Consider the following 65,455-nt stretch of genomic DNA (forward strand, 5'->3'; position numbering starts at 1 on the left):
TTCCTTTTGAGATTGATGATTATTTTATTTTTTAAATATTTAAAAGCTTACACATTTTTGTATTTCAAAGGGTAGCTGCTTTGATCATTTTTAGGTTATTTATTTTTAAAGCATTTATTAGTAGAAGTAAGAAATATTAAAAGATCCTAATGATGATTTACAAGTAATATATCATAATAAAGGTTTAAATGATGGGATACCATAATACCACTCAATAAAGTAATGCTACCAAAATTTTAGAGTATAAAACATTTCTTGAATCAAGAAAATAAAACTAATTTTGCATTATGAAAAGTAGATACTATATTAGATGTTTAACTAATAAAACGAGTAAATATATATTTGTGTATATTAAACAAAAAAACATTTAAAAGAAATTCCTTAAAATATTTTTATGCTTAATTTTTTGAAACATAATAATTAAATGATGAGTTTATTTTTGACTTTCTACATCAACTCTTTAAATAATTTGCAAAATATTTCATTAATAATATATCTAAAAAGATATCTATCTGATTATTTTTGTTACATAATTAATTATCTCATTATAATTAATTTCAAATATACTAATATATCCTTTTAATTAATTGCAAATTTACTAATTAATATCTTTGCAGTAGATTGAAATTTATTTATTATAAGTTTTTCCCTTAACTAATTAATATCCATAAAATAGAGTAATAATTTATTATTAAATAATCTTCTATCAAAAATATTTTATAAATAAAGAATTTTTCATTCAAAATAAAATGACACACACCTCAATTTACTGAAGCTATAAAATAAATTAAAACACTCTAAATACTAAAATAGAATCTCATATTAAAAAGCTGCTAAAGGAAATATAAAATATCTAAAGTCGAATTTATAATTTTGATTTGTATATTATCTATTCCATGAATCAATTTTTTTCCAAATTGTTCAAAAGTAAAAGTCTTTTATTTTTTTTTAATTAAATTATGAAAACTCTTTCACTATTAAACTATTAAGAATAATAAAAGTATTTTATTTTCCTTTCAAGTAAAGTAAAAATTATGAATAAAAAAACTATTTTTTGTATTATTTAAAATATTTGTAGATTAAAATGAGGTTCTTCGTGCATCCTTCCCATATTTTTTAAGTATAAATAATATAGAAAAACATATATTAAAAGATTGAATTCATTTTTTAATTGATTGTTAATTGTATTATCAAATGATAAGGACCAAATTCAGTCTTTTTAGAAAAACGATAGCCTCTACAGGGGATAAGATAGATCAATGGCTTTGAGAGAAGTAGAAGCTATGGTGAAGTTAGAGTATTTTTCGTTAAAGTTGAGAAGAACCTGATTGAAACTATAAAGTTTCTTGTTTGAAATTATGGTTAAAGTTGTTATAATTTCTGCAGTGGGTCAAGACCAAATTGTTAGTAATGAAGGAAGTAACATGAATTGAGAGAGGGTAAGATTATAAATTTTAGTGATTTATTTACCTTTTTTGTTGAAAATTTTGGATTGATCAAATATTTTCATTAATAATATTTTTTTGAGATATTTTTATTTATTTATTTATTTATATATTTTTAAAAAATAGTAAAAAGACTTCATAGGAATTTTATTAATATATTATCCAGGTAAAAAAAATTTGTATGTTTATGATTTAATAATATAAAACCTTTCTTGAGTTAGCATTAATTAAAAATATTAAAGCGCATTTATAGGCTGTTCCAAAGCTTATTTTGGTATCTAAATTTTTTAATTTCATTTTTATATTTATTTTGTTTGGTAAAAAAGAAAGAAAGACAATAGAGTTTTTAAAAATGATTAATTAATTAATTATAAAAAACATATTTTAACTTTTTAAATTTTTTTTCAATAAACAAATTAAAAAAACAAGTAAGCAATAAATAATAATTAATAAATTCTTTGTTTTTTGATAACATAAAATAATAAAAATATACTCTTTTTGTTTTTAATACATTCACTTTTCATTCATCTTCTACATCCATATAATCGTTAGCGTCATCATAATTATAATATTCCTCATTAATTTCATATTCATTATATCCATTATATTCATTTATGGGTACTTTTGCTAATTATTTGAAGTCAATTTTTAGCTTTTGGCTGTCTTGTAATATGGATTGTTTTTTAATTAAGGTTTTGAATCCTTCAGGATCTTCTTTATATAGGGTTTTTGCATAGTGATTATAAACATCATCTAAATTCTTTTCATAAAGTAAACTGACTATACTTACAAGTACTTTTTAAATGGTAAGCACTGTACTCCATTTATCTTAGAGAATATTTAGACATATTTCTCCTGATTCACTGATGTTTGGATGCAGAATTTACTAGTTGAAAGTAACTTTGGGAGGCTCAGTAGGGTAATCTTCAGGTATAACAATAGTAACAGTGTAGGGTATTCCTTCGTAAGGAGTGTCTTTTGGACCTATGATCAAGCCTTCAAGCTAATTTAAATTATCTGACTAAGTGTAGTAAGCGAAACAGTGATCACTACAATTTAAATAATTAAATTCAAATTGATCATTTAAACACTCAAACAATTCATACAAATCTCCTCTAAGTCTTAAATTTTTGATTAGAGGGAATACCTTTATTTATCCTTTTGTTTACAAACCTATTTTGTTCAAGATCTTTTATTAATTCTCAAATTTGTTAGAAATAAAAACCTCCAGAGGTATCTCATTAGAATTAAATTCTTAATACTTTTATTCATAATTCTCATAGTAAATTTTGGGATTAATAACTAAAAGTATAGTGAATCCTTTTGAGTCATAATATAATTCCGCTATATCATTTCTTTTAGCTACACACTTTTATAGTATTTCAGGTTAACAGAAAATGTAAAAGAGGATAGCTTATGATCCATCAGGTTTGAAATGAAAGGAAATATCTGGTAATGATAAATCAGAGGTTGGGTATTAAGTCACAAAATTTTCCATAAAATCACGATTGACTTTGTTTTATCGTTGAACAGCTTTTAAATTAGAAAATTGACCTATACAATCTTGAATCATTTATGAATCGCTTTCTAAATAATGATTCGCTTCATCTTTGAATGGCTAGCCATGTTAGGGACTATTTAGCTTATTTTCTTCATCTTATTGGTCATTTTAATCATTTTAATTTTGTTCAATTTCATCATCTTATTGGTTATTTAAATTAATTTAATTTTGTTCAATTTCATCATCTTATTGGTCATTTTAATCATTTTAATTTTGTTCAATTTCATCATCTTATTGGTTATTTAAATTAATTTAATTTTGTTCAATTTCATCATCTTATTGGTCATTTAAATCATTTTAATTTTGTTCAATTTCATCATCCCATTGGTCATCTAAATAAATTTAATTTTGTTCAATTTCATCATCTTATTGGTCATTTTAATCATTTTAATTTTGTTCGATTTCATCATCTTATCGGTCATTTTAATCATTTTAATTTTATTCAATTTCATCATCTTATTGGTCATTTAAATCATTATAACTTTGTTCATTTTCATCTTATATGTAATTAAATTTTAAATCTTCATATTATTAGTCATTTTAGTAAGATGAATCAGATTAATTTTCTTTGCATTCCTCTATTTCATCTCCATTTTTTTCTCCCTCCATTTCACTAAATTTATTGCAAAATGAGCAATTACATTTTCCTTTGTATTATTATTATTATTAACTCATTTTTTTATGATTTCCTTTTTTTTTTATTAAATTACTATTTTATTAAAAATTATAAATTATAAATTTGTTTTGTTGGCACTTAAAGCTTTTGAAAGTATCAAATAAAATTTTTTAGCTGATAATTTTATAAAAGTTTCCTATTATATCTTCTTTAAATTTGTAATAAAATAAATACATTACTTTTATCTCAAAAATTAAATTCACATAAAATTCATAGTCCTGTTTTCTCTCTATGCAGAAAAACTAACTAATACTCCAAGTTAAATCTTTTTTATTTTGTAAGATAGCTGATTATTTTACTATCAAAAATATTGAAAAGCTCAAATTTTTCTATTTCAAGGGGTTGCTGCTTTGATTTGTAACATATTCATTTTTGAAACATTTGTTAGTAGAAATAAGAACTATTTCAAGAACTAAATAATAATTTACTACTAATATATCATAATAAAGGTTTTATTGATTAAATATCATACATAATACGACCCAAAAAAGTAATGTTAACAAAGTTTTTGTGTTTAAATATTTCTTAAAGCAAGAGAATAAATCTAATTTTACATTATGGATAATAAAAACTATATTAGCCATGAAATAATAAAATGTGTAAATAGTTGTGTAAATTTAGCAACAAAATATTTAAAATAAAATAATTAAAATGTTTTTATGCATAATTTTTGAAATATATTTATTAAATGATAGATTTATTTTTGGCTTTCTATATTAACTCTTTAAAGAATTTGCAAAACATTTATTTAAGATAAGATCTCTATCTTACTATTCTTTATATCGCTCGTCTTTAATTAATATCAAATATACTGACTAATAAATATCTCAAAAGTAGATTGAATTTTTAATTTATGATCTTTTTTTCCGTAATTAATATCCATTACATAAAGTAATAATTAATTAATAATTAAATTGTGTAAACTATTTCATCATTAAGAAAAATAAAAGTATTTTTTTAATTCAAATGAAATAATAATCAGAATTTAACACTTTTTTTCCTATTATTTAAAATACTGATAGATTAAAGTAAGACTTTAAGTGCTTCCTTCACATATTTCTGATGTTTAAATAATGATAAAAGATATAAATTAAAAAGAAAGAATAAATTTTTAGAATTACTTTTTAATTCTTTTATGTAATATTAATTTTTTGAATACGAATAGAGTTCAATTAAAATAAGGCAGATGATAAAAATATGAAATATTATTTGCTTTGAATTTGAGTAGAGCTTGATTAAAATAAAGACTATGATAACAATATTATTTGCAATATTATGATACTCAAAATAAAGATAAGACAACACATTAAGTAAATAAAAAATAAATACACCATAAATATTTTAATTGATTATTTTCAAAATATAATTAAGAAAAAAAAATATTTTCACCGAATTTTTGAAAGGTATCTTACTATACCTAAACAAATTTAAAAAATAAAAAAAACACTAAGGTTTGCATAGTTTATTATTTAAATAAACTTTAATAAAGTAAGACAACATAGTTATAAAAAATAATTAATTAATAAAAAACATATTTTAACTTTTAAGTTTTACTACTTTATAAATTAAAAAAAACAAGTAATTAATAATTAATAAGCTACTTATTTTTTGATAACATAAAATAATAAAAACAAATATACACTCTTTATTTTTAATACATTCACTTTTCATTCATCTTCTATATCCATATATTAGTAATCATCATCATCATATCCTTCATAAGTATTATAGCCATCGTTATTTTCATATTCATCATATCCATTTTATTCATTTATGGGTACTTTTGCCAATTATTTGAAGTCAATTTTTAGCTTTTGGCTATCTTGCAATATGGATTATTTTTTAATTAAAGTTTTGTATTCTTCAGGATCTTCTTGATATAGGGTTTTTGCATAGTGATTATAAACATCATCTAAATTCTTTTCATAAAGTAAACTGACTATACTTACAAGCACTTTTTAAATGGTAAGCACTGTACTCCATTTATCTTAGAGAATATTTAGACATATTTCTCCTTATTCACTGATGTTTGGATGCAGAATTTACTAGTTGAAAGTAACTTTGGGAGGCTCAATAGGGTATTAATCAGGTATTTAAATAGTAACAGTGTAGGGTATTCCTTCGTAAGGAGTGTCTTGTGGACCTATGATCAAGCCTTCAAGCTAATTTAAATTATCTGACTAAGTGTAGTAAGCGAAACAGTGATCACTGCAATTAGAATAGTTAAATTCAAATTTATCATCTAAACACTCAAACAATTCATTTAAATCTCTTCTAAGTCTTAAATTTTAGATTTGAGGGAATACCTTTATTTACCTTTTTGCTTACAAGCCTATTTTGTATAAGATCTTTTATTAACTCTCAAACTTGTTAGAAATAAAAACCTCCAGAGGTATCTCATTAGAATTAAATTCTTAATGTTTTTAGTCAAAATTCTTATAGTCAATTTTAGGCTTAATAACTAAAAGTATAGTGAAACCTATTGAGTCATAAAATAATTCCGCTATATCATTTCTTTTAGCTACACACTTTTATAGTATTTCAGGTTAACAGAAAATGCTAAAGAGGATAGCTTATGATCCATCAGGTTTGAAATGAAAGGAAATATCTGGTAATGATAAATCAGAGGTAGGGTATTATGTCACAAAATTTTGCATAAAATCATGACTGGCTTCGTTTTATTGTTGAACATCTTTTAAATTAGAAAATTGACCTATCCAATCTTTAATCATTTATAAATCATTATCTATATTATGATTTACTTCAAATTTAAATGGTTAGTCATATAAGGGATTATTTTGGTTATTTTAATCATTTTAATTTTGTTAGATTTCATATTATTGGTTATTTTAAACATATTAATTTTGGTCATTTTCATCTTGTTATACTTATGAACTTTTTAATTTTTCATATTATTAATAATTTTAGGAATATGAATTAGATTAATTTTCTTTAGATTCCTCTATTTCATCTCTGTTTATTTCTCCCTACATTTTATTAAATCTAGAGCAAAAAGGGCAATTACATTTTCCTTTATATTATTATTATTGACTCATTTTTTTATGATTTCCTTTTTTTTTTATTTAATTATTATTTAATTAAAAAATTATTAATTATCAATTTGTTTTGTTGGCACTTAAAGCTTTTGAAAGTATCAAATAAAATTTGCTTAGCTGATTTTTTTATAAAGGTTTCCTATTATTTCTTCTTTAAATTTGTAATAAAATAAAATACTTTTATCACAAATATTAAATTCACATAAAATTCATAGCCATGATTTCTTTCTCTAATTGTAACAAAACTAATACTCCAAGTTAACTTCTTTTTATTTTATGAGTTTAAAAGCTCAAATTTTTTTATTTCAAGGGGTTGCTGCTTTGATCATTTATAGTATATTCATTTTTAAAGCGTATGTTAGTAGAAATAAGAAGTATTAAAAGGATTAAATGATAATTTAGAACTAATATATCATAATAAAGGTGTTAATGATTAAATATCATAATACGACCCAAAATTTAATTTAAAGTCTAATTGATATGTTTGATCTGTTGTATGCTATCTATTCCAAAGATAATTTTTTTTCCAAACTATTCAAAAATAAAAGTGTTTTATTTTTTACTTTCTTTTAATTAAATTGTGAAAACTATTTCATTATTAAGAAAAATAAAAGTATTTTTTTAAATTCAAATAAAATAATAATCATAATAAAACACTATTTTTTCCTATTATTTAAAATTTAAAGATTAAAGTAAGGATTTAAGTGCTTCCTTCAAATATTTCTGATGTATAAATAATCATAATAAATATAAATTAAGAAGATCGAATACACTTTTAGAGTTACTACTTTTTAATTCTTTTATGTAAAATTAATTTTTTGAATTCGAATATAAATCAAATAAAATAAAGAAGATGATAAAAATATAAAATATTATTTTTTTTGAATTCGAATAGAGTTCAATTAAAATAAATACGATGATAACAGTGTGAAATATTATTTGAAATTTTGTGATATTCAAAATAAAAATAAGATAGACAACACAATAAGTAAATAAAAAATATATCATAATCATTAATTGATTATTTTTAAAATATAATTAGAATTTAGCTAAGAGAAAAAAATATATTTATTTATTTTTTTATTTATTTATATATTTTTAAAAAATAGTAATAAGACTTCATATATGTTTTATAAATATAATGTAGAGATAAAAAAAATTGTATGTTTGATTTAATAATATAAAACCTTTCCTTAATTATCATTTATTCAAAATATTAAATTGCATTTATAGTCTGTTCCAAAGCTTATTTTGGAATCTATAATTTTTTAATTTCATTTTTATATTTATTTTGTTTGATAAAAATAAACAAAGACAATAGAGTTGAAAAAATGATTAATTAATTATAAAAAACATATTTTAACTTTTTAAGTTTTATAAATAAACAAATTAAAAAAACAAGTAAGTAATAAATAATTAATAAATTCTTTGTATTTTGATAACATAAAATAATAAAAACAAATATACACTCTTTGTTTTTAATACATTCACTATTCATTCATCTTCTACATCATCCATATATACGTTATCGTCATCATATCCTTCATAATTATTATAGCCATCATTAGTTTCATATTCATCTTATTAATTTAAGGGTACTTTTGCCAATTATTTGAAGTCAATTAATAGTTTTTGGCTGTTTTGCAATATGGATTGTTTTTTAATTAAGGTTTTGTATTCTTCAGGATCTTCTTGATATAGGGTTTTTGCATAGTGATTATAAACATCATCTAAATTCTTTTCATAAAGTAAACTGACTATACTTACAAGCACTTTTTAAATGGTAAGCACTGTACTCCATTTATCTTAGAGAATATTTAGACATATTTCTCCTTATTCACTGATGTTTGGATGCAGAATTTACTGGTTGAAAGTAACTTTAGGAGGCTAATAGGGTATTAATCAGGTATAACAATAGTAACAGTGTAGGGTATTCCTTCATAAGGAGTGTCTTGTGGACCTATGATTAAGCCTTGGAGCTAATTTAAATTGTTTGACTAAGTGTAGTAAGCGAAACAGTGATCGCTGCAATTTGAATAGTTAAATTCAAATTTATCATCTAAACACTCAAATAATTCATTTAAATCTCTTCTAAGTCTCAAATTTTTGATTAGAGGGAATACCTTGATTTATCGTTTTGTTTACAAACCTATTTTGTTCAAGATCTTTTATTAATTCTCAAACTTGTTAGAAATAAAAACCTCCAGAGGTATCTCATTAGAATTAAATTCTTAATGTTTTTAGTCAAAATTCTAATAGTCAATTTTAGGCTTAATAACTAAAAGTATAGTGAAACCTATTGAGTCATAAAATAATTCCGCTATATCATTTCTTTTAGCTACACACTTTTATAGTATTTCAGGTTTACAGAAAATGCTAAAGAGGATAGCTTATGATCCATCAGGTTTGAAATGAAAGGAAATATCTGGTAATGATAAATCAGAGGTAGGGTATTATGTCACAAAATTTTGCATAAAATCATGATTGACATTGTTTTATCGTTGAACAGCTTTTAAATTAGAAAATTGACCTATCCAATCTTTAATCATTTATAAATCATTATCTATATTATTATATGCTTCAAATTTAACTGGTTAATCATATTAGGGATTATTTTGGTTATTTTAATCATTTTAATTTTGTTAGATTTCTACTTATTGGTTATTTTAAACATTTTAATTTTGGTCATTTTCATCTTGTTATACTTATGAACTTTTTAATTTTTCATTTTATTAATAATTTTAGATATATGAAGGAAATTTATTTTCTTTGGATTCCTCTATTTCATCTCCATCTTTTTTTTCCTACACTGACCTAAATCTTGAGCAATAAGAGCAATTACATTTTCCTTTGTATTATTATTAACTCATTTTTATGATTTCCTTTATTATTTTTATTAATTTACTATTTTATTAAAAATTATAAATTATCAATTATCAATTTGTTTTGGCACTTAAAGCTTTTGAAAGTATTAAATAAAATTTGCTTAGCTGATTTTTTATAAAAGTTTCGGGAGGGTGAAATCCAGAACGAAGCATAAAGGTAGGAGTGGAAATATGGTATTTTATCTATGATATTTAATACCAAATCAATATAATGGCGTTCTGGATTTCACCCTCCCCCTAAAGTTTCCTATTATTTCTACTTTAAATTTGTAATAAAATAAATACATTACTTTTATCTCAAAAATTAAATTCACATAAAATTCAAAGTCCTGATTTCTTTCTCTCTTTGTAGCAAAACTAATACTCTAAGTTAACTTCTTTTTATTTTATGAGATAGTCGATTATTTTACTATCAAAAATATTAAAAGCTCAAATTTTTATATTTAAAGGGGTTGCTACTTTGATCATTTGTAGCAAATTCATTTTTAAAGCGTATGTTAGTAGAAATAAGAAGTATTAAAAGGATTAAATGATAATTTACAACTAATATACCATAATAAAGGTGTTAATGATTAAATATCATAATACTACCCAAAACAAAAGTATTACTAACAAAGTTTTTGTGTTTAAAATATTTCTTGAAGTAAGAAAATACATCTAATTTTGCATTATGAATATTAAATCAATACTTTATTAATCAATAAATAAAAAAATGAGTAAATACTCGTGTAAATTTAACAACAAAATATTTAAAATAAAATCATTAAAATGTCTTTCAGCTTAATTTTTGAAATATAATCATTAAATAATAGATTTATTTTTCGCTTTCTATATTAACTCTTTAAAGAATTAGCAAAACACTTATTTAAGATAAGATATATATCTATCTTTTTGACTATGTTTTATATCACAACTAATTATCGCATTATAATTAATTGCAAATATACTAATATCTCAAAAGTAGATTGAATTATAAATTTATAGTCTCTTTTTTCAGTAATTAACATGCATTACATCAAGTAATAACTAATAATAAATAAGCATATATCAAAAATCATTTTTAAATAAATAAAGAATTATTTATTCAAAAAAATATTTTATCTGCATTTACTTACTTACTGAAACTAAAAAAATTTAAATAAAATCTAATTTCATATTAAAAGACATATATAATAAATTTAATTTAAAGTCTAATTGATATGTTTGATCTGTTATATGCTATCTATTCCAAAGATAATTTTTTTTCCAAACTGTTCAAAAATAAAAGTGTTTTATTTTTTACTTTCTTTTAATTAAATTGTGAAAACTATTTCATTATTAAGAAAAATAAAAGTATTTTTTTAAATTCAAATAAAATAATAATCATAATAAAACACTATTTTTTCCTATTATTTAAAATATTTAAAGATTAAAGTAAGGATTTAAGTGCTTCCTTCAAATATTTCTGATGTATAAATAATGATAAAAAATATAAATTAAGAAGATCGAATACACTTTTAGAGTTACTTTTTAATTCTTTTATGAAAAATTAATTTTTTGAATTCGAATAGAAATCAATTAAAATAAAGAAGATGATAAAAATATGAAATATTATTTGCAATATTATGATATTCAAAATAAAAATAAAACATAAAACACAATAAGTAAATAAAAAATATACCATAAACATTATAATTGATTATTTTTAAAATATAATTAGAATTTATCTAAAGAGAAAAATTGATCTAAAATTTTTTAATTTCATTTTTATATTTATTTTATTTGGTAAAAAATAAAGAAAGACAATAGAGTTTAAAAAATGATTAATTAATTATAAAAAACATATTTTAACTTTTTAAATTTTACAAATAAACAAATTAAAAAAACAAGTAAGCAATAAATAATTAATAAATTCTTTGTATTTTGATAACATAAAATAATAAAAACAAATATACACTCTTTGTTTTTAATACATTCACTTTTCATTCATCTTCTATATCCATATATTAGTTATCATCATCATCATCATATCCTTCATAATTATTATAGTAATCATTAGTTTCATATTCATCATATCCATTTTATTAATTTATGGGTACTTTTGCCAATTATTTGAAGTCAATTAATAGCTTTTGGCTGTCTTGTAATATGGATTGTTTTTTAATTAAGGTTTTGTATTCTTCAGGATCTTCTTGATATAGGGTTTTTGCATAGTGATTATAAACATCATCTAAATTCTTTTCATAAAGTAAACTGACTATACTTACAAGCACTTTTTAAATGGTAAGCACTGTATTCCATTTATCTTAGAGAATATTTAGACATATTTCTCCTTATTCACTGATGTTTGGATGCAGAATTTACTGGTTGAAAGTAACTTTAGGAGGCTCAATAGGGTATTAATCAGGTATAACAATAGTAACAGTGTAGGGTATTCCTTCGTAAGGAGTGTCTTGTGGACCTATGATCAAGCCTTCAAGCTAATTTAAATTATCTGACTAAGTGTAGTAAGCGAAACAGTGATCGCTGCAATTTGAATATTTAAATTCAAATTGATCATCTAAACACTCAAACAATTCATTTAAATCTCTTCTAAGTCTTAAATTTTTGATTAGAGGGAATTACTTTATTTATGCTTTTGCTTACAAACCTTTTTCTTTCAAGATCTTTTATTAATTCTCAAACTTGTTAGAAATAAAAACCTCCAGAGGTATCTCATTAGAATTAAATTCTTAATGTTTTTAGTCAAAATTCTCATAGGCAATTTTGGGATCAATAACTAAAAGTATAGTGAATCCTATTGGGTCATAATATAATTTGGCTATATCATTTCTTTTAGCTACACACTTTTATAGTATTTCAGGTTAACAGAAAATGCTAAAGAGGATAGCTTATGATCCATCAGATTTGAAATGAAAGGAAATATCTGGTAATGATAAATCAGAGGTTGGGTATTATGTCACAAAATTTTTCATAAAATCATGACTGGCTTCGTTTTATTGTTGAACATCTTTTAAATTAGAAAATTGACCTATCCAATCTTTAATCATTTATAAATCATTATCTATATTATGATTTGCTTCAAATTTAAATGGTTAGTCATTTAAGGGATTATTTTGGTTATTTTAATCATTTTAATTTTGTTAGATTTCATCTTATTGGTTATTTTATGAATTTTTTAATTTTTCATATTATTAATAATTTTAGATAAATGAATTAAATTTATTTTCTTTGGATTCCTCTATTTCATCTCCATCTTTTTTTCCCTAAAAAGCCCTAAATCTATTACAAAAAGAGCAATTACATTTTCCTGATTATTATTATTATTAACTCATTTTTTTATGATTTCCTTTTTTTTTTATTAAATTAATATTTTATTAAAAATTATAAATTATGAATTATTAATTTGTTTTGTTGGCACTTAAAGCTTTTGAAAGTATTAGATTAAATTTGATAAGCTGATTTTTTTATAAAAGTTTCCTATTATTTCTTCTTTAAATTTATAATAAAATATGCTTTTATCTCAAAATTAAATTCACATAAAATTCATAATTCTGATTTCTTTCTTTGTAGCAAAACTAATACTCTAAGTTAACTTCTTTTTATTTTATTAGATAGTCGATTATTTTACTATCAAAAATATTTAAAAGCTCAAATTTTTCTATTTCAAGGGGCTGCTTTGATCATTTGTAGTATATTCATTTTTAAAGCATTTGTTAGTAGAAATAAGAACTATTACAACAACTAAATGATAATTTAGAGCTAATATATCATAACAAAGGTGTTAATGGTTAAATATCATAATACGAAGCAAAAAATTAATGAATGTTAAGAAAGTTTTTGTGTTTGAAATATTTCTTGAAGTAAGAAAATAAATCTAATTTTGCATTATGAATAATAAATTAATACTTTATTAATCATTAAATAATAAAATGTGGAAATACTTATGTAAATTTAACAACAAAATATTTAAAATAAAATCATTAAAATGTTTTTCTGCTTAATTTTTGAAATATAATCATTAAATGATAGATTTATTTTTCGCTTTCTATTTTACTCTTTAAAGAATTAGCAAAACACTTATTTAAGATAAGATATCTATCTATCTGACTATGTTTTATATCACTGCTAATTATTGCCTTATAATTAATCGCAAATATACTAATATCTCAAAAATTGATTGAATTTTAAATTTATGATATCTTTTTTCTGTAATTATTATCCATTACATCAAGTAATAATTAATAATAAATAAGCAGATATCAAAACATCATTTATAAATAAATAAATAAAGAATTATTTATTAGAAAAAATATTCGATCTCCATTTACTTACAGCAACTAAAATTTAAATACTAAAATATAATTTCATATTAAAAGACATATAAAATATATAAAGTCTAATTGATGTTTGATCTGTTGTATGCTATATTTTCCATAGATAATTTTTTTCAAAACTGTTTAAAAATAAAAGTGTTTTATTTTTTACTTTTCTTTTAATTAAATTGTGGATACTAATCCATTATTAAGAAAAATAAAAGTATTTTTTTTTACTCAAATAAAATAATAATCAGAATAAAACACTATTTTTTCCTATTATTTAAAATATTTATATAGCTATTCCTGGTTTTAAAATTCCGCTGATTGGATATATTTAATCAGCAGAGTTTGTAAAAATATTAATATCTACATATTTCTATGGATATTTATTTCTATTAAATTTATTTCTTTTCATACCTCCACTGAAAGCTATGATGCATCCTTTATTTGTTGATTTTATATGAAAAATACTTTTTTTTTGGGCAAGATTGAAATCAGAAAATGTTAATTTTTATTTGATTATGTGGAAGAAGAAGTAAATATAAATAAATAATGGTTTTTTACATCAAATGTTTTGTTAATAAGATCAAAAAAGTTTATTAGGTAAAATGAATGAAGTAGCTCTAATAAATAGATGATTTTAAATCAAAAAAAAAAATATCTTTATCAAATATCCAAATAATAAATTAAATATCAGAAAATACTTTTTTCTTTTAGATTAATACAATTGTTTGATTGATATAAATGGATATTTCAACTTTTTCCTAAAACTAAACTTGTGTTAAACATAAAAAAAACCAAATTACTTTTTTAAAGGTTAACGAGACGCTCAATTAAGATAGCTCTAAAATATTTTATTGTAATGAATGCGTCAATTAAGATTTAGAATTTAAAGGAATAAATCATATTTTAATTTCTTAAATCATTGAGGAATCACAAACAAGCATCATACAGAAGTGGCCTCCAATAAATGACTATACTATTTTAGATAAATTAAACAAATAAATATCAAATTATGATTCTTCTCAGTCAATCTTACAGCAAATAAATCATTTTTTTACAGAATTAAAAGATGAAATTATAAGAAGAATAGATTTTTGCTAGAAAAAAGCGATCAACTAAATTCTTGATTTACCCTTTGGCACAGACTAAATTCTCAAGAAATATCAAGAAATTTCATAAATTGAAAAACTAAAAAAACTTATTCAAAGCGACTACACAGATTCAGTTTAAAAATAAGAAATGGAGTGTCGATCATTTATATAATAGGTAGAATCATAAAAATAAACCAACACAGAATAGCTTTAAAATTTACTTGATTAGTGCATTTAAAAGGAATAATTAGCTTGTTTTGATAAATCGAATGCAATCAAACTTTCCATTTATCAACTAATTGATAGTATAAATTTCTTTCCCAATAGTAGCTAGAATTGTACTAATGATAATAATGGAGGTAACTTATCTATGTAAAGATTGACTAATCCTGAAAAATTAATGCAACTAGTATCAAACAAATCTAATTTTTGTACTTAAGAGTTCTTAGAATCATTAAGAAGAAGTCTAGAAAAGATAAATCCATCTTTAGAAACAGTTTGTTTCGATAAAATATTTTAAGAGAATAAGCAACCTATTAAATTTGATGGAATAAATAACTCTAAACTAGAAGAAATAGATGAATATGTTACGCACTTGACATAGCTGCAAAATAAGTAGGGGTATAATTCAGCTATTATTCAGTCAGAAAGAATCAAAAAGATATTGTAAATTTTTGAGAGCAAAACAAATTTTGTAAATGAGAGCATGTAAACTTACATTAAAGAAATTATGATAGAATTTTATCCATTAATGAAAAAGTTAGATACTTTGTCAGTTTTTAGATAACAGGAAGACTTTGATTTACTCAAAGATTTATCTGATGAAGTTCTTTAAGATTTTATTAAAATTTTAAGAAAGAAATAATAATTACAAGTAAACAATAATAATACTGTAAGTGTATCAGATTAGATTAAATTGCTACCCTTTACTTATAATTTTTAATTTTGTAAAACTGATTTAGATAAAATTCTTTCAAATTTACCAGTTTTTGATATTGTAAGCAGAAGCAAAACAACTGATATTTTATAAGAATTTGATATGGAGTCAGCAAATTACAATGATGGGAATTAAAGGATTTAAATTGTCAAAGACAATTAGTTTTATTAAGAAATTTTTGTAGATTAGTAGCAATATACTGGTAGTTTTAAAGATAAAGGAACAAATTGTATTTCAAGAAATGTGCTAGATAAGGAACTTAAATACATTTTTAGAGTATAATTGCTAGTAAGTGATAATAAAAAACATGCTTTTAGTATTGGATTAATACAAAAGTCTAAATTAAATGTTGAAGCTGGTTTTAAATAAAAGCTTTCATGTGATTTTAGGTATGATAATACAAATATTGAACACAAAATTGGAGATGGCATAGACAAGTATATTAAAGGGGATATTATAAATAAATATTACCCTAATTTTACTGTAGAAATTCGTATTCATTTAGCAGGAAAAATTTTATAAGTTCTTGACTATCCCAATTACCAACATTAAATTGAATTAAATGATGAATATAAGGATAAACTTATTTAATTCAATGATCTTTGTTTATACTTTCATTTGGAAGGTGAAAATACGAAATACATATTAAAACAAGTCTAAATAATTGATGAATTTGTAAATTGAATTTTTCAACTCCTTAAAAATAGTAAATAATAAGTACTTGTATAGATACAAATAAAATATTTCATTTAATTTACTTAATAAATTTAAATGTTTTTCAAATAAATAATTAATGCAAATGCAAATGTAAATAGATTCATATTTTATATTATAGTTTTCATTAAAAAATATGCTGAATAAAAAGTTTCAATCCAATAAAGTTTTTTTTTTATTTTATTTTTTGTGTTTGATTTATTTATTTATAAATAGAAATGAAATCATAGTTCTTTTTCAATTATGTATATAGAAATTAAAATATTGTACGATATATTAATTCCATATTTCATAAATTTATTTGGGCAATCCTAAGATATTAAGTTATATAAATTATCATAGCTTTAGCTTTATTGCATGTTGGATAATCATTGCAGCCATATACTTATTTACTTAATTGATAAATTAATTTTGTGTGTGCTTATTTGCTTAGTTAATATTTATCTTAACAATAAAAGGGTTTGAAAGATAATTAGTTAAATTGAATAAATAATTTGTTTATTTGTTTGCTAATTATGAATAATGAATGATTAATAAAATATACAAAATAAATAAATAAAAATAATTTTATATGTTAGACAGTTTTTTAATTTTTATAATAATTAAACTTTGCTATATAAATAAACTAGAAAAGAATATCCTTCTCTATAAGAATTATTATTGAGATTATGTTTTAAGCTAGCAATAGAGGTAATAAATTAAATAAAACAACATTAACTCAGTAAGGAACTGTTCTTTACAATTTTTTTTTTAATTTGAGTAGTTATTTTTTAGTTTTTGGAAAGGATAAAGTCTTAGCTTAAATTTATTATCATTTTAATTTCAGGCTTGTTAGAAAGAAGTTCATTTTCTTCAATAGTGATCATTTTTCAAGGGTTAAGTTGAGCATTTAAAATTTATGTAGCGTATTGATATAGTTTTACTTAATAGAATTATTCAAAAATCAATGTATTAGTTAATTAAATATTTAAATAAGTAAAATAATCAAAAGGGAGGTTCTGGTTTTTAATTGCTGGACATTGATTAATTTGCAGTATTTGAATTGATATTCATCTTCTTTTTTTCTTTTTGGGTTTGCTCAAATACATCAATTTTTTAAATGAGATTGTTAACTAATTCAGAGGATTTAAGTTTATTTTTAGTCTTGCGATAATAAATCGTAAGGACAATGTAAATAGGAATCGAAGCAATTCCAATCCAAAACGAAGCTCCAAAGCTTCCCAGGTTGAAGGACATTTCTGAGTTGGCTATTTAATTGTAAAGCACGACTATAAAATAAAGGGAGAATCCAGATATATAGAATATAATAATTGTAGGATGGAGCCAAAATGCTTTTATACCTGACCTATTGCCATGAGAAGCTCTAAGTTTGATTAATCTGTATAAATCAACACACTGTAAAATAACTCCGATGAATAAAGCTCCAAAGGAAATGTAGCCAATAAGTTGCATTTAAGATATTTTATTTTCACAGAAATCTTATTGATCAGTGAATTTCTTGCAAATAAAAATATCGCTGTCTTTGTATGTTTAAAATGTTAAATAATGCTAACCATCTTAACCCTATTCATCAAATACATAAAGCATGTTTAACCAAACTCTCTGTTAAGTTTTTTATCCTTTTTCTCCATTACTTGAGCTTTCTGTCAACTCCATTTACAAGTTGTACCACATGTAAAAGCTAAAGGAAAAGAGAAAGAGTAGAAAATTTATAATATTCAGAATAATAAGTAGAGTAAAGTTATTTTGAATAATCTTCATTTGTTGTTTGCGCTATAAATCTTAAAGCATTTTTTCTTCATCAGCAGAGCTTGTCGATGAGACTAAACTATCTCTCAACATTTTAAATCTTAAACTTGCTAAATAAATATAGTTTATGTTATTAGATTGATTCCTTGCTTGCTTGCTTAATTGTTTTTATGAGAGAACCTAATTGTCCTAAAATTTGTATGTTCCTTTTTGTTATCTATCAATTTTTGCTGCAATTTAAATAGAAACTATCTCTTTCGTATCTTTTTGAGGATTTTTAATTAAAATTGTGTTCTTCTAATTTTTACCACCTTTTAAAATGAGTAATTATTTGTTTCCTATATCATAAATAATTTGATTTTGTTTACATATTATACAACTTGATTAACTCCAGTAATCAACAGAAATTTTTTTTCTGCAGAAAATTTTACATTTTTATTAATTATCATATTAACCATTCCTCAATTATTTATTTTAATAATTTCTTTTACATTCATATTTTTTTTGTATTATCAATTACTTTTAGTCTATTCATAAACACACTTATTTAAATTTATATTTATCTGTATGTATATATGTATATCAGCAAGGATGATAAGACAATAACTTAAGTAATCAGATTTTGGTCAGCATCAGCAACTAAATTTAAATATTTATTTTAAATAAAGTATCTTAGTATTTTGTTAATTAAGTATCGATAATAATATTATCATCTCCTACTTAGATAATATTATAATAGTAAAAGAATCTACCAAAACTATTTTTAGAAACTGACAGAACAACACAAACCTAAATTAAACTATTAAATTTTCTCTCAAAAATGTGAAAAATTATTCTAAAATTTAAATGATTTTTGTTTTAAAACTCATATAAAATTTTGTAGTTTTAATTTTCTATTTAATTTCTTAAAATTATCAAATCAATAAAAAAATATAATATGTAGATTTTTTTAATATTAAAAGTTTGTTTTTTTTGCATCTTAAAGATTTCTTTTAGAAGATTATCAAAAAAATAAGATAAGTCTTGATATTCATTCTGATCAAAGAAATTTCTTCTAAAAGAATATCTATTTATCAGAAGTATCTAGAGAAAAAAAAAATATTTGACAGGATAGTTGATATTTTGAAACAATCTTTTAAAAAGCAAGAATTATTTTAAATTTTTTTCATTTTTTGTTTAATTTGAGAGAATTTTATGAATTATTTAAAGCATTTTATTCAAAAAGAAATTTAAATCTTTGTTTATAATTTAATTGTTGAAATCTTATTAAATAAATTATTAGATTAAAAGAAAATATTTTTAAAGACAATCTTTTAAAATATAAAAATTAGTCGAAATTTGAATTCAATTTTAAATAAATTTGAGAAAAATTTTTGAGCTAGTTGAAATATTTTTATTTTACCAAAAAAATATTCATCTAAGAAATTGGTTTATTTATCCAAAATTAAATAATTGCTTATAATGTTATAAAAATAATTTGATTTATAATTCACAAGTGTGGGTTTAATCAATTTGTTAAACTAATTTTTCCTTAAAATATCTAAATCAAATTCAGATAAATAATATCATTCAAAAGAATTTTAGAAATATTTTAGAAGAGCTAAAAATGTGATTAAATTTTGAGAAAATGAGCAATAGTAAAATAATTTGAATAAAAAGTAAAAAAGGATTTATAAAAATTCAAGAAGAGTATTTTACAAGTATGTATATAAAGATGTTATTAATTTATTTCACATGTTTTTTATATTAGTAATCATAATAATTATTATTAATTTTGTACGAAAGGTAGTTTTATTTGCATGTTTATTTATTTTTTTTGTTTTTGATGGTTGATTGTTTCACTGATTAGTCATAATTTATGCTTTCATTTAGCTCAGTTTATTAAAATAAAATTGCTTTTCTTTGTTTAGGGTGATGCTTGGTTACTTTTTTACACATTTTCTGGGAGATTTTTGACATGGCAGTGGTGAATTTCGCCATTTTTCAAAATAATTACTAGCTAGTCGTTTGAGATGAACATTTAGGATATTCCCTAATCAAGACTGATATGCTTGATGCTAAATGGTATTGATTTGAGCATTTTGTTGTGCAAATAGCAGATTCCAAGTTGATAATATTTTCTTTCCTGGTTTTGACAATAGTAAGGAATGCAATATTACAAGGAGTTTTCTTAGAAATTAGTACTTTGTAAGAGCTTGTCCCCTATTTGTAGACATACTTTATTGGAGTCAAAATCTAAATCTTAGTACATTTGATAGTAGAATTCGATGAAAATTCTCATGTTTTCAAATGTGGCTCCTCCTTTCAATTCAAACCTCTTAACTTCTTTTTCTGTTTTCCAGTTGTAAATGACGAAGTGGTGAGTTGAGTTTCTTTTGAATGTCTTAAAGCATATAAAAGAATGGCCTTTACCTATCCTGAGTGGCTTTATGTTTTCATTGTTAAATTCTAAATTATTTATTTTTTTTATCATTTTTTTCGTTCTTGTATTATAAAAAGTTAGAGAATCTTGGGAAGAAAACAAAAACATCAATGTGGATTTTTTCTCACAAACGCATATGATCAGAGGACTAATTGTAAAGACTTGTTTAATTTAATTTTTTGTGTAGATTGTTTTTTCTTTAACTAGAATATCTGAATTTGTTTGATATCCTTGGAAGTTTATTTTTTTAAATATTAAATTAGATTTTTCGATTTAAATAACTCTGTTTGGTTGGTTTCTTACTAATAAATTGAAATTAGCTTTTAAATTTAACTCAACGCTGGAATCTAAAGTGTTAAAGAAAATTGGCTAATAGTGGAGACTCAAAGTAGGAGTCAGTTCAATAAAGGGTTCTTAGTAAATATGATCATTTGTATAATCCATTTCATGAATAAATTCATCATGATCGTTTAAATGTTAATTATATTCCTCTTCATAATTAAAGTAATTATTTGAGTTTTAATTTTATTCGTTTTAGGCACTTTATTCCTCCTACTCTTCATCTTCTACAATTAATTCTTCTATTTCTTCCACTTCATCTTCAAATGAATCTTCTTTTATATTAGATAAAGGTTTCTTTTGATTTCTATTAGACAGTTTATCAGATTAATTTTATTTAGTTGTTTTATTAGCTCGTTTATAATTGACTTCTTCATCGCTTTGCACGCTATTTGAGCTTTCTGAATCTGAAATAACTATAACATTTTTATCTTTTATTTTATAACTCTATTAACTATTATTTTGGCTAGATTCTTCGTTGCTTTCGTCTTCTGATTCTTCGATTACAGTTTTTTGTTTCTCTTCAAATTTATTCAGTTTGCTTTCATATTTTTTGCTTATTTTATTAGAATTCCAACCCGAATTGTTTTCTGTTTCTAAATAATTTATTGATTTTGAAATTTATGACGCATTTTTATTATTTTGCTTGAAGAGAGTTTTGTCGTTTTTATTATCTTATTCAAAAGGATTTTTAATTTCTAATGAGTCTCTATGTTTTTATGAAAAAGACTCTTTTAAGCTATCATCCTTATTACAAGTGAACATGTTTTTGAGATTATCTAACTCGCTATCATATTCGTCTTGTTAGCGAGTGTCTTCCTCAATAGGACTAAATACAGCAATATCATCTTAGCTTATTTCGCTGCTTGTTTTTCTAGACACAGAGTTTATTGTTATAACTTCATTGGAAGAATATTCATTTCTCTAATAATGATTATCTATTTCATAGTTGTTAGAATATTAATGTTAAGGTGAAGGAGAATTGTCTTCTTTTTGATTCATTTATTCTTAATTTTAAAATTGATATCTCCCAATTTATATTTCTTCCTCTTCTTCACCATCTGCTGATCTATTAATTCTATCTTGTTAATTTTGTGAATAATTGTTTCTCATTTCATTAGTTTCAGCTAGGGGATAATACTATTATCTCCTTTGGGAATCTTAACTCCTTCTATTTTATCTATGTTATTAACTTTCACTTTAGATTTCTTCTTCTTCACTTTATTGATTAGATAAATTATCATCATCTGATATTTAAATAATGCTTTGTTCAACTGTTTCTGTTTCCTCCATTTATTCTTATATAATAGGCTCGTTAATAAAATTTATTTGCTCAGTATTGTGTTGATGAAAATAATGTTATTATTAAAATTCATCATCTAAAAACTAAAATAATCCAATTTCATAAAAATTTTAAAGACCACTTTAGTTCAAATCGATTCTTTAAGATTTTACTAGTTTGGAGTTAACTAAATCGTACAATCCAATTGTGTTAAGGCTGAAGCCAGTAGAATATATGATTAAGCAGTAATTTTAACTTAGATAAATTATTGGATAAATGTGCGATATTTTTTGATTTGATAGTTTGTCAATAATTCGATGTTCAAAACTTTCAAAAAATTTAATCAGAGACATGAACGGCTATTGCTATTTCTACTTTCTTTTAATTTGGGTGTTGACTTAATTTTAATTGCATTTATCACCTGAATATGAAGATGCAGATGTTTGCAATCCCCTTGAATTTTTTTTGCTTAGAACTTATCTGGATAGAAGAGATCTATTTGATTGTTCATGATGCTACGCACTAGCAGCTTGAGAACTCATCTCATAATTATTATCATTCAATCCACAATTTATTTCATTAATTAAATCATGCTGAGACCAAAATATTTTTGCTTCAGATAAGTTCTTTTTCTAAATAAAGTTTTTGAAGATATTCTAAAAGGTTTAATTAAATTGAATCAATTCGTTGCTTGCTTTTTTGGATTCATATTGGGTTTTATTTAATTTTCTTATTTTGTTGATCAAACTATCAATGTCATTAACTAAGCCCTCCAATATGAATTGTTCAGAAAGTTTTTCTGTTTTTTAAAGTTATTTAACAAGAGAATCGTACAACTCATTCTAATTTGAAGAAGAAGAAGAAAAGGAGGATGTAGTTGCTCTATTGATTAATACATTTTATTCTGATGAAGCATTTGATTCATTGCTTTGATTTAACCTATTACATTTTATAGTTGCTTAGGACCTTTTGAAAGAGTTTAGCAAAGTTATTCTTTCTTAACGACGTTCGTTGATGTACTACAAAAGATCATTTTTAAAATCGTAAATTGATACAAAATGCTCTTCATGATTTTAATGGCTTCTTATCTTGCAAATAGGACACATAAATCTCTCGCTTTCCCTGCATCTTTCATATAAGCAAATCTAATCTACAAATCTTTTATGTGTCATGCAAACTGGCTAAGATTCATTTTTAATTTTCTTGATAGATTCTAAAGTATGCTGCATGTCAGCATTAATTAAATTATCAAATGAAGAGTCTGGCATCATCAGAGGCGTTTCCTCATGCTAAATAATTCTGAACAAATTTCCCATTATCGAAATATAAACAAAAGCAATTTCTTTATTTTTTCTTTTTCCTATTTAAATTTTCTTTTTTGGTCAATCTATAATGTTAGTCTTTTGTTTTTATAAATAGCTTAAATAGCTTGCTTGTTTTTTATTCTATCTAATCTCTTTGATTCAGTCAAAAGAAAATAAAACAAAAAATTAAGAATATTAATTAATTCAAGATAGTATGCAACATTATTTTAAAAATAGTCATTAAAGATTCATTTGATTGCTCATTAAAAGAGTTTTTCAAATCTAAAAGAAAGAAAGAAGAAGTAAAAAAATAGAACTCAAAATTTTATAATCCATGTCGCTCGCTAAATGGATTGAAATTATAAAATTTGAGCAAATTATTTTGTTGAAATCCCTCATTAATCAATTAAATTGAAGAAATAAATCAATAAATAAATAAGTATATATATATAGCTGGATAAGTTGTCAAACAAATAAAATAAAATAAATTTAAATTTTAAGAATAAAAGAAATTAATTTATAAACTAATTTATTTACACACTTTTATTACTCTTTATTTCGCATATTCAATCAATCAATCAATCAATAAATCAATCGCATGTTGAAGTAATGAAAGTATTAATAAATTTTTCCTTTCGTAATTAATTAAAAAAAGATAGATAAATACATAGAGATTAGATTCAAATATCTGATTATTGCAAAATTTAAAGTTATTTTTTTTAGAATATAATCGGTGGGTTTTGTGTTTTTTTTACTTTTTTTTTTGTTTAATTGGGTGTGTGCTTCAGCCTTTAAAAAAAAAAAAATTAATATTTTCCCGTTTATTGAAAGAGAGATTTGAGATTTATTTAAATAATTATTAATTAATTAAATTTGCTGAATTCTTTATTTATTTATTAGAAGAATTCTAATCCCACTTTTAACATACATTGATTGATTCATATATACAAACAAATAAAAAAATTTGTAAACAAATTATTTTAGGTAGATAACGAGCAGCATATTTAAAAAAATGGGCAATTGTTAAAGAAGGTAGATTAGGTAGGTAACAGTTTAGTAGGAGGATGTATAGAAGAAGTTGTGTCAAAAGCACAAAATAGAAGTAACCTTCATTTGCTAAGAACAAACATGCTAGCAGATGGGAGAAGGAATTTGCAGAAAATGTGTGACATAATATCACAAGGATCACAATATTGAAGAAATCTAGTCATTTAACGAAAAAGTGAGTCACAACTGCAATTAATTGAAGGAACTCCAAGGTAGTATCAGATACATCAAAAACTATAGAAACTACTACACTTCCTAGAAGGATTTAATGAGACCTTTTCTTGAAAATATGAATCATATAAATGTCTAAATGCTTAGTTAGCAGAAACCGAAAATAGAAGAATCTCTTAGACTCAAGCTTGAAAAAACAGCACTAAAAATATTTAAAGAGTAGGATAAATAAATAACTAGGAAAGAAGACGACATAATATAGGCAGTAAACAACATGTCAATGATTTAAGTAGATTCTAATTTTTAGTAATAGATAGCTTCTTTCTAGTTTAGTTCTACTTATACAGAAATGATCAACTATCATCTCTATCAAAGTTAAAAGCAAATGAATTAATTGGCACAATAACTCAATCCCTACAAATTTGATTATAGCTCTTTTAAGAATGTTCTTAAAAAACCATTAATTATCTAAAAAGATTTGAAATATATGAAGTTGAAAACTTGTTGCAGAATTGACTCCAGATTTGCAGCTATTCACTTCAGAAATCACCTCAATGAGTCTGATTTTTACATTATAGATTTGATTGATGAGAATGTGATTTACTCATACAAACATTAGCCTTCAATGCAAAATAACTTAGATTATCTTTACAAAATTTCTTACCTTGGAAATTATTACATCTGCTTCAACTTTATTACTTATGTTCTAATTAAAGATTTCAGCACTTTAATTTAAAGTAATCTAGCTAAGAAAAATAATATCAGCAAGGAATACAGTTCATCCAAATTTTGCCTAAACACTCTTTCAGCAAACTCCTCAGAAATGAAAGAAATTGAAAAAAGACTCAAAGTTATCAAAATCATACCAAAAAATTTCGTTTTTAGTGTGGACAAGATCAAGAGTGGTTAGCTCTGCTTGATGGAATAACAATCAGAATTTCTTTTAGAAATCAGAGACTACACAATTTGGAATTTCAGAAAGAAGCAATGTATCAGAACTTTGAACATTACAGGTCATTATGTTTATGACATATTCAGCAACTACATAGTGTTGGAATGCAGCTTTCAAACTTTTACTTTGTTTAATTGGTAGACTAATGAAGTCTACAAAACATACTCAAATCTCTATGAATATCTGAATAAATTCAATGGTAAATCAGAATTAGATCAGTACTATGACATTCAAGCAGTAAAAATATTTGCAATTTAAAAGCTGCTAACAACTAAGGATGACTCCTTCATGAATTCATATCCAAGTTTCGAAGATTGGCTACAATCTCTGCCATTTTAGTATAAACAAATGATCATATTTGAAGATACATGGCTCTTTAAATATGACAGAACTGCTATAATAATGCTCCAAGAGTCGCTCCTGATTTACGACATGAATCTAAACAAGATAGTCTCTCAACTAGAACTAAAAATGCCTTCCGAATAAATTTCCTTCATATGGTAGGCTGGAAATAAGTTAGTTTATATAACTAAAGAGGGACTATTCCTTTTCTACGAGTGACAGAAACAAAAAAAATAGGTCAAAGACCTAAAAATTTATTTAACAACAAACAAAACAAGATATTGCTCAACGAAGAAAATCCACCTTTTCAACCTTAAATAACAAAAAATAAATAAATAAACAAATAAATAAATAAACTAATTAACTCTTTACTTTATTACTCCAATTTTTAAATTTTATTAAATAACATCACTTTATATATAAATATTTATGTTTGTTTGCAATTTGTTAGACAAAATAAATTATCAATTCTAAATTTTAAAAGAAATAAATTTTTTAATTAAATTCTATTTAATAAATAAATAAACCAAATTTTATATTAATTTATAAATAAAAGTAAAGATTTTATTTATCAATAGACTAATTATTAAAGCTCCTTATTGATTTAAAATTTTATTTAATATCTTCTAGTTTTTATTTAGAGTAAAATAAAATATAATTGTATCAAATTTTATTTATATTTGTTGTTTGTAAATTATTTTTTACTCACCTTTACAAAGAAAGCAATATATTTTTTGATTTAAATAAAATAAAGTAAAATAAATTTTTGTTATTTTCTCGAAAGATCTGACATTTGCATTAATAGAAGTTTGTTATTTTATTTAAAACTAAACACACGTGTTTGATTTAATGAAATAAAAACAAAAATCAAGGGCTATATGACACGTTAATAGTTAAAGTTTTAAAAACTTAATATTTAAAATTTATCTAAAAATGATATTTTCTTTATATTTTCAAAATTTATTAGAAAAATATCTTAAAAATATTTTAGTAATAAAATGAATAAACCTAATAACTTTAGTTATTAAATGATAAATGGTTGAATTTCAAAATTAATAATTATACTTTAGTATATATATATATATATTGTTTAAACTTTTTCTTCATTATTTCACTTAGAGTACTACTAAAGATAGAATAAATAGCTCATTTATTTTATGAATTATAAGTTTTAAGTATATTTCATTTTTTTTTTCTGATAGATTTGAATGATAAATCCTTATAAGGAATAATTTTGAATAAATTTATGATATATTTTTTCTATTTAATTTTTAATAGAAAGTGAGTTAGTTACTTGTGTTATATTTTGATTAAATAGTTAATTAATTTATTTATTTATTATTAATTAATATAATAACTAATTTGTAAATATCTTTGGTTTTATAAATGGATTAAAGTTCTAAAAAGAGTTTTTTAGGTAGCATCCATAGCTTGAAAAACATAATTAAGTATATTGATGAGATTTAATCAAATCCTTTAGCTCAATAGAGCAGAAGATTCTTACTTTTCAAATTTATTCCTTAGTTAGTGTTTTTAATCATAGTAGTTGTTTTATATTCGATATTAGAATATCTTGGTCCCATCACTTTAGATTTGCTAACAAAGTAGTATTACAAAGCGCAGACATAGGACTTTACTTAAAATGATAAACTATTACAACTTATTTAGTATTTATTAGTTTAGACTATTGGACCATAAGCGGGAATCGTAAACCTAATAATTGTTTTATCGATTCTACTTGTAGGCGTCAATGTATGTAGAGGTAATATATTGAAATTTAAAAAATTAGATTAAGAACATTAACTTATTATTTTAACAGATTATGTTTATGTTTTCAAAGAAAGAATGGGTAAAAAACTTAGAATCGAAACAAATGTCTTCCTGTAAAATATCATTTACAAAAAATCTATGAAACTCTACACCAATCTCTCAAGTATTTAAAATGTGCCTGAATAAAAAGTGCTTACTTTTCATAATATGCTCCATGTACTCGAAAGAATCGACTGTGCGATAGATGAATTACTTTACATTTTACAAGTCACTGTTGAACTTTTCATCGGCTTTTACTACCTTTATTAGATGGTACTATTTTTTCATGTTTTTAATGATGTTCTTATTGTTATTTATAAATAAAAGGTTTAAGAAGTTGCTATCTACTCTCTATTTTCTGCTGTCTTAGTTAGTCTATTAGCTATTCTATCAGCTGGAGTCATATAAGTTTTTGTCTTCAAACTTAGGGTCTATGAAGATTAGAGACTCAAACTCATCGAAGATATCATTAATGGGTTTAAGCAAATCAAATATTTAGGTTGGGAATCTTTTTTTGAAAAGAAAGTTTAAAACATAAGGAATCTTGAATTCAAACAAGTTTAAGGTATTGAGTATGGAGACACATTCATTAATTTCTTTAGGAGAATAACCTAATCTGTTTTACTCTTTGTTACTTTACAAAATATTAAAAAATTAGGATCAATAAATATTTTCACTGTAAATAAATAAATAAATTATTTTATTTTTTAACTTTTTTTAAGATTTAATTTTTTTAAAAAAGTCCCTTGTTTTGTTCGATAAATTTGTAAGTCCTCTTAATGGACTTCCATGGGCTATTGGCACTTTGTTGGGAAGTATATTTTAATTGAAAAGACTCAAAGACTACATGGATTAGATAGAGATAGAAGAAGAGAGTAAAGTTTATTTAACAATAAAGGAAAATAACTCATAAAATGCTATTGAGTGCAAGATTAATAAAGCATTTTGGCCTTATTAAAACTATTACTTCTCATACAAAGTATTTAAGAATTATTTTAAAATCTCTGAAGACAAACTACCTTTGGCATTAAAAAATGTCGATGTGTCTTTTAAAAAAGGGAGCTTAGTTATGATAATAGGAAAAGTAGGAGCAGGTAAAACTGCATTTTTTGATTTAATCCTTAATGAATTAGCTATTGATAAGGAAGAAGTTTCAGCTAAACAGAATGCAATTAAAATTAATGGATCTATAGCTTATGCATGCTAGAATACATGGCTCCAAAATGAAACCATTAGAGAAAACATCCTTTTTGGAAAAGAATTTAACTAAGAAAATTACGAAAAATGCATGCAATTATCTTAGCTAGAAAAAGACATCAACTAAATACCTGAAAAAGATCTTTACAGTAAAATAATATATATGTTTTCTTAGAAAATATTTAACCAAACAATTTTATTTAAGGAGTTGGATTTAATGGGGGCAAGTTGAGTGGAGGTTAGAAGCAAAGACTGGCTTTATGCAGAGCGCTATACAGCAACAGCGATATTTACTTGTTTGATGATATTTTGTCATCAGTAGATGAAAACGTAGCTTAAAATATTTTTGATAAGGCAATTAGAGCTTACCTTATTGAGGAATAAAAGAAGACAGTGATTATTTCGCTAAATTAATACAGTTACCTACCCTTTGCTGACGAAATTTATGAAATAAGAGACAAAAGTCTTTATAATGTTACTCACAATTACTCAAAAAGTGATGAAGTTAAGCAAAAACAAGACGACAACACATCAAGTTAAGCTGAAGAGTAAAGTTTGCTAGAGTAAGAAGAAAAGGAGAAGGAAAAGAAAAAAAAAGAAAAGGAGCAAATCCAAATCATGAACTCTAAAAATTGGCTATTTTACTTTAAGAAAATGGGTTTCGATGTTCTTTTAATATTTTTAATTTCCACCATATTGCATTAAGGCTGCCAAGGTCTTTTTGAGTACTGGTCCCATACTTTCATCTAATCACTTGTTAATGAAATTTAGAAACCCCTATTCATCATAGGCGATTTTAAGCAGACTCTTGGATTAATTTTTATTGTTTTAAGCGTTTTAAATATCATCAGAAGCTTTATGTATAACTACGCAGAGCTTACATCTTCAAATGCAATCTTTAAAGATTTGCTCAAAAGCACCATGTTTTCCAAAATGAAGTTCTTAGACAGCAAGCAAGGCATTGGGTTTATAGTCGATAGACTCTTTAGAGACGTAGAATTCCTTGATTGTCTACCCGTTAATTATTTCTTTATTGTTTTCTTCAATGCAGCTCAGATCATATTCATACTTCTCTCTGAATTTAAGCTGATGGCATTCAGTAATTAAATTGCTTTAATAATAAATTATATTTTAATTTATAAAAAATAATTTTTTATAAACATAGTCGTTTTCATATCTGTAATTTTGTTGAAGCAAATAATAGATTTTGAATAGAGAAGACAAAAAGAATTCACCAAGATTCTAAAATAGAATATTGCAAAGCCTGTTAATGACAGGACTACATTTATTATAGAAACATTCAAGTAAGTTAAAATGTTTGAAATAAAATTTAATTCTATTTTTTAACAGTGGATTAAAGACAATAAGAGCCTTTGCAAAGCAGGATTTTATAAAGAAAAACTTTTTAGCAATTCAGAAATACAAATATGCGAGAGACAGAACTCTGAATTAAGTAAAATGAATTTATAAGAATAAAAAATAGAATAATTTAATTAAAATAGGCAAATATACTACCATATTATCTTAGTAAGGCTGTAGATTATTTAGGGATATCTATTGTTTGTATTACTGCAATTTACTAAATTACTAATGACATCAAATCATTTGAACCTGCAAGCATATGTATGGCTCTAGCCTACAGTTATAGAATGATGGGATCTGTAAAATAATTATATTTTTTCTTTTATTATTAAAAAAAAACAATTATTTTTAAGATACAAAGTAGTTTAAGAGCAACTCAATAAATAGAAAAAACTGAAAAAGTTATTTAAAGAGTTAGAGAATTTTGTGAAGAGAAAAACGAATGTGACGAAATTAAAGAAGTAAAATAAGAATAATCCGTTTAAAAAGTTAAAGATGAAGGAGAAAACAATGTAATCGAATTTGAAAATGTGTATCTTTCATATCTGGATAACACTCAATATGCACTCAATAATGTTTCATTCAAGATCAAAAAAGGATAAAAAGTAGCCTTTTGTGGAAGGTAAATATTGAATCAATAATGAATATATTTATTTAACAAAACCAAAATTTTATTAATTGACTCATTCCTTTTTATTATCTAATAGAACTGGATCAGGAAAGACTTCAATAATTAACTGCATTGTGCGACTTTATGAAATCACAAAAGGAAATATTTTCCTTAAAAATAAAAATCTAACTGACTTGATGATAAAGGATGCAAGAAAATCATTTGTAAATAAATTATTTTTATATATCATTATTTATAATATCATCTTAAAAATAGAGTATAATACCATAGAACGGATTCTTATTTGAGGGAAAGCTGAGAGAAAATATTGATCCTCTCAGCATCTTCAGTGATGAACAAATTAAAGATTTTATAAATGATCTAAATTTGTCAATAGACAGAATTTAATAAGCCTAAAAAGGAAGCAGCTATCTAGATTTCTAAATAGAAAAGGCAGGAAAAAACCTTTCTAATGGAGAAAAATAAATAGTAAATTTCTTACAATCAATCATTCAACAGAAAGAAATTGTTATTTTAGATGAGGCTACCTCTAACATGGATCCGTAAACTGATAAAAAAATAATTGATCTTTTACTTAATAAAATTGTTAAAGACAAAACCTTAATTCTAATCTCTCATCGTCTTGAAAACCTTAAAGACTTTGATGTAATTTATGTAATGAGCAACGGCTCAATTGTTGAGTCTGGCACCTATCAAGAATTGATCAATAACCCCAACTCTCATTTTTCATCTGTTTTAAAGTCAAATTATTGATTGACACATATTTAATACTAAATAATCAATAAAATATTTTCTTACTTTTTTATTTTAATATTTATTGTTCATTTTTAAAAATTAATTTGTGCAAAATATTCTTCTTATTTAATTTAAATTTAAAATATAAAATTTTAATATTTATTTATAAATAAAGATGGTAAAAAATTAATAATTTAATAATAATTTTTTTACTAAACAAAGAGATAGGTTTAGTTAATAATTCTATTTTAAACTAAATTAGTTAACTTTAATGACATATTTAATTCAAATTAAAATAATAAACATAAAATTCAAAGAAAAGATAAAATTATGTAATAAATTAACTTATTTTAGTTCATAATAATTCATATACAGTTTATTGGTTTAATGTCTTCTTAAATAATAAAATTAATTGAGAATATATATAATATTATCAGAGATTCTAAAATAAATAAAATCTAAGTTAAACAATTTATATGAATTAAAAATGTTTTTCTTTTTATTTCAATTACTAAATCATTAAAGTATCTTTATTTATTTTGATTTAAATGATATTTATTTATTTATACAATAATCTTAAAATCTAAATGTATTTTTCATAAATTAAATCCTACCTTTGTTAATAATATATTTTTTTATATAAGATTATCCTGATTGTTTAAAATTTAAAAATGTAATTAAATCAAATAAACATATTAGTTCATTCACTAAGTTTGTAAAATTTAATTTTAACTTAACCACATTTTGATAGATAGATAGAAATACATTTTATTAAATTACTGTAATTATTCTTTGATAAACCTACCAAAAATGAAGCCCTTTCCTAATAAAACTTCTTATAGATCATTTAAATTTGAAAATTTTCTAATAAAAGAGAGGTCTTAAGTTAGAATATTTATTGTATATGCTTTATTTGATTTATCATTTTGTTTTTTCATTTTAAGAGGTAACGCATAAGTAAATTCCAAATGTCACAAAAGCTATTCCTAATACTGTTTTTATAGTTATGGGTTTCTTTTTTATAATAGATTCTGTTGCAAGTGTTACAACTGAGGAGCAGCTATTAGCTATGGCTTGAGCAGTTGTTAAAGGAGCTTTTCCTAAAAGAATATTAAACAAAACTGAAGCAAGTTAGTTGACTATGAAGGGAAGGAGGAAAGCAATTCTTGTGAAAATAGATAAAAAGAATTTAAGAGATATGTCAAATTATTCTAAATTTTATGTTTTAGATCCCATTTCCATCAAAGGATTTGTAATGCCCCACATAATTCCAACCAGAATGAGACCGCCATAAACGTAATATTCATTGAAAAGCTATTAGAAATCCATTTCTTTAATTTTATATTGTGCAATTCTTATTTAATATTTAGTAAATAAAAGAAGATATAAATAAATATTTCTATCAAAAATGAATATTACTAAATGAGTGATTTATGTAATTTATATTAAGGAAGTAATATTATATTTAAATAAATAAATATAAACAATATTCATCTCAATTTAATAAAATTTTATATTTTTTTTATCTACTTTAAATCATATCAATTTATTTTTCATTATTTGCTACTTTTCACGAATAAATATAAAATACTTTAAATTATTTTAAATCTGATTTATTGTTTTCTTTTTTAAAATTTCTATAAAAATGAATAATAAATCATGTATGATCATCAATAAATAAACCATATATGATTATCAATAAAAAAATTATTTTTGAAATTATAATTTTAAAAAGAAAAATTTATTGAATATCAAATAAATTATCCAAAATATAATGTTTTAAGAATTATTTTATTTAAAAAATTTTCTTCTTTGAATTAAATAAATATCAAAAAACATTAGAAAAATGCATAAATTCTACTTCTTTATTATTTATTGATATGAAATATTAGATAGATTTTAATATCAAATTATTTATTTTAGATTTTAATTCAAATTAAAATAATATTTTAAATAAATATCTTTCTCTATTAATTTAGAAAGTTATCTTAAAACTTTACAAAGAAGCTTTATTTAGCTTTAAAAATGATTCAAAATATCTTTTTATTTTTTTAATTATTTAAAATTATTGTTTTGAATTAGAATTAAAGATAGATAGATATCTTTTGCATCATATATATTGTTATAAAATTAGATTTAATTTGCTTTATGGCTATTAAGAAAATTCTGTGTTAGTGTTAATGTGAGCCTTGCTTTGATTAGTTAATTAATTAATTAATGAATTTAGTAATTTATAATCAAAAGATTAATTAGGTGAAATTAATTATTATTTGTACTTTGTAATTTAGATAAGCAGACGAAATGTTCTCAAAAATCAAATAGTTTATTAAAAATTTTGACGAAAAGATTTTGAAGTCAAATGAATCCGTAGAGCGTACTCATACTTTTAAGGGTGAAAGGTGATGATTTAAATAGGAAATGAAGAGATATTAAAATATATAGGGAGCAAATAATAACTAGATTTTACAATCAATTTGGATTATTAGCTAGTTAGTTAGTTAATTAGTTATATATTATAGCAAAAATGATTGATTTAATATCAAAGCTTGCAATTATCACTCTAACAAATTAGAACTTATTTTTTGTTTATAATATTATAGAGTATAAAAGAGAGTTCATAATAACTTTGGTGGTCCTATCCCAACTAGAGAATAATATTTCTAAGAGTAAGAATTAATTAATTCTATTTTAAGGATAGAAATCAACCAAGATTGATTATTAATTTACTCATCTTATTTTTATAGATTTCGTTTAGATCCTGAATTGAGAATGCAAAGCAGAATTTTGAGATTAAAACATTTTGGCTATTTCTTGGCATATGCAGCATGGTTTGGAGGAGTTGTTATGTTTATTATGTACAGACTTAGAAGTGATGATTTAAGCTCTTTGGAAAAAGAAGCTGAAGAAAGAATTAGAATTCAAAAGGCTGTTAAAGAATTATAAAAGTAAAATAAGGTTGACGAACTCAAAAGTTTAAAAAATCAAAGAAATCAAAGCGATTGAGAAGAAAGTGTAATTAATTTGTAAGATAATATTAAATCAGCTAACCTTCGTTCTTTGGTTTATGTTTATGCTTTTTGTTGAATATTCTTTAATATCATTTCTACTTATTAATAATCAATCAATCAATCACTTTTAATCAAAAACCTTCATCAACTTAAAACTGGACTCAAACAAATAAACTACTTATTAATTTATTAATATTTCATCAAAAATTTTTTGAAATTTATTTAAAAAAGAATCTTTTTTTTATAAATAAGAAATTTCGAAATCATTTCTATTTTATTATTTTTTATATTAGCCAATCCTATCAAATAAATTACTAGATTTTGCTAAATTTTATTACAAGACAGACTCATTAATTTTAATTTTAATCTTAAATAAATAAATAAAATATTTTTAAAACAAAATTTAAATTTAAAACAATTTATAATTAATTTTTAATTCATTAAACCATAAAAAAGTGCTTCATAAAAAATTTTTATTATTTATATTTTGTAAAATATTTATACAAATACTATTCATACCATAAACGTTTTTTATTCATTTATTTAAATTTATATTAAAATTTTCTCAAAAAACTAAATAATCTGGGCAAGAATATCAAAAATTAAAAAGACATTTATTTTACCCTATATGAAATATCACAGAATATATTTTTATTAAATTTAACATTCCATCTTTAGTTGTGCTCAAAAATATAATTATTAGATATCGCACAAGTAAACTGAATTATAGTAATATATTATTTGTTTAATATCCTTCAGTTAAATATTAAAAATTAAGATATTAATTATTAAATTAAAAATCAACAAATTCTTTTAAAAATAACAGCAGAGAAATGGGCATATAGCACTTCCGGTCTTAAGAGATAGCTTAAGATAAACGAAACTGGATAGCATTTTTTATTGGGCTTTAATAAATATCTGAATTTATATCTTTATCAAATGCAGTAATAATGGTTATGTATGAAGGTATAATCTTTCTACCTATAATTATGGTACTATTCATATTCTTAAAGAAGTTTTTAATTTGGGCTTTGTATAGTACTTATAATTTCTTTTCTTAGAGATAAAATATTATTCTAACATTTTTAGGATTTACTCCCCAATCAATAACTTAATATTACTTGCAGCTAAGAATTTAAGAGTTTGTATTTCATCATTATGTTATTTTAACGCAAGTCTATTTTATGGTGATGTATGGAAATGATGGATTGAACTTTATGATAGCTATTATTTTAGGGTTTTTAAGTTATTTTTGTGTTATAAATTACTCCAATCACTTAAAATATAAAAACAATATATCTCTGCTAATATAATCAATAGAAATTTCTATTGGAGGTATTTTAAATGCTTCATTATTATTTCTTTGCCTAAAAAACTCAATCACTGCTTTTTTATTTTTATTAGTAATTATAACTGAAATGATATGGTTATAATTAAAATATGCCTAGGGAAAATCAAATATTTGTGAATCTTAAATTTTTGGATTCAATAGAGTAAAGCTAAGAGATAAGTATAAAAATAAAATTTACAGAGACGATAATATTAGTCATGAAAGAATAAGGTAATTTGCGTTTGTTTGTTAAAACATAATTCTAATTATTATTGATTTCTTGCTAAATGATATCTACTTTTTAAAAAAACTCAGATACTTGATTTATATTTGCTTCATGCTTTACATTCCTTCTAGTGTATATTTAATAAAAAAATGGATTAAATTTCTAAAATATGGTACACATATAAAATAAATAGAGATATAAGAATAAGAAATAAATCGTAATCTATTTGAATTAGATAAGTTTACAAATTTTTAAAAGCATGAAAATAAAATTAATTACATAATATATGAAACATAAACATAATTCGACATATTTAAGTAAATTCTTAATAAAACCATAAAAGACTAAAGAAGATTTTTCTCATATTAAGTATATTAGCAAGGTATTTTAAATTAATTTGATATTAAAATGGTTAGAGAAGATATAAGTTTAGATATTTTTTTTGTTGATCTAAAGTTCTTGGAAATAATATTTAATTCCCTCATTTTCAATGAATTGTATTTTCTTTAGTATTAAATAAATGTACAAAAAACTGGTCCCTCTTTAGGAGAATAGTTTGTTTAGTCTTATTTCAATACATTTTACTAGCTTTCTTTATGCAAAGTGTCCTATAAAGAACAAGATAAATAATTTTCACCCTTTGAAGATAATAAAGTTTATTAATAAATTCTTGTATATATTGTAGCATACAATCAAAATATATCAAATTTATTACTTAATAATCCTAAACATGTGATCCATGATTTATTTGAATTGTATTGAATTTATTTATTTATCTATCTTGAATAAATAGCAAACAAAGTAGAACTTTAAATTAATATAAAAAGTATTGATATTATATCTCAATCAAAAAATATATTTGAATTTTACATTTTAATAAAGAATTTACTTGATATTTTTTATATATTCTGAATTTAATTTCTTTCAATCTTTAAATTTTATTAAGTCGAATAGTAAAGAATATTATCTATTCACTTACTTAATTTTGAAAATGATTTTAGTTAAAATAAATTACATAGAAATAATAAATTAATAAACATTATTAACCAAAAAATAATCATTTAAAATTCTTTTTTTGTTATTTATTTTATTTATGAAAATCACTGGCTAAATAGAAATGAGTTCAAAAGCTAATTTAATTTATTTATATAATTTTAATATCTTTTGAAATAACATCTCACCCACCCACTTTTTTATAAAATATTTATTTATTAAATTTAAGATTGATTTATTATTCTAAAGTAGGGTTAGAAATTTAAAGAATTTAAATTAATTTTAATAAAAAAAAGTATTTATACTATCTATATATAATATTTTACTTCAAACTGGATAAAATAAATGAATATCTAAAAAATGATAAATTTAGCTATAAGCTTTTAAAGAGAAGTTCAAATAAAGATATTAATTTATAATCATAAATATGTAATTAAATCAATTTTAAAATAAAAAATGTTTCAAGTTAGAATGAATAGGCTATTTTAATTATTTTATATTAAAGTATTCTACATTTAAATATATAAGAAATTATTATTTTTTTAATGTTTATTTTGATAATTTGATAATCAAAAGATAAAAAAAATAATTTAATAGAGAACTTAATTTATTTTACTTAATTGTGTTAAAAAGATTTAAATAAATTGTTTAGTTTCAGGAATCTCAAAAACTTTACAATAATAAAAATTCATTGTATGAATTTTTGTTAATTTTACAGAAGCTGAAATAATAGCAAAAACAAAACTTTAAATATTTAATTCTACTTATTTTAAAATTGTGAAATTTGAGTAAATCATTTATATTTAAAATAGTAATTACTCTTTTTAATTTACAAAAGAAATGTTATTAAACTTTGTAATAAGATAAATATAAGTAAATTTGATTTAGAATCAAGTGCTATTATTTACATTAATTTTACAATTTTCATTTTTAAGTTTGAGGTAGAGAAAATAGTAATAAAAGCAAATAGACAATTTAATAATTAATCATTGCAGATTACTAAGTTACTCTATTAAATTAAATTAATTGTATGACTATCCAAAAACAATAATTAGATTACATTGATTTTGATGAAATGTATGGATATATTTTCAAAAAGGGAAAAAAATTATATTGCTTAGAGTAACAAAAATTTCAGAAATTAGCTACGACTAGAAATCAACTGTAAATTTCTATTTATTTGAAAGTAAAATTCTTAATTTAAGTTTAATCCATTAATTTGCAAGTAAGTGCGGATGCTTAACTTTGATCAAATTTCGATTTAGATTCTTTAAATTTTTTTGTTACAAAAAAATTAGCCTGAAAAAAATGTAGAATATTATTTATTCTTTACTATCATAGAGTAGCTAGAAGTAGATATTTTAAAAAAAGTAAGAATATTTTAAATTTTTTCAAGCTGTAAATATCGCCTTTAAAAATAAACAAATAAATAAATAAAGAAAAATGTTTTTAGTGAATGGTTGGTTAAAGATTGGGAGTTAAATTTAAATTGAATTTTAACATTTTATATAAATATAGCAAAAAATAATACAAATATTTAAAATATTTTAACAATATATTTTGGATTGTAATGAAAATATGAGGTTGATTGGTAGGTTGGTTGGTAGGTTGATTAGTGAGTAAAAGAATTTATTTAGAGATTTAAGGAAGGTGAGATAAATAGTTAAGTGATAAATAAAGATAATTGGTAATATTAATTAATATATAAGTTGAAAATTTAATTTAAATAGACTTTTGATTGTTTTTTTTATGCATGAGAATAAATCAATCAATCAATGAATGAATGTTTGATATTTATAATTTGAAATCATTTATTTTGAGTGGCTGATTGATATTTTTTTTGAGAATTTCTTATCAAAAAGATTACTATTGACTTATTATTTGATCGAATAGCTTACAGGCTCAGTTGATTAAACTAATTGTTCTAGCTAATTTTGCAATTATAGTGATTTTGTTGTATTTTTATCCATGATTGTGAATTAATATTTTTTAGACTTTAAAGCGGTGGTTAGTATTTATGAGGGTATTCATTCATGAGTAGTTTTAATAAAAACAACTGTCTATCTTCATGATTTATTTTAGATTAATGAGCAAAAACCTTTGAGAAATTTAGTTTGTATGAGGTTTATATTTTAGGTGAGGAGTGGTTAATAATAAACCAAAATAAATCAATTCCGATCTGTAATTGATTTATTGATTTCTCAAAAATAGTAAACTGAAGAGGGGGGAATGATTAAGTAATAAAAATACATAATTCGTTGATTATCTTCATGAATTAATTAACACTTAATTTAGCCTTAGCGAATAAATAAAATTTTGATCATCCAATCATCATCATCAATTAATTAATTATTTGTATATTTGTGTGTTTCTTTCTTTCTTTGTTTGTTTCTTTGTTTGATTGATTGATTCATTATTTGGTTTGTACAATTTTTTTTTAGTTAATTATTTTGAAATTTGTTTTTTTGCTTTTTGTTTCAAATGTATTTAATCTTACATGTCTTAGAAGTGTTTACTCCATTTTCAAAAGTATATCCATAGAACTTTTCAAGGATAATTTTATTGTTTTCAAAAGATTCGGGATTTATTGGAGTCAAGAATCTCTTAAAAGCTTCATTTTGAGCAGAAGAAAAGGTGCTTTAAGAATTTGCTTGACCTTGGATTTATTGTTATTATTGTTGTTGTTGTTACTGTTGTTGTAATATTTAGTTAGGTTATTAATTTATCATTTATTATTGTAATTAGTTTTGCTATTGTAGGGCCATTTATTATCTGAACATGCTTACTAATGGGTAGAATTACTAATCAGGAATGATATTTAGTGAAATGATGCTCTCGAAGTAGGAGTTGTTTTTATCCATTTTTTCGCCATGGAACTGAATGGAGCAAGTGGTGGGGAGCACAAGGTTGTCGTAAGTTTTTAAATTAATATTTATTATCTTGCGTTCTTGTAAGCATTTTGTCATATGATAACAAATTAGTACAGACGATAAATTTAATAAGGATTCTTCGTCAATAAATTCACGCAGCCCATTCTTCATAAAATCGTAGCAGATTTATTCAGAATCGACTCCCAGAAGCTAAATAAATTTGTTACTGAAACCCATTTTGTAAACTTCGTGCTAGTTAGTTTCTACATTTTAGCGACATCTCAAAGTTACAATATAACCAGGGGTGTTGCTAAGGAGACCTTTAATAGCCTTATCAGTGCGCTTTACAAATTTTTATTAAAAGTCAGCAATGAATTCGTGGAAAACAGATTACTTTTGATATTATTTTTGTGCAGCTAATCTACGAGCTTGACGTTTTGCATGTATTTACTAAAATTTCGAAATAAATATCTGTAAAGCAGGAAATTTAAATTTAGTATTATTTTGGAGAATGCGGATACCTTCATCAAATGAAATACGCTCATTTTCCATATCCTGCAAGGAGAATTCGAACAATTCTCCATCTAGTTTCTTTTCGTACCCAACGACGCGTTTCCATTGTTGGAAGCAGCTGATTCCAAGAGGAATTTCTCCACTTAAAACAGGTATTCTTGTATCTTCTGGCTTCTAAAACATTTTAGCAAGGAATTCAGGGGCATTAACGCTTCCATTTTGAATAGAAGCAGAGAGCTCTTAAAGAAGACAAGTACTGAGGCTGGCAAAGGACTCGCAGCTTCCACCACTGCTTGTTCTACTTGTTGTTCTTGAAACAATTTTGTAATCTACATTTTATGGTTTAGCGTATTCAGAGTATTGAGAATATTGACAATTCATAGGAGAAGCCATTTGGCTGGTGGTATTTTCAATGTCCATGATATATTTAAGGGTGATATTTTAATTGATTGATTGATTGATCTCTTGAGTAGCTTAAATATTATTTTGATTATCTATTTCTTTTTCAATGTATTTATCTTATTTCAATGAAATGGTTAGTTAATTAATTAATTAGTTAGCAAGTTCTAATTTTATAATTTTAACAATTCAAACAATTTAATTAAATTTTGTTTGCTTTCTATTTTTCAGTAGCGTAAATTAATTAATTAATTATTTAGTAGAAAGGATACAATAAGAGAAAATGAATCAGAATTGGTTTTTTATAATTTTAGGAAAAAACTATATTTTCAACAAATCAGATAATATTATTTAATTTTAAGAAACTGTAATCCGAGTGAAGTAAATAGATAGGGTTGAAATTTTTTATATTGATTGTGTTTATGTATGTATGTATTTATTTATCTAGTAAGAGAGCTTTATAAGGAATAGCAAAAGCAGAGCAATCTGGCTGTATTTATAATTTAGAATGTTTGTTAGTTTTTCTTATTTAGTATTTTTGAATTGCTTTTTCAAGCAAGCAAATGAATGAAGGAAGGATAGATATATAGTGAAAAATTAAATAAGGTTGTATTAAAAGATTTTCTTTTTAGTTGTTATCTTTAATTTTGTTCTGTTTTTAATAATTATAAAAATATTTGGTGATTCGATGGATATTTAATCACCACTTAACAAAATTAATTAAGTTAAAAAGCACTCACAATTCAAACTGAGCTTTAATTACAATCAATCTGAGGGGGAGGGTAACTTTTTGTTATTCATTTATTTTACTAATTGATTGATTAATTTGGAATGCTTTTTCTTTCAAATTTTTATTGTTTATTTGTTTGCTTGTTAGTTAGTTAGTTAGTTAATTTCATTCACTTTGGAAATACGTATTAGAATCTGTCTAAGTAAAGATTAGTAACAAATAAATACAGGCCTATAATTTTACATTCAAAGCTATATAATATCTAGGTGAACAAATATAATTTATTTTGTATTTACTTGCCTAGCCTAATTAATTCTTTCTGCTCATTTAAAATAAAATACATGCAACTCAAAAAGAAACTGCACCATTTTCATGGTTTTTTTACAATGTTTCAATTCAAAGTTCTTTTGATCTTTGAAAAATTCTTTTGTTTTGTTAGGAGTATTTAAATAGAATGGATTACTTTTACTTCTATCAAACCTGAAATTCTCCGCATAAATAGAGTAAAATGAAATTTTCAAACAAAAGAAAGCCAATAGAATTTTTTTTTTAAAAACTAATCAAAAATAAATGACGACTCTATAGTTCAAATTAAGGTGTTGAACATAAATGAAGAAGGTAATTAGGGGTCTGGTAAATATTGATAAAATAGAGTAGAGGGCCCTTCTACTTACTTATTTAATGAATACTTAACCAAATAAAGCTTTTTTCATAAATTGAAAACTTACATGAAAACTAATTTGTCAATCAATTGATTTAGTTAAAAACATAATTTATTTACCCATGTAATTTCAATCACATTATCATTCATTCATTGATTGATTGATTCATTCATTTATTCATTCAACCACTAAATAAATATCAATTTGCATAATAAATAGCTTATTAATTGATTCTTACATTTAATTCACTCTTTTTCTCCTCATTAATCTTGCCTGCCTTTTCTGCTTCATTTACCAAAAATAAACTTAACTTCCCATGAAATTTAGCTCAAAAAAAATGGAATCCTATGTTTAAATTAGCTACTAAAACACTTTAGACAAACTATAAATTACGTAACTTTACTTATTGTAAGTAGTTTTAAATTTTGGCTCAGGTTGAATTAATCTTTTTACATATTTCTTTTACAAATTATTACTTGTAAGTTAAGAATCCTAAAAATTTTTCCTTGAAAGCACATTAAATGTGAGTAAATTTTTCATTTAAATTTTGTCAGAGTTGAGGCTGTTAGGATTTATAAAATAAATTTATTCAAAGAAAAATAGCTTTTATAAGAGCTTTTAAAGTTGACATAATGGTTTTTTTTAATTTAGCTTCCTAAATTGCACTGAAAAAGCATGCAACCAATTTAATTATTTTTCTTAATTACCGTGGAAAAAAAAAAAAACTACCCGTTTAGATAAATTTAATTTTAGACTAACAATACATTTGAGAAAATTAATTACAAGAGAATCAATCAGAAATTGTGAAATGTGAAATCTTTTGAGTATGAATTTTAATTTGGATTAATTTTTCCTATTTAAATTACAAATCAATATGTTATAAATTCTGTCTCTCTTCAGCCGAGCCATATTGAAAGCTTATATCATACTTTAAAATAAAATTAACTTTTGGCTTCAAATTTATCTATCTGCATTTCTAGATATTTAATTTACATAAAAGATTTTACTCATTTAACAAAACCTTATGATAAACCTGATGTATTAATTAATTTTAATTAATTTTATGGTATCTTTTGACAATACAAAATTATTTGTTATTCAGAGCGTAAATTCATAATTACATTTAGCCATGTGTTAAAATACAGTTTAATATAAGTAAAATTACTAAAATTTGAAAGATTCACTTTAATTTACCTAATTACATAAACAAAATAATTTATTCTTTAGATTATAGTCAGTTATTGAAAAAAATTTTCATTTCATTAGTTCTTAGTAGTAACCACTGAAGAAATCAATTAAGGTTGTAAAGATATTTAAAAGGTAAAAACCTTATATTATTTTTCTATCAAAATATCTATTCATTCTATCTATGATATCAATTGTAATTCAAAATACAATAAAAGAATAAAATACATAAAAATCCTTGGGTTTTCTTTAGATTTTCCAATATAAAATGAAGATAAGTAAATTTCTTATTTGTAAAAAGAAACAAAAGTAATGCAAAATACATAAACAATTAAACGTTCAAACAAATAGAATTCATAATGAATATTCAATTCATATTTCAATATTACTACATTAAATATATAAATAGAGCTGCTATTCAACATAAAAAATTTATCAAAAAAGACTTTTCAAAAGTCTATTGAAACAAACAAAATAAATATAAATTCAAAATAATTAGAATGATAGATATTATGAGTGTGAATGAGTGAAATAATAAATGAATGTATCTATGAATGAAAGATTGCAACATTAAAACACCTAACGAAAAGATGTAAATGCAGGAATATGATGCTAACTAAATAAGAAAGTGAACTAGGAAAATCAAATGAATTGAATTTAATTTAATCAATATCTTCTATCTTATTACATAATAATATAAAAGAAATTGATAAAACAAGAACTAACAATTAAAAAAGTTATTATTTCAATTAGAATTTAATAGAAGCTTTGCTTAAAATAGAAATGTTCGGAGGTATTAATAAATACAAAGTTGAAAAAAAGGGCGATGATATTTATTTGATCCCTAAAGGATAGCACACCCATACTTTAGTTTGGATGCATGGTTTGGGTGACACAGCCGAGGGATATTTGGACTTTTTTGGTGAAAGCTCATCTCCAACACCTGATAATATGAAAATAGTACTTTTAACTGCTCCTACTCGTAAAGTAACAATCAACATGGGCATGTAAATGCCTTCATGGTTTGACTTCAAGGCTTTCCAAGTCAATGAGTAAAACTTCCATCAAGCAATAGGTGTAGAAGAAGCAAACGAGTCAGCCTAAAGAATCTAATAAGTTCTCAATGAAGAAATCGCTAAGCTTAATGGAGATTCAAAGAAAGTCTTTTTAGGGGGCTTCAGTTAAGGTGGATGCATGACTTTGAGAGCTGGCCTTACATTTGATAAGCCTCTAGGAGGATTGATTGTTTATTCAGGCTTTTTATTCCCCACAATAGTAGATCATGAAAGTAATAAAAACACTGAAATCTTAATCAGTCATGGTGAGTAAGACCCCCTTTTACCATGGGCTCAATCCAAGTAAAGTTACACAAAGTTAAACGAATAAACCCACAAAGTGCGCTGGGAAATCATTAAGAATTTGTAACATACTTTCAACGAGAGAAGTTTGATTGTTTTCTAAGAATTTGTTAAAGCTCACTTGTGAAAAAGTAATGTTACAGCAAAAAAATAAATAAATAAACAAACAAAAGATATTAGTAGCTAGCTAAATAAACAAGTAAACAACACTAAATTAGTTAATAAAAAATATTTACTTGTTTTATTATTTTGTGATTGGTAAAATGTAAATATTCTAATCTAAAACTTGATTTGGATGTTAAGCATATGAATAACAAACAAACAAAAAAGCAAGCAAGCAAGCAAGAATATAAATAAATAAAAAAATAAAAAAACAGAGAAATCAATAACTAAAAAAATAAATAATTATTCATTTAATTAATGTATTTTTTATATCTATTTTAGTTTTTTTTTTAAAAACCCCCAATTATTTTAATAATTATCTATAAACTAAATTCAAAGATACTATTTCCTACCACATAAATTTAAAATTTTTATCGTTTTTACACTCTAAATTACTTTATTTTTTTAATATTTCATCAAAATTATGTAAATAAATATCTAAAAATTGACAGATAGATAGATAGATACTTTTGATTGCATTAGAATTTATTTGATTTACAAACTTGAAATTTTTATATTTAGAAAGCTTGATTTATAAATTAGAGTTTTTTTATATGTTTTAATCATTAATTCTAATTTTATTCTAATTAAGGTTACTTTTAAATCATTTATTTTCTTTTGTAAAGTAAAATCCTGTCTTTTATTGCATTTTTATTATCTCTCTATTGTTTCAAAAGTTGATTATAAAAAAAATCAAATAATTTAAGAATATGAAAGTAGCAAAATCGTATAAACAATAGCTTTGAAATTATATCGTAGTAAACTTAAATTTAAATTGATTTGAATAAATTTTCATATGAATTTCTAAATGTTACTAGCATTCTTTAAATTTTAAAGAAAAAATAAGTTGAAACATTAATTTTCAGACTTAGTTCAATTTATCAGCAAATTAGGTCCCCCCTGACGATTTAAGACGATCAGAAAAAATTGATTGTGTGTAACACATTATAAAATTAGATATTTGTTTACATAATTTTATTTTTTAAAGATATGAATGAGAAGAGTTTTTATTACAATTTTATTATTGGGTGAGGACAACATAGATAGATATTAAGATTGGTTTTTACATTACAAAGCAAATTCATTAAAATAATCTATACAATATACAATACTTTACTTAAATATTTATAATATGTATTGCTTATTTTTTATTTATTTAGGTATTATTAGTTAAATGAATAGTAAAATATAATAAACATATTTCATAAAAGAGCAAAAATTCTAACAAAAAATATCATTTTAAATAAAAAACAATAAATCAACGAAACAAAACTTAAAAGCGTAATTCATAGCTTGTAAGAACCATTTGTAAATAACAATGAACCAAACAAGTATTTTTTTGTACTAAATATTTTCTTTTTGAAAAAAGGATGAGAGTTTGTTTTCAAGAAAATAGTGTTTCTTTTATCAATAATTTCAACAATATTTACATTATTCATTTTATTCAAGTGTGTTTGATAAATTTATACTTAGTGATGTAAAAGTATATTAGCTTATAGGGAATATAAATTTATATTTAGAAATTATTTATTTGTTTATCTATAATTTGTTATTACCCTTCAATTTAATAAAATATCTTTTAATCAAAAGATTCAATAGCAAAGTAATTATGTAATAATACTCTTTTTTTAAACTAAGTTCTTATTTTTCAAAAGAATCTTTTTGAGTAAAAGCTCTAACGTATTGTTTTTTGACTTTTTATAAAAGCAAAAAAATATTTTTTAAATATGAGAACTTATAGAAAATAAATAAATTATCTTTCAGAAATATAATAATTATTACAATAAGATTAAAATTATTAACTTTTTAATATTTCTTGAGAAATTTTTGTTTGGATCTTTTAGAAGGAAGGTAAATAATATTAAGTTTTTATTATAATTAAGAAATCAACTCAAATTTTACTATGGATTTTAATCAATAACTAAGATTAATTAAAAAGTAACTAAATTTTACCACATTTTTTAGTTGTAAATTTTAATTTTTTTATAAAATTTGAAGGAAAAATATCCAAATTAAATTTATAAATCAAATTAAAATCGAATTAACACCATATATTTATTGAATTAAATTAGTTATTTTTAACTAAATCTACAATTTTAAACATAAGAATATATTAATTGCAAATTTAATTAATTTAATTGAATACTCGTGTGTAGTTATCTTGCTTGGGATTTTCATTTCGAAATAGTTGTAATCAGATAAACAAATATATTCAAATCATTAAATCCTTATTAAATTTAGCTATGATTAATATTTTTTAAGTTTCCTTTGATAGTGTCCTTACTTAATGTTTTTCTTATTTAATAAACTTTTTTAAAAAAATATCAATTTGCCAAATTTTAATTTACTCATTAACTTTTTTTTAGTTTTTCATAATAAAAAGCATGTTTTATTTTTTCCAAACTTAAAATTGCTAATTAAATTTTTTATTTATCAAATCTTATTTAAATTACAAAAAAAAATTCCATATAAAATTATTAAATGCTTTAATTTATTTCATTAAACTAATTAATAGATTTGGAAAATTAAGAACTATTTATTAATTTAAAATGGCATATAATATTTAACAAATCTTATCAATAAATTAGTCTCTTTAAATTTTAGGCTTAAAAAAAATCTTAATTACAAATCTAATTAAACAAATTTTTATTTAAAATTGTTTTATATAAGACCTTTGGTTAATAGAAATTTGGTAATAGCGTTTAAAAATATTTTACATAGATAAATCTTATATTAAAGGTGTAAATACTATAAAAAATAATTATTAGATTTAAATCTAAAATTAAAAAAACCAAGTATCACTAATTCTGGAAAGAACTAACTTAAATTAAGATCGATCTTTTACCATAATAAAACAGGCCTGAATGATAATTTTTATAACTTCAAGCATATATTAAAATATTTTTTATTTTTATATTGAGTTTGTTAACAGCAAATCAATAATTATTTTATTAACTAGAAGTAAATATAAATGATAAATACAAGTATTCATTAATTTTTAGGATGAACATAATTAATTTCCTTTTTTTAATATAAAATTGATGAAATAAGTTGAAAATATAATTTTTAAAATGATATTATGATATTAATTAATATTATTTATTTAGGTCTACTTTATAATTTATCTATTTATGATGTTAAAATTAACTTATCTTTAAAAATTTTTTTTAATGATAACAATAAAATGCGTTTAAACCAAAAATACTAAAATAATTGATCAGATTTATTTACGAATTAACAAAGTAGAATAAATAAATTATAATTATAATCAAAGTCATATTATTTAAATGAGCTTATTCAGATTAATTTTTTATAAATGATAAAAAAATAAGTCATATTTAATTACGAAAACTTGTTAATTTTTAAAATAAAAATTTCAAATAAAAATTACTTTAAGTAATTAATTAATAATTAAATTAAAAAAAATAAATTAAAATTAAATTAGTTTATTGTTACAAAATTTTTAATTTATATGCTGAGGATTTTAATTTATGATAGTTTATTAATTTAGTGTTGTTAATACTGCATAAAAGCAACAATAGGCATGCAATTTTAGTGTTGAAATATTAATTTTCTGGTGTATTTTTTTTAATAATTTATAAATTTTTTATTTAAATTAGCCTAAATTAAATACATTTAGAATAATACATTAGATATTTTTTAATATCAGTAAATAAAATTAGAATATTTCCTTTTGAATTGTTTTAGGTAACTTTTATCATTACACAAAAACTATTTTAATAATCTAAATTGAAAATATTAATTAGTTAATATTTAGTAAGAAATACTTTATACATTAAATATATAAATAATTAAAAACTTATATTTAAAGAGTTTAGTAATTATATGTTAAAATTGCAGCACCTCTTTTATCATGATACTTGTCATTATAAGAGTTGTGTTAGTTCTTTCAAGTAATAATCTTTTAAGTTATTATCAAAAAAAATTTTTTTTTTTGTTAATTTGATTGTTTAATAACTTAATTATTTATTTATTTACTTCTTAAAATTGTTAAATTATATTTATTTATTTTAGGCAGTGGTTAAAGTGTTTGTTGTTTAGTAGTTCTTTATTATTTTGATTTTAGGATTAAAATAGGTTAATATTATTAATTATATAATAAACTGAGAATTTTATTGAATTAATGAATGAATAAGTTGATTAAGTTTTCAAAAATCTTTATCAACTTCTGTAAAATTGAGTGTGGAATTTCTTCCCATATGCCTATTAATTAGGTGTTTAGGAGACGATTCGTATCCGAGTCTGCTGTTTGAAAAGGCGTTTGTAGAAGGCATATTTTGAGGTGTCATGAATCTTGATATATCAGTTATATGGGAGAGCCTTTTTTCTTTTTAGGTTCTTTTAATAAACTCAAAAGGTTCTGGCTTACCAGGTGAGTGATTTGGGAATTCTTCTATTTCGATAGCATGAATGTCGCTATCTAGGTCACTATCTTATTCGAACTCATCGTTTTTAATTATTTTATTTAGATTAATGAAGTTTTCTGACTATTAAATTAGTATTTTTGGCCTTTTGAGAATAGATTTTTAAGCTTTTTCTTGGTTATTGTTATTGTTTGGATTTGAATTGTTGCTGTTACTAGGAGGAGTTTCTGGATTAATTGAGTTTTATTTAGATGGACTGTATTATTGCAGTCCTTCTTGTATGCTGACACATTTAATTTAATTGGATTCTTTATTTGTTTCTTAGTTGCCTGGGTGTATCATTTAACTTGAGTTGTGAAGATAGTTCATTATTGAAATGTTACCCTTACTACCGTAATTTGACTTAGATTTCATGAAGGTATCTTCTAAGTTAATATGGCTGAAAGAGTTATTGTGAATATTATGATCAATAGCAGTAACATTAGGCTGTTTATCGTTGATTTGTTTTTTGGATCCAATAGGACTTTCTTCTGTTTTAGATTTCTATAAATTATAGCTAGAAGTTGTAATTTCTTTTTCTTATATTTAAATATTTTATTTAAGATGAGATTTTTGCTTATATTTTTATTTATTATCTGCATAAATAGATTCATCTGAAAGCTACTAACTCTCTTCTTAAATTTGGTTTTCGTTTTAAATAGGAATCATAGAGCTGTATTTGTTATCAGTTCTTGCTGCAAATCCGTTATCTTCTACTGGAGGCAGAATGGGAATAGAATATCTATTTTTATCGCCGTGCTTTCCCCAGTAGACAGAGTCTTTGTACTCTAAATCTCTATAGATTTTGAAGCTTATCTTTAATAAAGATTTATCATTCATAAAGTATTTTTTTGTGTGAAATTTAATTTTACCTTTGTTCCGACGTCTTTGGTGGATTTTAAAATTATGTCTTGCTAAGGACCTATCTTAGAGAGGATTTGCTTAAGATTGTAGAGACCAATTTGAACAGGAGATTGTGCATTGTGCTGTGCTTGTTAGAGGGTTTTTGGGTTGGGATATGGAGGCTGGAATGTGTTTAAGATACCTTTACCGGTGTCAACTACTTCTAAAATGGCATAGGGAGATGTGATGTCATTACATTTTAGCTTAACGAGAATAGATCCATTTTCTTAGGTGTTGGATATTGAGTTTTCTAAAAGAATCATTAGGATTTATAGAATTCTTTTTTCATCGTTTTTTATCTTTTTGAGCTCAGGAGCTTTGTCTATAAAAAGCAAGTTTACGTGTTTTTCTTATGAGAGTTCTGCGTACACATCGATGGTTTCTTTAATAATCTTTTGATAAAAGAAATGTAAGAAATATGCATTAATTAGTAATAGTTGGAAAAGGTGAGTAATCTAAAAAGGATTTAAGGTTTTAAAAATGAATAAGGATTGGATTGGTTTTATAAAGTGTAATATTATCAAAAAAATAAAAAATAATCCAATGATGTCCACAAACTGATTTCTCATAATCAATCAATTAAATAAAAAGATTATTTATTTATTAATAAAAACCGAGGATTTGTGAGATTCAAAAAATATCATTAAATTTAAAATTAATTTGAAGCTAAATAGTGGCTATAATTAAAATATTGCATATGATCTATCAAAGAGTTAAGTAAATCCACAAGTGATATCAATAAATAAATATAATAGTGGGGAGCAGAAAGACAGAAATATATATAGACTATCTAGATAGATGATCAAAAGTAAATATTTAAAATTTAGATTTAAGCAGATAAATAAACAAAGATACATCCTTTTTTTAGCAAATAAATATTTGCTTAAAGATTAACAAAGTAAAATATGCTTAAATTAGGGGTTGTATCTTCTAAAATAAAGTGGTAAATAAATTTGATTTATTTTTATTCAAGATCCATCCCATTTCTGATCAACTCTCAATTTTAACATTAAATATTGTATTTTAATATTCTTTAAATGTGGTTTTAAACTCATTTCGCTAATTTGTATTTTATTCACTAGAAATTTTATTCTAGCTGAAAATTATATTTGGTTTATAACACTTCCTTTACAAATCACTTAAATTATTATTAAAAATTCATATTTTTTGAATTGTAAGCTCTAAACATTTTTTAATTTTTTAAGTTATTTTTGGAGATTACTTTTGTTCTTTTTCATAAAAAGTGTGATTTTGAGTCTAACCAGTTATCTGACAAAGAAGTTGATTTTTTTTAACAAATTTTATTAAATTACATTTTAGAATTCAGTTTTTATGGATTTCTTTTATTTTCTTTTTTGGTTTAAATTGAAAAGCCATAATCCAATCTTTTCAATAAGGTAAGCAAGCAAACAAATTTAGATAAATTAAAAGGAAAATATTAAATTGTAAATGTAAAGAATTGCGAATTTAGATTGATCGATGGGAAGAATTAACTAACTTATTTATTTATTAAAAATATATTTTTATCTATTTATTTGTATGATTGATTGATTGATTTCTTGGTTTATATATTTATTGGAGTTTTGATTTTGTGTTAATTTGTTAATTAATTATTAGCGGTTCTAGCACAATGTGTATGTTTAATATTGGATAATAAAACTATTTAGGATTGGCTAATATAAGAAGAAATCCATAAAAGTCTAAAGACAGCAAAGCTAATTTGACCAATAAATCTAATAATCAATTGGATTTATTTTGATTATTTGATAAAAAATATATTTTTTATTGTAAATATCATGTGTAATCATGAGTTATCTCTTTGATAAAATAAAAAAATGTTTGTATTTATTTGTTACCTTTTTGATGTAGAAATCACTGTGTGCTGTTTCGTAATTTTACTTTTAAAAATCATACAAGTTGTAAAAGTCTTACTGCATCACTGTAGTTATGTATCTTAGTTTATTTATGATTTGTTTTGTTTCGAGGAGTGTCCAGCCTTTGTTTCTCCTTCAGTTCGGAGATAATATATTAACTATTTTTTGCATGTTGACCATGCTCTTACGCAATATGTTTTGCAATAGTTTCTATTGATATTTTTGGCAAAATTTCCAATACTAGCGCTCTTCTATTTCTTGGTTCACTAGGAATGTAAATTTAATGGTTTAATTAACTGAGTTTGATAAGGCATTAGAAAAATTTATTTCTGATTTCGAAGCACTTTAAGTTTGGATATTCTATTTTTATTATTGATTTTCTTAATTTGCATCTAATTAAATTAATTCTAATTCTTCTTGCTCTGTTAATGAAGCATTGATCATTACAGGTTTAATACCCTTCACATACCTTACTTTGAAAGTGCTTGAAACTTGATTTTTTGATTCTAGATGAGAGGTGATTAACTGCTGAAGAAAAGACTTTTTCTTCTTTGATGAAACCCAACAATTTCTAATAAAAGGAATTGGATCTATACTACCAAAAAATTGTTCATTTTAATCGTTGCTGCTTATGTAAAGTAATTTTATATCGTTTGTTTTCTGGTTGGTTGGGTTGTAATTTTTATCCACTTCTACAATCATCTTAATTTGCTTTTGATTTTGCAAGTATTTGGTTTCAACTTTCTTACTAATTTACTAAATATATAATTTTTGGCCTACTTATTGCTTATTTAATTCCCAATTCAAAAAGCAAGATAAAAAGCCAATCCCAACAATTATTTCGTGATAATCGTAATACCACCCTTGATAAATCAATGCAAATAGTCCAATTGCACAGCCCAAAAAGGAAGCCACTTAGCTTCTACTAAATACTATATTTATGCTCCAAATCATTAATATTGAATAAGAAAGTGTATCAGACTACCAATTATTTCTACATATCGCAACATAAGGAACAATGAAGTAAATAATAATTAAAGGAGAAAAATCAATATCGAATCTCTTAGAAAAAAAGAGTCTATCGCAAATCCAATTTGTAAAAAATAATGCAGGAGGTATAAAAAGTAGGTAATTCTAATAGTCATTAACATCATATTTTTTTGAGATGAAATTCCTGACGAGAATAGCTAAATAAATGATCGTCAATATGAGCATTCTTAAATATTAGAACATTAAAGCACGTTGATGCTATTTGCAGCCTATAGGTGCTATATTTATTATTCTTCCACACCTTTGCTTATAAAATGAATTGCTCATTTTATCTTGTGCGCAAGAGTTTAATTATTGAGTTGTATTCACGTTTTATGTGTATTTATTTCAATACTCTTTAATATACAAGTCTTGCTATCTTTTTTTACTTTGTTTTTCTTTCAATTTTAATTTTTAGAAATTAAAGGATTTATGCATAACTTAATAACCATTTGCAATTTAACAATCACTTCTATTTATGCATATAAATGAAAAAACAAACAAACAAACAAACAAATAAATACATGCATACTTATAAACAGACAAACAAATAATCATTCAAAAACAAAGAAGCAAAAAAGTGAATATTTATTTACTTACAAAAACTTCATTTATTTTGATTATCAAAGAAATCAATAAATAACAAGTAAATAAATTAATAAATTAAATAGCCAGCCAGATCACTTCTTGCATTTTGCATGCATTTTTATAGCTGATTAACTAGATCAAATGCATTAAGAAAAGAAATTATCACAGTTTATGAAATATATTTCTTATTCTACCTTTTGAAATTTTATTAAGAATTGTATTCATTTTAACACATTTTACTAAACAAATTAATTGCCATCAACATTTAATTTTTCCAAACAATTATTGTTACTTAATTTTGTTAATTTTGGCATACAAAATGCCTATTGATAAAAATATGAAAAATAAACTACATAATTTAATTTTTTTATATTAATTTCTCTGCGAAGTAACCTGTCGATAATATCAAATAATTTTTCTTTTCTGAATTGTAATTAAATTATTCTTTTTCTCTTTCTTTTATTTTTCTTTACCAACTGTAAGTCTCAATTTAATACGGTATTTTAAATCTTATTTTATTATCTATTCTAAATATCATTTTTTTTTAAATCAAGAAAGATATTCTTGTTCAAGCAAAATAAATTTTTAATAATCAAGTAATATAAAACAAAATAAAATTTGTTAATTAATTAATTAATTTATTTATTTATTTCATGCTTGTTTGCGCTTGTTTACCTACTTACTTGCTTTATTTATTTGTATCTGTCTGTCTATCAAAATTCATATAGCATACTTTCCTAATATTTAAAAACTTAAATGCCTGAATAAGAAAGAAATAATTATATATTATTTTCTTAAAAAAGTTATCATTTGGATAACAAAAGACAGTTTAATCTGAAATAATTTTTTCATTTAATATGAACCCAATAAATACTTTAAAAGTAGCTGATTAGAATTCATTATTGAGAAAGATACGAATTTGCGGTTTTTTGTTTTTCTACAATATAAGACAAAATCAGAAATTAGATAAAAGAAAATTTGAAGCCAGTCTCACTAAAAATCAGCGTTATGGCTCAATTTACGTAAGATATTAAAATAAGTAAATTTAATTTTATTTACTACTAACAAAATTACAGATAAGAACAAATTAGCTCTATTTACATTCTTTAACTAAAAGCTAAAATAATGGATATAACTATGCTAAAATTCTGAAAAAGTCAAATAAATAGGAAAAAGAAAATAAGAATATTAAAATTAAGTATTATTTAAGTATGAACTAAAGTATTTGTGTTATTAATTAATAATACAGATTATACTGTCCAATTTGTTAGATCTAGTTAACTAACTAACTAACTAACTTACCTAATTATTTGATATTTGATCCTTCATTCAATTTACCTTGATGTGTTTATTTAATTTTATATGATGACTGATTATATATAAATATATTTCAGTTCTATTTAATTTGGCTTAATAAATTCGCTTTCTATTCTAAAAAATACTTGAATAAAATTTGTTTTCTAGCGGACGAATTTATAAATTTAAGCTTTCTATTTTGTGTTAAAATTTAAATAAAAATATTTATTCTAAATTTTTATGTTTTTTATTCTAAATTAATTTATTCAATTTCATTGTGTGTTTTATTTTTATGTTGTTTGTTTGATTGATTGATTTGATTTATTTTGATTTACATCTTTAAGCTTTAAATAGAATTTCATTTATTTATTTAACTTAGCTAAATAAATATTTTAGGAATTTGCTAGTAATTGAAGACAACATATACAAAGTTATTTATAATACATTATATTTATAATTTACATTAAATAATAAAATTATTTCAGAAAAATTTCATTAGTATTAATTATATTTTTTATTGATAATTATTATTTTACAGGTTATTTGGTTATCTTTTAAATTCTATTTTTTAATACTAAATTTTATTGTATTTGGTTTCATTCTTTTCATTCTAAATTTTTGGACTTAATTTATTCATCTACAGATACTATTGATTTGTTGTTTTCGTTATTATCATTTTCATCTCCCATTTAGTTGTTTGAAGGGAACTCAACTGTGTTATTGAACTGAGCTGATTGATTATTTTGGTTATTCGCTATTTATTATTTTAATTGGTTGAAGGTATTTTAATCAATATTACTACTTGAAAGGATTCCATTTAGATATTTATTTTTTTACTTATTTTTTATCAGATTACTTGGCACATACATCTTCTAAGTCATGCCAAACAAAGCCTTGCGGTTATTGTCCAAATTCATGAGGGATTAAAGCTATTCTTGCAAAGACATAGAGTTATTTTTATATTTGTCAACTATCTTCTCAAGCTTTTACATTGACTAATTTCTTACTTATTACTTTTCTGTATCTGACATAGTCTGAGAGGAGAATAGATTGTATTTCTTCTCAGGCTTTTAAGCTTAAATTATTTCGCCATTTTCATCTTTAATTAATTCTTAACTTTTAATTGTTTTTCCCCATACTTGTTTATCTTGTTTAAGCAAGCTTTAAAGTATTTTTTCTGGAGATGAAATTTTAGATCTGCTTTTTTTATTTATTTTAAAGTTAAGCTACTTTTTAGTCTAATCGAGTATCTCTTTCACATATTTAGATTTGTATTCTTTCGGTCCCAAGTGCTCAGCATACTGTTGTTTCAATATTTTATGTTTGAACTTTAATTCCTACTCTCCTTCTTTTATATCTTTTTAAAACGACTTGCTTTACTCAATTTAAGTTTTGCAGTTTTTCTAAATGCTTTTATACATGTTGAATACATCAGTACCATGGATTTAGCTTATTTTTTTGTCAAAAACTTCCTCTTGCTCAGGATTTATTAAAAGAGATCTCTGCTTTTCCAAGCTCAAAAAGTCTGCTTTTTTCTCCTCTAAATTGTTCCAAGAAAAAGGATGATGCTGATGGTGAGTGTATGGTACTTTAATTTAACTTTAACTTGACGACTTTTTTTACTTTTCTTCAATGTACTGCAATTCTTTCATGCTCAGCAACGGTGTTTCATCTTTATGCAAGTTAAGGATTCTCTTTTCATAGATTTCATGCAAGGCATATTTATTAATTTTTTTATACTTAAAAAGATCGTTTTCATTATAGATTTTGTTACGAATCAATGGTTTTTCAAACACTTCTTCAGATTACTGTGAGTTTACTTTATCAGCAGATTTTGAATTCTTTTTACCATAAATTTCAGGAATTATTGATTTTCTTTTTTTCTTCTCTCTTGAACTATATAAATCGTTTTTATTACCTCTGGAACTTACTGTGTCCTATCTAGACCCATTGTTTTTATTTTCATCTTCATTATCATCATCAGATGCCTCTTATTAAATTTTCTCTGTATTTGAATCGTTCTAAATTTTTATTTATTTTTTATCTTCGTTTGTTATATTTGGTTAATTGCTTGGATTTTCCTCAATTTTTTCGTTAGAGCTTACATTCTCTATCTAAATGCTCTTTGACTGTCTCCTTTTAGACTGATAGTTTCCAATAATAGCTAAGTTTTCTTGAGAAACCAAAGTTGTTAATCTTTTTATTAGGCCTTGTTGCTTATTCGACTTTGCTGAATTTATCTTAGATGGTGATTCAACAGTTTACATGTTACTAGCTGAAGTTAAGAAATTCTAATCAGAAATTAAATTATTGCTTGATTCTTACAATCCTTGATTGTTTTAAAAGTTGAATGATCCATTTGCCGTCACAAGAGATTTAGTAGTCGAGATGACATCTTTAATACTCGTTACATTTTATTTTAATTAATTTTCTGTTAAAGAAATATTGTTATGACTCTTTTTTAAAACTGATTTTAAAGGGGTAGCAGCAATAGTGCTTTTACTTTGCAATAATTCCTCTTTAATACCCGACGAACTCTGAATATTGATAGCTACTTTCTTAAGTTTTTCCTCATTTATTTTACCCATTACTTAATCCAAGCTCGCCTTTCTCAAATTTAAATTAGTAGTAATGTGGTTTTATTTCGAGGTCTTTTAGGCTTAGCTATTTTCTTTTACAGTAAACGATCCCACTGTGCAATTCATTTGATTGAATTTAGACTTTTATTCTTAATTATTAGAAAACAATGAAGTGGAAGGAGTTGATTTATTGTATTTTTCAGTAAGCATGTATTCTTTCTAAGGAGTAGATATCATTTCTGGGTGATTAGAAGACAAATTAAATGAAACATTTGATTTTAACCTTTTTTCTCCATTGTACTAACTATTACCATTATTTTATGAATCGTTAGCACTCAAAATTGATGTTTTCTTTGACTAACTCATAGTGCTTAAATTATCGAAAATACTTTAATTTCTTAATTGAGATATAAAAGGCTAATTCCTAGGCGAATTATTTCCATCAATGCTTCCTCTCTTCATATGAGGTGAAGTGCTATTTAATTCTTACTAAAGCATCATAAATTATTATTCTCTTATAGTTAAATTATTTAACTTAGCTTAACTCTGATTCTTTTAATTTTGTTAGAAATTAAAGATAGAACTTCTTGGATCCTTTTTTCCAACTTTCTCTTCGCTACCTTCATTTTAATCCAAGTAGTTATTTAATCCTATTTTATCCAAGCTTTTAGAATGAAGTGACTGCTATTCTAATACTTATTAGAAAATAGGTGAAGTAGCTTACTTATTAGATAGCATACCTTATTTATTTTAAAATATTTTTTAACAAATATAAAATATTCAATTAATTTTGCCAATTCAAATCAAATAAAATGATCAATTATCAACAAGCTAAAAATAAACTTGTTTTTATATTCAGTTTTTTATTTTTCTACCAAATAAAATAAGTAAAAATATATTTTTCTAAATTGTCCTTTTAATTATTTTTTAAATAGACAAATAAATAAATAATCAGATTTCTCATAAAAAAACTTATTTTTTTGAACTTCAAAATATTTGAAATTGTTACTATTAAAAACAAGAATAAAATGTATTTATTTATTTACTGTAGTGAATAAAAGGGTTCAAGTTATTGTGAGAATGCCTTCTTTGTAACTCATTTAATACTAATTCATGCTCCTAAATTTGCATATTGTGAGCAAAAGCTGACTATAAATATGGGCTATTGTTATTAGCTAAATTAGAAGATGAATTTTTATTGCCTATAAGGTGGTCTAACCTTGGAGATCTAGGCGAAACCATATTTATATGCTGCAAAGAGACAGGATTGTTTATGTGGCGTAATGACATAATGTTTTTTTATGTGTTTTCATTTTAGTTATGACCTTCATTTTAAGGGTCTTCTTCATTCTCACAAATCAAATTGATTGACTTGCTTGAAGTTGCTGGTTGATTCTGCATTTTTTCTAAAGACATTTAAATATGATGAATTTTATCTTATATTTCTTGATTTTCTAAAATAACTTTCATATCTTGCTCGAACAGTTTGCGTTTGATTCTATCGCTACCAAACTTCTATATTTCATTCATAATCATTTGGTTTTATCTTCTTTACTCAACTTCCATCTCATTCACTATATAACCTTTCTTTTTTGAAAGCTTCTCAATATGCCCTTCTGATTTATTTTTATTCCTTCTATCCGCTGCTTTCTACTTTTGCTACTAATGGTGTTTTTCTACTATTTCTTCAATATTCTTACATTCCTGCAATGCTTTCTTTATAGTAGGATCTCCTGATTTTTTAACTTATTCATATTCTAGCAAACGTCTTTTAATTCTTGCTTCATTTTTATCAATACTCTTTAGCAAATATCTGTGCTCTGGCTTAAGCATATGATTGAGCTTTGACATTTAATCTTCTAACTTCTTTCCATAATATTTGTTGAAGTAATGCAAAGTCCCATCATATAATTAAACCATTGACCAAAAGTTATCTTCCATTGAATCTACTACATCTTATCTCTTATTAACAATATGAATATAATCATTCAAGACTCTTCTGTTTATAAGAACTTTATCATTAATTGTTACTTTCTATCCTCCAAAATCAACTTTCTTTATTCTGAGCTAAAATACTTTTGATCTTATATTTGTATAGTTCTTAGAGTGAAAATTTTCTTCATATTCTCTCACATTTTATTTGTTCTCTATTTTTTAAAACTTTTTCATTTATTTTTCTTACTGCCTCCTAAACTTCATTTATTCAGCGGATTCAATAGTAGCAGCAGTCTAGGTTTCTCCTTCAATATCTGCACCTCTAGCAAACAGCATCTAAGGTAAAATTTTAATTGATGACTCAAGTATATTACGTATGTAAGTAAAACAAAGTATGTTTATTAAAAACTATACTGCTTCTTTCTTTTATCTAATTTACTTGTTTAATAATATATCTAAAAATCAATGCAAAAAAAGATTTATGATTTGAGTTATAGTATGAATGTAATGTCAATTAATATTAACAAATAATATTAATTTGTGGCATAAAAACTTATTTTTGTTATTAACTTTTGTTTTCAATTAAAAATTATTGATTTAAAAATAACTATAGCACAAAATGCCACTGGATTATACTAAATCTTCTCTAATTCTTTATTTATTTCTTAGTTAGCTTAATTAATATGATAAATATTATAAAATAACATTCATCTAATTCATAAATATTTACTTCAGAATATTATATTCATTTATTTATTTATTTATTTTCTTAATAATTACACTAATATCAATGATTATCATTATATTATATTATTTTGTAGTCATTACACTATTTCATATGTATTAATGAACATTATTTATTATTCCATTCAGTATTATCTCTTTATACTTTTTTAAATATTTTTTCTAAAAGAGTAATTTAAAAAAACTCAACAAATGTAAATTAATTATTTAATATTTTTTTATTAATCTTTTTTGAAACCTTTAAAAAAAAGAAGAACGAACTTCTATAAAATATATTCAATATAAATCACATAAAATCAGGAAACAATATAAAAATAAATAAATAATTTTTATAAGATTAAATTAATTAATTTCCTACTACAGAAATAATTACCCGAGAATAGCAATATATAATCAAGTATTATGTAGGTATGAGTAATACTAATTTTTAATAATTTTCTGAAGAAAAAAATCTTTAATGTAATTTTTTGGATTTATGAATAGAAAACAGATAATTATATTTTATGAACCAACCATAAAATTAGGATTAATTAATAATAATTTATTTTTTTTATTTCTCATAAATCTTCATATAAATTATAAAATATTAATTTAGGATTAAGAGGAATTTAATGAGCTAAATGCTTTTAAAAAGCAATATTTTAAATTATTTATATTTAATATCTTCTCAACTACTACTTTTAATAACTTTTTTCAACTTCAAAATAAATATCCTTCATTACTTCTTCTTTATCTATATCTTCATCTTCATTACTACCAATTTATAATTAAGAATGATCAAACTTTAAATTACATTATTAAAAATCATCTGGAATGTATAAATCTTCAAAGTATGGATGTAGAAAGCATTCTTTCAAAGAAAAACGCTTATCTTCATTGAAAACAAGCATTTTATCTAGAAGATCACATAATAAAGGATTTGCATTTGGAAATTAATCCTACCAAGATTTTTTACAATATTAATTCAGTGATTTTAATTATTCATACTGTTCTGTATAGTCTTTATATTATGACAAATCCTCTTCCGAAGGTGATCCTATGGAATAAAAATATGCTTATAGAACTCCATTACGGCCTCCACGATTTCTTTTTTCAAAAAAAGGATATCCATATAGTAACTGTAAAATAATTACTCCAACATGCCATATATCAGTTTTAGATAAATTTTCAGGTAATTCTAAAATTCTTTATGGAGGATAGTATCCCTTTTTATTATAATAATTAACTTCATGAGGGAAATTAGAATGAATAAAACCAGTTATTTTCAAATCACAATTTTCTTTTAATAAAATATCTCTAGCAGTTAATTCAGTATGGTAAACATTTTAGGAATGCAAAAAATTAAGAGCTTTTAATATTTAATACACAAACCATTTGATATGTTCATCAGTTAATTCTTGTCTAGAGAATGTAACGTCTTTCAAATTTATATCCATTAACTCTTTTACTATGTATAGATTTTTAGATTCCATCATTATATGTAAATTAGAATTTATATTTTCATGCTAAAAATGGTTTTCTATTTTTATTGATCTAATTGCTTAAATAATATATTTCAAAATACATTCCTCTAATTTTATTACTTTAATAAATACTTTTTATCCATATTCTCTATCAATAGCAGCAAGGCAGAAACTAATATTAGTATCTCTCCAAATTAATCGTAAAATTTGATATCTTTTCTCTATCTTATAAACTTTTTCACGATCTTTAAAAGAATATAAATTATTCTCAGTGTACTAAAACGATAAATACCTTGAAGAATTTTATCTTAAAACCTCTTATTAAGAATGAGATTATTCATCAAAATTAGGAAGGTTCTACATTTTATATTACCTAATTAATATTAATTTTTGTTAATTAATTATTTTGGTTTGTTTGTTCTGAATTTGATATTTAGTAATTATTTATTTATTTATTTATCTTTTCTTACAAAATAATTAATTAATAAATATCTCTATTAATGACCAATTATTGTAATATTTAAATATACAATTTTTTTCTTTTTTATTAACACAACTTACTTAATTTTGAAACCCATTTACAAAAATTTATAAAATAGTAAAAATAAATATTACTTTAATGGATTTGGTTTGCCTAATTGAATTTTTTAAAATATCATATTTTAGGGTAAATATTGTAAAAACTGATGTTAATTGTAAAACTTTATGTGTAAAAACTATTAGTTGAATAGGAAGACTTTAAGTGTTTAAAGTGTTAAAGGCCATTTATTACCTATGATTGGTGGAATAACCATGTTCTGACTTGCTAAATATTAAGAGAAAAGCTAATAAGCCTATCAAGCGATTTCAGAAAGCTCTTTATGCTAGGACTGAGCTTGAGAAGCACTCAAAAACCTGAAAGATAAATATAAAATAAATGCATATATTTTAAATTTAATTAATTAAAAAGTTTTATCATAATTAAAATTTTAAACCAAAATTTTAAAAATCTAAAACAAAAAAAATTCTAATTTTGAAGAAAAATTTTAAGAAAATTTTATTTTTTATTTTTTATAAATAATTTATTTACTTACAAAAATAGATATGAATGATATTTAAAAATATAAATCAATAATAAAATCTATATATTTGTTTATATTTTAGATTTAAAAAAATTTTTCAAAATTTGATATAATATTAATCAAACATTTAATATTTATTCATCGTTTTTTTCGTGATTTCTTTATAATCAGAATAATTTTTTAAAGACAACTAATCTTTTTGATTTAAGACACTTGCTTATAACTTTCAATTTTTATGATTCATTGATTTGGCTAATATTTTATAATAAATTTGTGTAAATCTTAAATAATATCAAAATATAATAAACTTTTAAATTAAAAAATATTTCTTAAATTAATAAATAAAATAGCATTAGTGGTATAATAAAGATAAAAAAATAAATCAAATAAAAACTATAAAATAAATTCAAAGAGTTTTATTGTTTTTAATTAGTTTTTATAATTAAAAATATCACAATCCAAAACAAATAAACTGTTTTTACCTAAGTCCAAGTGTCAAATTTGAGAGATTAATGCAATTTCCTAAACCAGAACCTAAGCCTGATGCACCCATTCCACCAATTTAATTATTACTTTTTAAATATTGAAGAAAAAATATATCATAAAATAGTTAATTCGAAGGAAAAAATGAAGAAAAAAGATGAAATAATAAGATTAATTAATTAATAATAAAAGTAAAAAATTTGAAAATAAAAGGATGAGCTAATTAAATTAACAAAGAAAGAACAAAAAAAAGCAAGCGCAATAAAAATAAAAAGAAAAAAGAGCTTTCTTGTTTTTAATTAGTTTTTATAATTAAAAATATCACAATCCAAAACAAATAAACTGTTTTTACTAAAGGTTAAGTGTCAAATTTGAGAGATTAATGCAATTTGCTAAACCAGAACCTAAGCCTGATGCACCCATTGCACCAATATAATTATAACTTTTTAAATATTGAAGAAAAAATATATCATAAAATAGTTAATTCGAAGGAAAAAATGAAGAAAAAAGATGAAATAATAAGATTAATTAATTAATAATAAAAGTAAAAAATTGAAAATAAAAGGATGAGCTAATTAAATTAACAAAGAAAGAACAAAAAAAAACAAGCACAATAAAAACAAAAAGAAAAAAGAGCTTTCTTGTTTTTAATTAGTTTTTATAATTAAAAATATCACAATCCAAAACAAATAAACTGTTTTTACTAAAGGTTAAGTGTCAAATTTGAGAGATTAATGCAATTTGCTAAACCAGAACCTAAGCCTGATGCACCTTCGTCACCAATTTAATTATTACTTTTTAAATATTGAAGAAAAAATATATCATAAAATAGTTAATTCGAAGGAAAAAATGAAGAAAAAAGATGAAATAATAAGATTAATTAATTAATAATAAAAGTAAAAAATTTGAAAATAAAAGGATGAGCTAATTAAATTAACAAAGAAAGAACAAAAAAAAACAATCGCAATAAAAATAAAAAGAAAAAAGAGCTTTCTTGTTTTTAATTAGTTTTTATAATTAAAAATATCACAATCCAAAACAAATAAACTGTTTTTACTCAAGGTTAAGTGTCAAATTTGAGAGATTAATGCAATTTCCTAAACCAGAACCTAAGCCTGATGCACCCATTCCACCAATTTAATTACCACTTTTTAAATATTGAAGAAAAAATATATCATAAAATAGTTAATTCGAAGGAAAAAATGAAGAAAAAAGATGAAATAATAAGATTAATTAATTAATAATAAAAGTAAAAAATTTGAAAATAAAAGGATGAGCTAATTAAATTAACAAAGAAAGAACAAAAAAAAGCAAGCGCAATAAAAATAAAAAGAAAAAAGAGCTTTCTTGTTTTTAATTAGTTTTTATAATTAAAAATATCACAATCCAAAACAAATAAACTGTTTTTACACAAGGTTAAGTGTCAAATTTGAGAGATTAATGCAATTTGCTAAACCAGAACCTAAGCCTGATGCACCTTCGTCACCAATTTAATTATTACTTTTTAAATATTGAAGAAAAAATATATCATAAAATAGTTAATTCGAAGGAAAAAATGAAGAAAAAAGATGAAATAATAAGATTAATTAATTAATAATAAAAGTAAAAAATTGAAAATAAAAGGATGAGCTA

The 65,455-nt window shown here is 22.9% G+C and overlaps 17 protein-coding genes across 17 annotated transcripts; 5 read left to right on the forward strand and 12 right to left on the reverse strand. All coding sequences in view use genetic code 6, as the record gives it.

Moving 5' to 3' along the window:
• Nucleotides 1-1,965: 1,965 nt before the first annotated feature.
• On the reverse strand, nt 1,966-4,080 carry TTHERM_01082930 (ubiquitin-conjugating enzyme E2; the record flags this gene model as incomplete). The annotated part of the gene is made up of 1 exon (XM_001030446.3): nt 1,966-4,080. The coding sequence occupies exon 1, from the start codon at nt 3,856-3,858 to the stop codon at nt 1,966-1,968; it is 1,893 nt and encodes a 630-aa protein (XP_001030446.2). The 5' UTR covers nt 3,859-4,080.
• Nucleotides 4,081-5,349: 1,269 nt separating this feature from the next.
• Nucleotides 5,350-6,738, reverse strand: TTHERM_01082940 (ubiquitin-conjugating enzyme E2; the record flags this gene model as incomplete). The annotated part of the gene is made up of 1 exon (XM_001030447.2): nt 5,350-6,738. One exon carries the CDS (start codon nt 6,736-6,738, stop codon nt 5,350-5,352), a length of 1,389 nt encoding a protein of 462 aa, XP_001030447.2.
• Nucleotides 6,739-8,232: 1,494 nt separating this feature from the next.
• Nucleotides 8,233-9,608, reverse strand: TTHERM_01082950 (ubiquitin-conjugating enzyme E2; the record flags this gene model as incomplete). Its single annotated transcript, XM_001030448.2, has 2 exons — nt 8,233-8,543; nt 8,603-9,608. The coding sequence occupies 2 exons, from the start codon at nt 9,606-9,608 to the stop codon at nt 8,233-8,235; spliced, it is 1,317 nt and encodes a 438-aa protein (XP_001030448.2).
• Nucleotides 9,609-11,584: 1,976 nt separating this feature from the next.
• TTHERM_01082960 (ubiquitin-conjugating enzyme E2) lies at nt 11,585-12,937 on the reverse strand (the record flags this gene model as incomplete). Its single annotated transcript, XM_001030449.3, has 1 exon — nt 11,585-12,937. One exon carries the CDS (start codon nt 12,935-12,937, stop codon nt 11,585-11,587), a length of 1,353 nt encoding a protein of 450 aa, XP_001030449.1.
• Nucleotides 12,938-14,665: 1,728 nt separating this feature from the next.
• Nucleotides 14,666-16,636, forward strand: TTHERM_01082970 (hypothetical protein; the record flags this gene model as incomplete). The annotated part of the gene is made up of 1 exon (XM_001030450.1): nt 14,666-16,636. One exon carries the CDS (start codon nt 14,666-14,668, stop codon nt 16,634-16,636), a length of 1,971 nt encoding a protein of 656 aa, XP_001030450.1.
• Nucleotides 16,637-17,650: 1,014 nt separating this feature from the next.
• On the reverse strand, nt 17,651-18,508 carry TTHERM_01082980 (transmembrane protein, putative; the record flags this gene model as incomplete). Its single annotated transcript, XM_001030451.2, has 1 exon — nt 17,651-18,508. The coding sequence occupies one exon, from the start codon at nt 18,506-18,508 to the stop codon at nt 17,651-17,653; it is 858 nt and encodes a 285-aa protein (XP_001030451.2).
• A 1,780-nt stretch (nt 18,509-20,288) lies between these two features.
• TTHERM_01082990 (hypothetical protein) lies at nt 20,289-23,774 on the reverse strand (the record flags this gene model as incomplete). Its single annotated transcript, XM_001030452.1, has 1 exon — nt 20,289-23,774. The coding sequence occupies one exon, from the start codon at nt 23,772-23,774 to the stop codon at nt 20,289-20,291; it is 3,486 nt and encodes a 1,161-aa protein (XP_001030452.1).
• Nucleotides 23,775-24,774: 1,000 nt separating this feature from the next.
• TTHERM_01083000 (hypothetical protein) lies at nt 24,775-26,493 on the forward strand (the record flags this gene model as incomplete). The annotated part of the gene is made up of 1 exon (XM_001030453.1): nt 24,775-26,493. The coding sequence occupies one exon, from the start codon at nt 24,775-24,777 to the stop codon at nt 26,491-26,493; it is 1,719 nt and encodes a 572-aa protein (XP_001030453.1).
• Nucleotides 26,494-27,660: 1,167 nt separating this feature from the next.
• Nucleotides 27,661-32,026, forward strand: TTHERM_01083010 (ABC transporter family protein; the record flags this gene model as incomplete). Its single annotated transcript, XM_001030454.2, has 11 exons — nt 27,661-28,036; nt 28,094-28,356; nt 28,411-28,761; nt 28,826-29,429; nt 29,486-30,379; nt 30,446-30,584; nt 30,631-30,733; nt 30,783-30,941; nt 30,996-31,264; nt 31,350-31,476; nt 31,529-32,026. The coding sequence occupies 11 exons, from the start codon at nt 27,661-27,663 to the stop codon at nt 32,024-32,026; spliced, it is 3,783 nt and encodes a 1,260-aa protein (XP_001030454.2).
• Nucleotides 32,027-32,929: 903 nt separating this feature from the next.
• Nucleotides 32,930-33,337, reverse strand: TTHERM_01083020 (EamA-like transporter family protein; the record flags this gene model as incomplete). The annotated part of the gene is made up of 1 exon (XM_001030455.1): nt 32,930-33,337. One exon carries the CDS (start codon nt 33,335-33,337, stop codon nt 32,930-32,932), a length of 408 nt encoding a protein of 135 aa, XP_001030455.1.
• A 972-nt stretch (nt 33,338-34,309) lies between these two features.
• On the forward strand, nt 34,310-35,011 carry TTHERM_01083030 (transmembrane protein, putative; the record flags this gene model as incomplete). Its single annotated transcript, XM_001030456.1, has 3 exons — nt 34,310-34,407; nt 34,609-34,674; nt 34,753-35,011. 3 exons carry the CDS (start codon nt 34,310-34,312, stop codon nt 35,009-35,011), a joined length of 423 nt encoding a protein of 140 aa, XP_001030456.1.
• Nucleotides 35,012-40,042: 5,031 nt separating this feature from the next.
• Nucleotides 40,043-41,368, reverse strand: TTHERM_01083040 (hypothetical protein; the record flags this gene model as incomplete). Its single annotated transcript, XM_001030457.1, has 1 exon — nt 40,043-41,368. The coding sequence occupies one exon, from the start codon at nt 41,366-41,368 to the stop codon at nt 40,043-40,045; it is 1,326 nt and encodes a 441-aa protein (XP_001030457.1).
• A 3,339-nt stretch (nt 41,369-44,707) lies between these two features.
• TTHERM_01083050 (phospholipase/carboxylesterase family protein) lies at nt 44,708-45,409 on the forward strand (the record flags this gene model as incomplete). Its single annotated transcript, XM_001030458.3, has 1 exon — nt 44,708-45,409. One exon carries the CDS (start codon nt 44,708-44,710, stop codon nt 45,407-45,409), a length of 702 nt encoding a protein of 233 aa, XP_001030458.2.
• Nucleotides 45,410-49,613: 4,204 nt separating this feature from the next.
• On the reverse strand, nt 49,614-52,708 carry TTHERM_01083060 (ATPase, histidine kinase-, DNA gyrase B; the record flags this gene model as incomplete). Its single annotated transcript, XM_001030459.2, has 3 exons — nt 49,614-50,684; nt 50,741-51,163; nt 52,628-52,708. 3 exons carry the CDS (start codon nt 52,706-52,708, stop codon nt 49,614-49,616), a joined length of 1,575 nt encoding a protein of 524 aa, XP_001030459.2.
• Nucleotides 52,709-52,780: 72 nt separating this feature from the next.
• TTHERM_01083070 (transmembrane protein, putative) lies at nt 52,781-53,962 on the reverse strand (the record flags this gene model as incomplete). The annotated part of the gene is made up of 1 exon (XM_001030460.1): nt 52,781-53,962. The coding sequence occupies one exon, from the start codon at nt 53,960-53,962 to the stop codon at nt 52,781-52,783; it is 1,182 nt and encodes a 393-aa protein (XP_001030460.1).
• Nucleotides 53,963-56,163: 2,201 nt separating this feature from the next.
• TTHERM_01083080 (hypothetical protein) lies at nt 56,164-60,408 on the reverse strand (the record flags this gene model as incomplete). The annotated part of the gene is made up of 2 exons (XM_001030461.1): nt 56,164-58,877; nt 59,184-60,408. 2 exons carry the CDS (start codon nt 60,406-60,408, stop codon nt 56,164-56,166), a joined length of 3,939 nt encoding a protein of 1,312 aa, XP_001030461.1.
• Nucleotides 60,409-61,373: 965 nt separating this feature from the next.
• TTHERM_01083090 (Serine/Threonine kinase domain protein) lies at nt 61,374-64,951 on the reverse strand (the record flags this gene model as incomplete). The annotated part of the gene is made up of 5 exons (XM_001030462.2): nt 61,374-62,652; nt 63,823-63,912; nt 64,176-64,265; nt 64,528-64,617; nt 64,881-64,951. 5 exons carry the CDS (start codon nt 64,949-64,951, stop codon nt 61,374-61,376), a joined length of 1,620 nt encoding a protein of 539 aa, XP_001030462.2.
• Nucleotides 64,952-65,455: the final 504 nt, after the last annotated feature.

The sequence above is a fragment of the Tetrahymena thermophila genome (assembly GCF_000189635.1).
Source record: "Tetrahymena thermophila SB210 genomic scaffold scf_8254502, whole genome shotgun sequence".
NCBI lineage: Eukaryota > Ciliophora > Oligohymenophorea > Hymenostomatida > Tetrahymenidae > Tetrahymena > Tetrahymena thermophila.